The following is a 72,089-nucleotide window of genomic DNA, read 5'->3' on the forward strand; positions in this document are numbered from 1 at the left end:
GAAAGTTCGTGAAAGTGTTGTTGTTGTATGAAGTGGGATCCTTTATTTATAGAGTCCCGAAAAGTTGCATTTGACATAAACTAAGTCAGTAAAGTAACTTCAAAGTCATCATTCATCATTCATCTTTGCGGTAGCTGTTGCGGTTGCGGTTCACAAAAGGTTTTCTCCAACTTCGGAAGTCAACTTCTTCTACGGTATTACCAACACTCCAGGCTGCGGTTACTTTAGCTAAAGAGGGTAACTTTTTGTATCAACACTGCTCCGAACCAATGAACTCATGGCATAAAAGAGCCCTCTCCATAAACATATTGGTGATCTTCGTCACCGTCTCGTTAGTCTTTCTTAAATCCAAGTACTCCTGAGCCAACCTTTCCCTCTCCACCAAGGGAACGTATCTCGCACGGAACATCTCTGAGAACTGCTCCCAAGTAACAGCAGCTCTCTGCTCAGGAGTGTAAGCACCCGTCACTAATCTCCACCAATCCTTTTCCCCCAACCTGAGAAGGTTCAGGGCGCACTTGACCTTTTGGTCAGCAGGGCAACAACACATGATGTAACAACCCTCCACATCAGATAGCCACCTCATCTCTACGATCAGATTTCTGACCCCATCAAACTCTACGGGCTTCATATTGTCGAAGTCCTGGTACTGGAATGCCATCTCCCCTCAAATCCCTGCAGCAACAACATCAGTCAATGCAACATAGCGCTCATCGAACACCTCAATCATGGTGGTCTTGATAGACCCAAACCACTATGGGATAGAACTTCGGATCGCAGCAGCCACCTCAACAACAATTGTCTCACAAAGTTGATCCTCAGTCAACCACGGCCTATCCTGACCACTTGCTCTAGATCCGGATCGAGATCCTCTCGTTAATACCATTCTGAAAGGAAACAAATAGATACATAAGAAAATCTACAATACACATTACTACAATCACGAGACGACACTAACCCTTGGGGTTTGAGACTTCCTTCTTACGCGTATAGGTCCTATGTTTTCAGTAGTACGGGCCCATACTACCTTCCACACCTACCCGTTTTGTCTTAAGGATTATCACAACCCCCAACCACAATTACAACAACTATCCTCAGTCTCTCGAGCATGGCTAATTATTCCTCATCTGGTCGGCTGCTCATACATAAACGCATCCATGAAACTTCCACCAACCCTGCAGCACTCGCGTGTGCTAATCATACATAACACTGGATCCAATAGATAGTCGAATACTTGATTCTACCTTAAGCCCTTCATCAAATAAGAACAGAAAATAAGGCTAAACTAAACATTTCAGGCTATAAAATCATAGTTAAGTACAACTATGGTGGATACACTAAGCAACTACAGTAATGATGTCAATTCCATAAAAGAAGTAATCCTAGGATATCAGGCATCATACATCAGACAATTCTATCATGCAACTCCTGAAGATCCTTAGCATATCACTAGCCTGCTGTTCTATCGTAAACATCATATCAAATAACAGCTTGGTAACTTGGGGTATACTTTCTTTCTCCGGCTGAGCGTACACATCGCATCCTTCCTTGGTTACTTTTGAAAACAATTTTGAAACTGTTTTAAAAAACTATTACAGTTCCTTAGTTTGAGTCTAGATTAACACAAATTCTCATCCAATTCTCTCAAACCAAGGCTCTGATACCAACTTGTTGCATCATGAAAATCACAATAACTTTCATATTTTAAAAAATAACCCATAACCATAAATGTTTACAAAATCATTGTTTCAAAAGTGTGTTTTAGTAATCAGAGTACCCCAAAATGTAAACAACATACAAACTAGAGGATGTGCACGATCACGCCTTCACCTTGCCACGGTCATCTGAAGTACCTGAAACAATAAACTGAAACTCTAAGCCAATGCTTAGTGAGTTCCCCCAAAGTACCACCACACAACAAAACATATATAACATTGCATGATGGGTCTAGTCAGTCATCGGACTAGAATACCCCTGGCCTAAGTAGTCATCGAATGGAATTTCTGAAGGGTTTTGTTGCAAAAAGTAAATAGTTTTTCACAAAAACCGGCAATGGAAGCTTTAAAAATTTCTTATAAATTTCGAGTGTGACAACAAAACAAACCATGAAGTATCCTTTTAAAAATTTCTTATAAATTTCGAGTGTGTTTAGAAATAACAAACTTTGTAGCCTTTGGACCCTCTTGCATTTGGAGTGTTGAAGTAGATGGCAAAGAACAAGAAGCTTGATCTTCTCTACAAATAAACCACCAACTACAATAAGGTACCAAAATGGCTAGATTTCTTCTTGTATAACTTTTTTCTTTAAGCCTTAAGTGCTTAAATAATTAAGCACTAAAAGGAAGACACAAAATGAACACCAAAAGCAAGTAATGTCTTCAAAAAAGGAAAGAGCTCCAAGCTCTTGGGAGCGTACAATTTTGAGGGAAAGAAGAAAGGAGAAGAAGTTTTTGGACCAAAAACTAGCACTTTCTTCATGTAAGAGACCCTCTATTTATAACCCCATCCAATAATGGCCTCTTGAATATTATATATTCAAAAGTATGGGCTATAAAGGGAGGCATGGGGAACATTATGATGGAGGTTGACAAGTAACCTCCATGCTCCTTACAACTTTCGTCCATATGGCATTTATTATATAAATAATGTACACTAGTCCTTTAACCATGGTAGAGTAAGCCTTTGATTTAATCATGGTTAACCAAAGTATCCAAAACTTTGTACATGACTTACTATATGATACCTTATCATATAAAGACTATTTTTCTACTTCTTACAATACTGTTTTCATAGAACAATAATTTTTCTCTAATTAAATACAAGAGTTGAATTTATTTATTAATATCAAATATATAATAAATATTCAATAAGTAGCAACTTGATTAAGGTTTGACCCTATAGGATCATATATCATTAGCAATGTAACTCAATAATGATTCTTGGGCATATAGATCCAACAATCTTCCACTTGCAACGGGCTACTGCCCCTAATAACACACGAGGGGGTGCCATCAATCAAAATCCAATTCTAGGAGCTCTCTAGCTACAATTGAAGTATAATGTAAGTGTCTTAATATTCTCTTTGTTACAGACATCATGATGGATATGATACATGGAACATGATCATTCTCATTTACCATCCAACTTTTAAGAAGTGCGCCTTAGATTTCTAACTCTCAACACATAAGATGAACCTATCCGATCTTGACTACATACATACTCTCATATAGTTTATGCTCTATCCAACGAAGGCTTTTATAACTGCACGGTTACGAACAAAGTTTAACCATGTCAAAGTATAACAATCCCCATACTTGAGTTCTCCAATATGCATCTCAGGTCGAAAGACATAAAGATATTTACCTGCGATCAAAATTCACTTACGATATCGATCCATGAAGTGACTCTTGATGCGGGTCATTTCCAATAGTTGTTCTCAAACAAGTATATATGAATTTGGACGCAACACCTTGCTATTTCACCTCTTGAAATCAACCAATCCGATTCGTATTCGTCTTAATTCACAGTTGCTCCCGAAACAATGACTAACTATGGACAAATTTTGAATAATTACATTATTCAAGGATTGAATAACATGATAATATAGAACACAATAATATTCAACACAAAAGTGATGTCTCATATTCAGAGGAGATTACATATTATTGATACACAGTTCTGAATATCCAGATACTTTTCAAGTACAGGTTTAAATCCAATCACTAGCTAATCGTAGACCGATTCCTTTTGCATGACTCTCAAACTTGATTTGAGGTAGAGCCTTTGTGAACGGATCTGATAGATTATCATCTGTATGAATCTTTTCAATGCGTATATTTCCCAATTCTAATTCCTGGCGAATGAAATTGAATATTCGTTGAATGTGTCTAGTCTTGTTGGTAACCATCGGGTCTCTTGCGATAGCGATGGCACCAATTTTGTCACAAAGCATCTTAATGGCATTTTTTATGCTTGCAATAACACCCAGATCACCAATGAATTTCTTCATCCAATCAACTTCTTTAGCTGATTCACATACAACTATGTACTCTGATTCAATTATAGAAAGTGTAACCACCTCTTGCTTTGAACTTTTCTAGGCAATGGCACCCCCATTAAGTGTGAACACATATCCCGACTGTGATCGTGATTTATGTTGATCAGCGTTGAAACCAGCATCAGTGTAACATCCTACAGTAAGCTCTTTTTCAACTCCTCCATAGACCAGAAACATATCTTTAGTTCTTCTTAAGTACTTAAGTATGTTCTTAATAGCTACCCAATGTTTTTCGCCAGGATTAGCTTGATACCTACTAGTTATACTAATAGCATAAGCTACATCCGACGTTGTACATGTCATAGCATACATAATCAAACCTACTACTGAAGCATATGGTATGCGTTTCATTCTTTTGATCTCATCTTCAGTACTAGGGCGGTCAGCCTTAGGAAGAATGGTACTAGGCAGTATGGGAACAATTCCTCGTTTCGAGCTATCCATTGAAAAACGTTTTAAGATTTTGTCAATGTATGTACTCCAACTCAAACCAATGAGTCTTTGGGATCTATCTCTATAGATCCTAACACCGAGTATGTATGCAGCATCCCTTAGATCTTTCATTTGAAAGGACTTACTAAGGTAGGCCTTTGTCTCGTTCAATGTCGGGATATCTTTCCGAATCAGTAATATGTCATCAACATAAAGAATTAAAAAAACAATATCCTTCCCACTTGCTTTGATGTATACACATGGTTCATCGGGACTTTCTGAAGAACCGAGCCTTTCGATGTTTTCATCAAAACGATGATACCAGGACCTAGATGCTTGTTTTAATCCATAAATGGACTTCTTCAGTTTACACACCTTCTTTAGGTTATACGGCTTAACAAAACCTTCAAGTTATTCCATATAAACATCTTCCTCAAGATATTCATTAATGAAAGCGGTTTTGACATCCATTTGTCATATCTCATAGTCATAATATGCACCTATGGCCATGATAATCCTAATAGATTTAATCTTAGAAACTGGCGAGAAAGTATCTTCATAGTCAACACCATGAATTTGAGTATATCCTTTCATGACAAGTCGTGCTTTGAAAGTTTGTACATTTCCATCCATGTCGATCTTCTTCTTGAGGATCCACTTGCTTCCAACAGCCCTGTTGTTAGGAGGTAAGTCAACCAAGTCCCATACTTGATTGTCGTTGATGGATTAAATTTCAGTTCTCATGGCTTCAAGCCATTTGTCAGACTCCGGGTACGCAGTGGCAGCCTTGTAATTGATGGGCTCACATTGATTCATCAAGAAGACTTCCTCTTCAGGAATGACAAATCCAAATAAGTCAGGTTCCTGACGAGTTCTACTGGAGCATCGTACAGTTGGTGTGGTTTCCTTCATCTAAACGATAATTTCAGGTTCAACAATGCTTTGTTAATTATCATTCTCAACTAAAGGTTATGTCTCTCCAATTTCTTCGAGGTCAATGGGGCTCCCACTTACTTTATGCGAGATAAAGTAAGTTTCAAGAAACAATGCTTTACGGGCTATGAACACCGGGTTTTCATCTTTCCAAAAGAAGTAATAACCCATGGTTTATTTTGGGCATCCCACAAAGATACACGTATGAGATCTAGGCTCAAGCTTGTCAAAAGTTTATCTTTTAACATATGCTTCACAAGCCCATATCTTTAAGTAATACATTGATGGAACCTTTCCATGCCATAACTCGTAGGCACTACTAGAAAAATAGCCTTTAATGACACGCATTGCGTGTCGTAAAAGCCACAGATGACACACAAATGCGTGTCAAGGAAGGCCCTGTCATAAAGGAAGACGACACGCTTTTGCGTGTCATAAACTTATGACGCAAACTTACGACGCACGTTTACGACACGCATTGCGTTTCAAGGAAGGCCCTTTCATAAAGGAAGACGACACGTATTTGAGTGTCGTAACCTTATGAAGCACATTTTATGACACGTAATGCGTATCATTAAATACCCTGTCAAAAAGGAAGATGACACACATTTTTGTGTGTCATAATTTTAAATGTTTCAAAAAATATATATTTTTATAGATTTACTAATTTTTCAAATTAAATGACATTTAATGTTCCACAATACAAAATAATATATCATAGACAAATAAAGATAATCCATTTCATAACATATAGTATTTCAAATACAAATAATCACTCAAATGCTAAATAAATGTAATACATTGCTATTATGGGGTTTTCCTTAACTATATAATTTGATAGTACATTACTAGTAAGGGACGCCTGCATTAGCTAGCGGTTATGGGCGGCTTTCCACCTGGTGGTATGGATGGCAAGTGAGCGCTTGGAGCATTAGCTACTTGTTATGCTATTCAGTGCACTAAATAAAACAACCAATTCACCTTATTAATCAATTGATGTTAACTAATATAAAACATATAATGAACTTAGTATTAAGCAAAGAAAGAAACTAACCTTATTGTACTTTGAAAAATGCTTGATCATAGCGGTGTATTTCAAAAACAAAAATCTTATTAGGACTTAAGACCCAATGCCATAAGGTTCTGTGAAGAGCTAATGGTTAAAACTTACAAGACTTACCATTACAGATTAAAAATATAACTTCTAGTAGTACCTTGAGTAGTATCATCATTATTAATGTACCTATACCACTCCTCAGCTGAAGGATACCCTTTTCCCTGCTTGTGGATAACAATAATTATTTTAATTATTAAAGATTAAAAAAGTATAAATTGAAGGGTAAAATAGTCATTTTCACAAAATATTTGACAATTGGGCTGTTAAGTTGACGACCGAGAAACAAAAACTCAAAATACGTACAAACTCTGTTTTGGATAAAAAAAATTGCAAATATTAAGATTAAATAACAAAAAGTATAAATTGAAGGGTAAAATAGTAATACACCATCTCGTTAAGTTGTCGAAAACTTATTAAAAAATAAAATAAAACAAAGTTTACCTTTGGCGGGAGAGTGTGAGTTTGTCCAGCTTAAAGTATTCATTTGACCACTCTTGGTGTTTTTTGACCGACTATGGAATTTGTGTTTTCAGAAGCCATAACACTAACCATGTACTGAAAAAATTCTACATGATGTTTCTTTAAGGAAATATTATTTTTAGTAAACTTCATTAGTGCCACAGGGTTTATCCAACGTATCTACCACAAAGAAGAGAAAAAAACGACCATGAATTAAATTAGTAGAAAAGGAGCTAAAATGTAGAAAAATATCACCTGAAATGGTAACAAATACTTGCCTCAAGATAACAATCAATAATCTAATATCCTTTAATGGCAACGAATTTTCCTGCTCGTAGAATTCCTCACTGCCAACAATTGTAAGCATGTGCCTGACATATAATGTAACACCCGACTCCCAGGTATAAGTTTTAAAACCTTATATACATGTTTATGGACCTACTTAGAGATTTGGTTGCCCCAACTCGTCGTGTAGAGGTGGGTTAGCCCGTGTGGATTATTGGACCTACTCGACGAGTCGGAGGACCCTGACTCGACGAGTAGGAGCTGGAAAATGAAACCCTAATTTCCATGGTGTTGTAACCTATTTAAACGGTCATTAACCTCCCTTAGCCTCCCTTACCGGCCTCCTTGAGTCCAGAAAACCCTAATCTCGAATATCCTCCATTTGTGTGTGTGAAGAAGCTTGGAAAGTGGTTTTTGTGAAGAAGGCTTGAAGTCAAAGGAGCTTGGAGCAAAGAAAAGCTTGTGGATTTGACTCTACTTCATCTTGGCATCATTTTGAAGGTAACAAGTCGTTACCTTGACTTCCCACTAGCTACATCTCTCCATGCTTAAGTTTAGGGCCATTTTAGCATATATGTGAACCATTTCTGGTATTGGGCATGATCTGAAGTTGTAACTTCAGATCTGGACTGCTCTTGGTACCTATAGCCATAAATTTATCAGATTTAGCAAGCTTGGGCCCTTCTCTTTGGGTTAAACCTTTCCTTTAACTTGGTTTTGGCATCTAGGACCATGCATGCACGTAAAGTTTGCAACTTTACGTCGAAACCATGCCCTAGGAGGGTAGATTTGTATTTTGGAGCTTCAGGGTAGCTTGAAAATGTCTTAATGAGAATGGACTGAAGGGATTCGACGAGTCACATATCCGACTCGGCGAGTCGGATGAAGATTGCCTGAATTGGTCCTGCATGAACTCGGCGAGTTAGTAAGAAGACTCGACGAGCCCGTTAGGGTTTTCCCGACATTTGGACACGCATGGACTCGACGAGTTGGTTGGAAACTCGGCTAGTCAATAAGGGTTTTGAGGATTCCTGAGTTCTTAAGGAACTCGACGAGTTTCTAGCTGCACTCGACGAGTCGGGTCAACATGGAATGTTGACTTTGACCGTTGACTTTGACTTTGACCAAGGGTTGACCAGTTGAACTTTTGAGGGTATTTTGGTAATTTGGGATTCTGATGGACTGGGTCCTATGGTGGTTATAGGTGGTTGAGTTCGTGACAGTGATTCGGGAGTTGAATCTTATCACCATAGTTCGACATCGTGAGGCGAGTTCTTCTCACCATATCAATAGGGTCTACGGCACCAAGGCCGACCCTTTATGATTTGTATCTTGGTTATAGGATGGTTTCTATGTTAGTGATCGTTTACATCGGTATCCTGGTTATAGGATGGTTGCCATGTTAGTGATCTGTTAGATTTGAATGACTATATGTACTTGCTAGCTAGTGTATAATATGTATGTGCACATGTTTTTTTGGTTTGGGGGATTGGGTTGAGGCAGGTCCTGCTTTGTGCCGTAGGCCAAGATACCCAGGGCGGATTGGATAGACTACAGACCCGGTTAGGGGATACTTGTCAGGCCGAAGGCCCGACGAGCGGTCCGGATAGGCCGAAGGCCCGGCGAGCGGTCCGGATAGGTTGAAGGCCCTGAGAGGCTGTCCAGACATGTCGATGGCTCGGAGAGCGGTCCAGATAGACTGATGGCCTGTGAGGCGGTCCAGTCAGACTGATGGCTCATTATGCATGTTGTATTTGTTTATATGATATTTTTATATGTATGGCGTTGGCATTTTAGGGGAACTCGCTAAGCTTCGGGCTTACAGTTGTTGATTATTTTGCAGGTACTTTTGATGATCGCGGGAAGGCGAAGGCGTGATCGTGCACCTCCTTATATTTTCATGATTTGACTCTGGATACTCTGACACTATACTATTGTGAAAAAAAAGTTTTGTAATAATCATTGGTTTTGAAATGTTTTAAAAAGTTTAAATTTTGCATGATTTTTATGGATGCTACAAATTGGTATCAGAGCCTTGGTTTGAGTGAATTGGAGGAAACATTCGCGTCTCACTAGTCTCAAACTGAGGACAAGATTTTAAAATGATTTCTAAAACGTTTTCAAAATAATAAAGGAGGATGCAAGTGTACGATCAACCGGAGCCAGTAACTAGACCCCAAAATACCTTACGACTTATTTGATTTATGTGATATGTTAGAACAGCATGCTAGTAATAGGCTAGGGATATTCAGGAATTGCATGATAGCATTGCTTGATTATATGATGCCTGATAGCCTAGGGTTTTTCCTTATATGAAATTGACATCATTACTGTAGTTGCTTAGTGTATGCATCACGGTTGTACATAATTAAGATCTTATAGCCTGAGAATGTTTGGTTTGGCCTTATTTCCTGTTCTTGTTTAATGAAGGTCTTGGGGTAGGATCAGTCATTCGAAAGTCTATAGGGTCCAGCATTATGTATGGCTAGCATACACTAGTGTTGCAGGGTTGGTGGAAGTTTCATGGATGGGTTGTGTGGGATCAGTCTGCCAGTTATGAGATATTTAGCCTTCCTCTATGAGTGAGGATTGAGCGCATGCCATGCTTACGTATAGTGTTAGGGCATTGTGATGATACCTGAGATAAATATAGGTAGGTGTGGAAGGTAGTATGGGCCCGTACTACTGAAAGCACAGGACCCATACGCATAGCAAGGAAGTCACAACCCCTAAGGTTTTGTTGGGAGTTAGTTCCCGGATTATTATGTGGAGTATCTAATATCTTCCTAGTATATTTTCAGCATGGTGGTTACCCGACGATTTGTGACTGGATCCGGGACAGGATCAAGAGGCGGCGGATAGTAGGCACCGGCAGTGCCCGAGACTATCGGCCATATGGGGCCGGACGAGATGGACACCATGGTGGAGTATTTCGATGAGCGTTATGCAGCCCTCACTGAGCCGGCTGCCGCAGTAGCTATAGCAGATGTAATGGCGGCAGGGGGAGGAGCCAGTCAGGCTTTTCAGTATGGGGACTTCAACAACACGAAGCCCCCTACTTTTGATGGGACTCAGGACCCCATCAAAGCCATGAGGTGGCTATCTGAAGTGGAGGGATGTTTCTTCACGTGTTCATCTCCCACTGAACAGAAGGTCAGATGTGCCCTGAACCTGCTGAGGTCTGGGGCAAAGGACTGGTGGAGGTCGATGACTGGGTCTTACACTGATGATCAGAGAGCTACGGTTACTTGGGAACAGTTCAAGGATATGTTTCGCGCTCGCAACATTCCACGGGTCGAGCGAGAACGGCTAGCTCAGGAGTTTCTGGATTTGAGACAAGATGGTGAGACGGTGACAGAGATCACTCGTATGTTCACGGATAGGGCGATGTTCTGCCCAGAGTTTGCTTCTGAGCAGGCTCAGATGACACGTTATTTGAGCATGCTCAAGACTGACATTCGACAGTTTGTGGCAACCCAGCGTTGTGATGCGCTTCTGGATTTACAAGAGGCCGCTAGGCGGCGTGAGTTAGAGATTGAGGTGCAATTGAGGGAGCAGCAGCAGGCCCCGACACAGTCACAGCCGGTGCCAAAGCGGTCTAAGACCGCTGATTCTAGGTCGGGAGGACAGCAGGGCCACACATGTGGCAAGTGCAGGAAGGGTCACTCTGGGGTTTGCAGATCGGGTAGCACGTGCTGCAAATGCGGAAAGGAAGGGCACTTTGTGAGGGATTGTTGCCTGCTAGCCCCGGTTCAGGATATGAGGATCTGCTACCACTGTCATCAGGTTGGTCATGTGAAGACCAATTGTCCACAGCTCGCTGCCAGGCCGACGCAGGTGTGACATCCCCATTTTCACTGCCAAAAAATACCGATTTTGTTTATGCTTTATAAAAATCAGAGTACCTCTTTTAATAAAAATGTTGCGGAATTTGTTCCCAGTAAAACATGATAAATATGTTATCAAAGCATTTCTGAAGAAAAGTATTTTTATTCATTTAAAAAAAATTTGGGATGTCATCGTCAATATAGAAACATAAGCATAAACAGAACTTACATTCATTATCACTAGTGATTTATATCTCCTTAATCTCTCAGTGTAATGTGACTTCATATCAACACCTGTGATATAAATAAACTGAGTGGGTCAGGTTGGGAAACCTGGTGAGTACATAGGGTTTTCAACCCACAATAAATAAGTTTATTAACTTTATCAAACCAAACAAACCCGATTACCCGTTCCCGTTATCCTCACTTTGCGTCCCTAAAACATCTAACACAAGGGACCTAGTCTAAGGACTTTCATCGGGGTGACAACACATGCTTCAGGGGTTCCTCAGCAATTCATGTCAAATAAGGCAACCATGTGGGGGATGGAGTACTGCTGGTGAGCACACTGTTCAAATAAACACCTACAGGTTGCGAGCCTGCTAGCGTTCCACTGGACTGTCTAGAATAGTCTGTGGTCGTCATCTATACTCCGCTAGATGACTGGATCATCAATAACATCTATATCGAGGCCTCTCATTATTTTATTTGGTCACACATCAACTATTACATCTACCCATGTTTTACCCAACACGTTTTGTAGATATAACATACATATACAGTTTAAATCATTTAAAACGTGTATAAAAATATTTCACCCAGCATAGACAGCAAGTATTCAGACAATATGCACACATAGCACGTAATTTATATTAAATACTTCATATCTATGTGTAAGATGAAAGGGACCATGCACTCATTTGAAAAGGTGGTGAATCCGAACTCAGACAGCGCTTCGCTTCTTAAAAATAATTTCCTTCGACGAAACCTAGTATTATTACCACTAGAGTTTAGTCTATTATTCGCCGAGACTAATTAATAGTCTAACTATTATTACTATTATATAAGCGTTAAACAATACTTGTATAACCCATAATAATGGCCCAAGTACTTATTATAAGTTCCTAATAACGTTACTATATTTAAATAAACGATATATTAAAAATAGCGTAGGCGTAGCTCACTTACAGCGGGTTTTATAGAAAACCGGGCTTTGATTGGAGTAGCATTCCCGAGCCGAAAAGCTCTTCTTCTCGGAGCCGTTGAGCACTCCGGGGCTTCCGCCTCGTGCTAGGGAGGTTCCCTAGGCTTTTCGGGGGGTTTCGGGGCTAGTGAGAAGTTCTAGAGAGAGAGTAAAGAGAAGAAAGAATGGGAAATGTGTGAAGAAAATGAGGGTGGGAGAGGTTATATTTATAGGGTGAAAAATGGCTGAACTTGGTGCCACATGTCACCATCTAGTGGCAAGACTTGCGGAGAAAGCAATGGCCAAGATTGTGCCACATCACCCATTTTCGCACAGCACATTTCCGACTTCTAAAATCCGTAACTTTCACATACGACCTACGTTTTTGACGTTCTTTATATCCACGCATAGGTAAAAATAAGATCTACAACTTTCATTTTGACTCCGTCGGCTAATTCTCGACCGATCTTAAATTTAACAGTACGAGGAGATTATATTGTTAAATGTCCGCGTAAAATTCATAACTTCTACATACGGACTCTGTTTTCGTCTGTCTTTTTACTGTTGAGTTCCTATTAATCAGATCTTCAATTCTCATTTAGGTCACGTAGGCCAAAAACCACTCGATCTAAAATTCGAGTTTCGGGTTGTGCACTGCTAAGCCAAATCTTAGAAAATTCATAACTTCCTCATACGAAGTCAGATTTGGGCGTTCTTTTTTTTGTATGTTCTCGGTTTAACGTATACTACAACTTTTGTTTAGATTTCTATGGCTAAAAAGTCCTCCATCGTAAATTCACTATTGACGTCTCCCGATGTCGTGCCGGTTTTGCCGTAAAACTTCGACGGACCATAACTTCTTCGTTATAACTCGGATTTCAACGTTCTTTATATGTACGGAACCCTTGAGACGTATTCTACAACATGGTTAAGATTATTTATTCTAAATAATCTTTTGTCAAAAATTCATTTTCGACCCCTGTTATCTCTAAATTGACTAGCCCGAATCTACGGGCTTTACAACAGGCTCCAGCGCCGGCTACACTGAGGATTACTGATGGGAGTCAAGGTAGAGCAGCGCCCCCGAGGGCTCAGGGACGCGCCTTCCAGCTTACAGCAGAGGAGGCCATGGCAACACCAGACGTGGTTGTTGGTATATTTCTATCCCTTAACTTACTGATTATATCTGTTTTATGCTTATATGGTTGTACCTGTGATTAGGTATGTTTTTAGTGAACTTCTTACCTGCTTTGGTATTATTTGACTCGGGGGCGAGTCGGTCGTTTGTCTCTTAGACATTTAGTAGGGAGTTCAGTTTTCCAGTAAGAGAGCTAGAGTGTCCGTTGCGAGTCTCTATCGCCAACTAACACAGGATTTCTACTTCTTCGGTTTATCGGGGTTGTGTATTGGAGATCTTCGGGGTATCTTTCCCGATAGACCTGATCCCGATTCCCATGGGGGATGTATGTGTGATTGTGGGTATGGATTGGCTTAGTCGCTTTGGTGCCACGATCGACTACGAGGGTCAGCGGGTGGTAGTTCGAACCCCAAGTGGGGGAGAACTGATTGTCTATGGTGAGGGCACCAGATTGGGATCAGTGTTTTGTTCGGCTGCCAGGGCTCGACTGTACATTCAGCATGGATGTGCAGTTTATCTAGCGTACGTGGTGGATACACAGGTCAGGGATCAGATTTCAGTTTCAAAGGTTCCAGTAGTCAGGGAGTTTGCTGACGTGTTCCTGGAGGAGTTACATGGAGTGCCTCCGGAGAGGCAGGTCAAGTTTAGGATCGACCTAGTGCAAAGTGTAGCCCCTATCGCCAAGGCGCAGTGCCGATTGGCACCACCAGAGATGAAGGAGCTGTCATCACAGCTACAGGAGCTACTGGGCAAGTAGTTCGTTCGTCCTAGCAGTTCTCCGTGGGGAGCGTCGATCCTCTTCGTCAAGAAGAAGGATGGTTCACACCGGATGTGCATTGACTACCGGGAGCTGAACAACTTGACGGTGAAGAACCGTTATCCACTGCCGAGGATAAATGATCTTTTTGATCAGTTGCAGGGAGCATCTTGGTTCTCCAAGATAGACCTGAGGTCTAGGTACCATCAGGTCAGAGTTAGGGAACATGACATGGAGAAAACCGCGTTACGGACTCGTTATGGACATTACGAGTTCGTGGTGATGTCGTTTGGTCTTAGCAACGCGCCGGCAGTGTTTATGGACCTGATGAATCGGATCTGCAGACCAATGCTCGATCGCTCGATCATCGTGTTTATAAATGATATCTTGGTGTATTCCAAGATCAAGGAGCAGCACGATGAGCATCTTCGGGAGTTATTTGAAGTTCTGAGGCGAGAACGGCTTTATGCCAAGTTCTCGAAATGCGAGTTTTGGATACGAGAGGTTCAATTCCTTGGACATCTCTTTAACCAGGAGGGGATTTTGGTCGATCCAGCTAAAATCGAGGCGGTTATGCAGTGGGAGGTTCCGAAATCTACCTCAGATATCAGGAGTTTCTTGGGATTGGCAGGGTACTACCAGAGATTCATACAAGATTTCTCCAAGATTGCAGTACCCCTTACTCATCTGACGAGGAAGGGGGTGGATTTCTGGTGGGGCGCCGAGCAGAAGAGGGCGTTTGAGACCTTCAGACAGCGACTACTCCAGGCTCCAGTCTTGACTCTTCCAGAAGGAGTTGAGGATTTTGTGGTATTCTGTGACGCATCTGTCACCGGACTGGGAGCGGTCCTCATGCAGAGAGGACAAGTGATAGCCTATGCATCGTGGCAGTTGAAGCCGCATGAGACGAGATACCCTACTCATGATCTGGAGTTGGGAGCGGTGGTGTTCGCTCTCAAGATTTGGAGACATTACCTCTTTGGGGTCCTCTGTACCATTTACATGGACCATAAGAGTCTGAGGCACATCATGGATGAGCCGAACCTAAACATGAGGTAGTGCAGGTGGCTTGACGTGGTCAAGGATTATGACTACGAGATCCTTTACCATCCTGGTAAACCGAACGTGGTTGTGGATGCTCTGAGCTGCAAGTCGGCTGGATCTTCTGCTCCAGTGACGTGTATGAGGATATCAGTGGATTCTCCACTAGTGAGTTTGATCAGGGAAGCTGTCACACCCAAAAACCGGAACGGCGGAAAAGTGATGGGGTGGAGGACGTCATGTCAAGTATCACAACATATGCAGTATAGTAATCAAAGTACAACAACCATTGCATTAATAGTAATAATTTTTCATAGGTTACATTTAGCAATAACATCAAAAGTAAATACAGAGAATAATATAAAATGCAGCTCGGTACAAGGCTGTCTTCACAAAAGCTTCCGGAGTGTACCTGTCTACTGACGACCTGAGAATACAAGTTATTTTGAAAGAGAGTATCAACATTTTAATGCTGGTGAGTTCATAAGTATTTTAATGACATTGATATAAATACATGTTTTTCTTCAAAATAATCTCACTAGATAATGTTGATTTGAGTTTACAGAGTATTAGAATTCTTTCCAGAAAATCCTATATTTTCTAATAAAAGTAGTCTTCTACCAAGACGCAATTGTTTTATGTTTAAGGAGTAATTTCCCCCAAGGTAACTATTATTATCAAAATATAGTTTATACTTTAAGGAATATGTGAGAAGATCACAAGCAAAAGTAATAGGGAAAATACTATTTTACCTCAGCAGTAACGCTGCTGACTAAAAGTGAATAAAACATAGACTCCAGGTGGTATCGAATGAACAATATGCCTCGGAGAGTCTAAAGGAATGAAGTATAGACTCCAGGTGGTATTAAGTGAACAATACGCCTCGGAGAGTCTAGTGAATGAAATATAGACTCCAGGCGGTATTAACTGAACAATATGCCTCGGAGAGTCTAAATGAATGAAATACAGACTCCAGGCGGTATTAAGTGAACAATACGCCTCGGAGAGTCTAAGTTAACCTTTAATCCTAAGTAGGTCATTTTAAAGGTTTAATATGAGGCCTAGTGTATAACTAGGAAAATATATTATAATGGTTTCATATGTAGAAAATACCGTGATAATACTTATTACCTTAAAGCCATGAATTATAAGGTAATTGTAAAGATACTCGTAACCATACTGATAGACGGATGTAAACATGACGACCTGCTGGCGTCAGAATGAATGTAACAATTTTCACCCCTTGGCTTGGTCGGCCGGGACTGTAGCTAGCAGTCAGGATGTGGGATGGTCTGTCCCGTATAGATCTATACACACAATGCCCGCTCTCTCCCTCTAGGAGACTCTGGTTACCACTCGACAACGGTGAAATCCGCGTCATGAGGATGTATCTCGTGTTTTGATTTCTATAAACCTTTCTTTTTACTAAAAGTATAAGTTTTCAGAATATAGATATAACTAAGTTCTCCTTCATGAAAGTTATAGTTGGTTTCTAAACTATACCTATTATAGTTTACTCGAGGGGTTATCTAGATGCCTTTGCTACCCAAAGGTGTTGAACTGGAATAAGAGTATTAACATCTAACCAGATATACATAATATATAACTAGGATTTCAACGACACTCGGACAAATAACCAGATGCTCTAAGTCCACAACCAAACAAGGAACAGGAAATAAAGCGGGTTATCAGTCCTAAGTCCTTCAAATCCTACTTATATAACTATATCTATATAGACATGAATCTATCAGGAATATACATTTAAAAGACTTTGATAAAAGCTTGGTAATTTAAAAGAGATTTTGGTACTTAAAAGAGATTTGAAAACAAGATATGAAAACCTTTAGTCGGATAAAACAGTTTAACATGCAAAAATCTATTTGATTGACAGTTATTAATCACATGTGATTGATATAATAACTTATCAATTCAACTTGTATTCCCCCCCCCCCCCATAAAAGCATTTAAAATCATTTAAAAGGTTGATTAAGGGGTATGAACTCACCTGACGTGAATGACTCGGATGAAAGATCGATATTGGATCGTCGGGTGTCGAATGGAGTTGTGAGCACAACGAATCCTAGTTAACATGTAATTACACATGTTGGAATACCATTAGCATATAACACACTAATAGACATAGGAAAACACTCTAGGGACATAAGAACACTTAGAATCAAGTGTTACAAACACATATGAAGTCCCCAACGAGTGTAGGACCCTTAGGATGAGTGTAAGGCCACAAAACATGAAGTTTTGAGAGTGTGCGGCCCTGTGTGCGGTCAGGACATGTGTGCGGCCAGGAGTGTGCGGCCAGGCCTGTGTGCGGCCGTACACTCCCGAGAAAAAGTGTCCAACTCGATTTTCCAAGGCTTGGTGATGATCCTAGGGTGGTGTTTTGGCCATTTCTTTTCTTGGATTAAGGATTAAGATCAAATGGAGGCCAAAAGATGTGTGTGTTGTCACATCTAGCGTGTGTGGCCGTACACACATGAACATCATTCAAAATGACGAGTTCTTGGATCTAGATCAAGGGGAAAGCGTGAAAAGGTGTTGTATCAATGATCTAAGGATGAATGCTTACTTGATTTGCTGATTGGAGATGAAAACACGAAGGATTCTTGAGAGAGAATGTTCCAGACTTGAGAGAGTGTGAAAAAGGGTGTAAGGTTGACTTAGGGTCCTTTATATAGGCTAGAGAGTGAGGCTGGGAGGGTGTGTGGTCGACTGTGTACGGCTGGCTGGCCGCACACTCGGGTGTGCGGCCGCACACACCTTGTTTGGTGTGCTTGGCCCGATTTTGTGATGCTACACACATTCTAACCCTTCCTACGACTCATATCTCGATTATACTAAGCCTAATGTACTTATATGGGCCCAAAACATCAGTATAAAATAGCAAAAACGAGGCTAACTTTAATAAAAATGAAGAATGTACAAGTTAGAAATTTCGGGTTGTCACATCATCCCCCCATTAGACGGAATTTCGTCCCGAAATTAGAATCTTAACGAATACTCAAGGATAGGTGCGAAGATGTGGATACTTCATGCTCTTTCTGATCCGTCCATTCCCTCGGGGAATCAGATCTATACTGAGCCCTTAACGAACATTTACTACGAGGTATGGCTTCTTCTCCGATCTCTGCGCTACACGGAATAAGGTTTCATCAGTTTCCTTTAGATTTCTCCTGTTTCCCTTTAACGAACGTGACTCTGGTTTTTATGGATCTAGTCGAGAAAATGATGAGAGTTTTGTCGGGTACTACCGGTTCATTCGCTGAGACGTGGACAGGTTAGGGTGGAATTTATGGAATCCCTAAAGCAGTCTGGGCCTGACGGATGCTGGACCAATTCTATCAAGAACCTCTGATGGTCCTCAGTTCTTTGGAATATGGAACGTTTCAGTACCCAAAACATAATGTACCTCCATGGTTAGATCATCACTTGGCGTGATCGCCATTCTGAAGTTCCAAAAGTTCTCTCTTACTGGGGGTGTAGTCCCCGGGTTGGTTCTTAGAAGGCTCAGGTTGTCTTCGGATTCGTATTTCCTACTGATTGGTTTTTCGGAGGTTTTCTGGATCATTGAAGGTATTGGCTACATACTGGCACCTATTGGTTACGTGGTATCTATCTCGACCTTGTGCAAAATGGACCTGCACTTCTGACCCTCGAGGTGTTTCTAGCAGAAACTCTCAAAGTCAGCGAGATAGAGGGTTTTACCAGACGATGCTTAGAAAATTTCAACTTTCGTCACTGTCCAATAGATGCTTTCACAGTATGATTCTTAAATGGAAAGAATCATTCTCTTACTCGCTTTGTTGTTTCATGGATAACAGTCCCTGATCAGGGCTAACTTCGTCCTAAGAGATTTTCTGAAGTGCTTGACTATCTCAGGAGGTGGTTCTACTATCTCTTTGGAGGTAGTGTTCTTTGGAACACCTAGTAGTTTAACAAATCTCCAAGACATGCTCCATTCTCCATTGTGTCTGCTCCCTCCAGCTTGTAGGAAGTGCGTGTTCTTGTATAACTCATCGACTAACACCTAGACTGGTGTCGACTCTACAATCTCTTTATGATCTGGGTTATAAAGCTTAACGCAGCTTACCATCTACTTTATTCAAGTATTCTTGGTTGCGGAGGTAGCCATGTGGTTCTTAGCATTCTAGTGTTAACTTCGATGAATGCGGTCGATCGTCTATGGGGCGACGGTGATTTTTCTCGCACGAGGAGGCATGGCGTCCTAGGCACTACTCGTCTGTATTTGGATGGACGAAGTGCCTGAGTAGTGCAAGTATCCCTTGCAACTACTCTTCCGGTGTTACTGAGTTTTCTCTATCTAGATTAAATCTAGATAGCATAGGGTTCCGTCACTCATAACCTCTAATTTCCTCATTCACTTTTCTCCGAGTTTAACCTGTCACAGCTTTCAGGTTTCTGGGCTCACTACTGAGATGCTTAATTTGTGGGATTAAGCGTGAATGGATGGTCGTAGTCAATGTTTTTGACTCTTACGACTTGGGTTACTTTTCCTAACTGAGGGTGTTAGCTACTACGTTGGCTTAACCGGGATGACAACAAATTTCGAATTTGTGGTCATTTTAGTAGCTCAACCTACAGTGGTTCTCTTGACTCCAGCTCCTTTTCTATGGGATAGGATGAAGGGTCTTGTTATAAGGTTCGTGGTAGACCTCGTAGTTGGCTCAATCATTATTACTCGGTGTATGCAAGTCGTATATAATTGAGATTGACAGGATGTTCAGATGTGTGGCCCCACCCCAAACCCACAACCAAACAAGGAACATGGAGTAGGGAGGAAGCACACATCTTATATTTCATTAATCTAAATTATATACCACTCTAATGCATATACTCAGTAGTAGTGATTTAATCCCATGAGTTCTTTCTCTTGATTCACGAACCTGGTTGTGCGGTGCAAATGGTCTTTCTGGGGAATCTACTGAGTAGGCCTCAGGCGGTTATTGTCTTCCGGAATATCTATAGTGCCTTTCGCTTTAGGTTTTAAAGTCTAACGGGGTTGGTTAACAGCGCGTGGTACCCCTCTCCTGGGTACTTCTAAAGGTTGGGTGAGAGAGACGATTGACGGTTCGTATTAGGTTGTCTTATCAGGTTCGAAGGAACCTTTATTTGATGCTTAGGATAGGGTGAAAGTTCTTTTACACAGCACTAGGAATTCCCGCACGGCTGAACCAAGTCAAGCCGTGACTGACGGTAGTGTCGAAATTTACAATCATCGACACGATATGGAATGAAGATCGATAGGACCATGTGCTGAACAGGCCACACAAGTTTTTAGCGTCTCGGGTTTCGTCCATGGTATCACTATCATGGATACGTGGACCGACATGATTGACGCCAAACTCAAGGGGTCCTGATGTTTTGGAACAATGTACTTTTCATGATTGGGTTTCTCACGAGGCCTCTCTATAACCGCCTAGTATACACTAGTCATGTATAATTAGGATTAAAAGGACTGTTGACTGAGCGACTCCGCCCTAAATCCACAACCAAACAAGGAACAGGAGATAAGGCAGCATCACTCACTCGCGGTCTATCGATTCCAATTATACATGGCCTTAACGTATACACTAAGCTATCATAGCTTTACCTGATGGATTTTCAAGTGTTACAACTGTGCTGTGACTTTCGCCTTTACGAGGGAGTAATTACAATTATAATTGATAATTTTAAGTTTTCGATTAGTTACTTAAGGTTGAGAAGCATACCAAAATTCTACCGGGTTCCTGATGTTTCCCCTAGGCATTAGGATTAAACTCCTCCCGCGTCTTTGTCATTTCTTTCAGTTGGGAAGTCCCTCTTGAAGTGTCCAATTTCACCACATAGGTGGCATACTGGACTGACCCCAACATTTGTGGTTGATGTAATGAATTCAACCGGGGTTCTACAGAAGCGAGTGGTATGCCTCTTCATGTTGCACCTAACACAAAAGAGTTCCCGACAGATACCATGATGATGGTAGTTACACTTGCTGCAGCGGGGGAGGTTTCCTAGGTATGGTCTTCTTGGTGTCGAGGCAGAAGGGTTGACAGAGGCATTGACCACTTCAGCTCGTTGTCCTTCGGAAGGTCCTTGAGTCGAGGTACTTCCCTCCTCGTTCTCAAATTTTCTTTTCAGTGGATTAGGTTGGAGTTCTCGTGTGGTTTTACACACCGGCGGTGGTTGCTGCTGTCCATTGCTATGATCGGGATTCCCGATAGGGCTCCTGCTAGCATTGGCGTTGTTAGCGTTCAGGTGAGCCATGACAGCTGCTACGGCTACTGAAACTGTAGCTTGAAACGTAGCTTCATCGATTTGAAGAGTCGGTGTCTTACCAGTTGGTTGGTTACGTTTCTTTGGTGGCATGGTTTTTCCTACACGAAAAGGAACACAAGCTGATGAGAAACGATGGTTAACCTTAGACGTATCTTTCTTTACTATGACAGGCATAAATTTTTCCCGCGCCTTGATTTATGGTTATTTGAGTGTCGACCTACATCCCTATGATGCAGTCTGGGTAATAGGGTAGGAGTATGTGTATCGGAAAGCCATAAAATTGGTGTCGTTCCTACTAAGTTATCTTTAAAGTGGAGAGGCACACTCTCCGGCTTTGAAAAGATTTGTGAGAAGTTCGGAACGAAGATTCACAGAAGAAAGGGCTCATGAAAGTTTATGGCTAAACACTCTAAATCGAGGTTTTGTGATCCGATCTATTTATATTAATCGCGACGGGAAAGACGATTTTCCTAACACATAGTGTGAGCAGTGTAATCACTAGCCCCCTAAATTGTATTATTTTATGGGTTATTAGCATGACGTTAAGGAGGTAGAAATACTTCTCGGGTTCTATGCATTGGCTTCCTCTGTCCACCTCTTATCCCTGACTGGAACAAGCGTTGGTTTCCTTCAGGTATCTATATAGGGTTCTCTGCTCTCGTAGACATATTGAATTTCTGCTCCGCCTTACTTCCGATTCTGACTCTGAGTGTCATCACTTCATAATGGATGACTGGAATCTCGGAAGTTCAGGCGAATTTCCCACCAATGTCTCTAAAAGGTATAGGCACATGGTGATTTCAATAGCCTCATCACTTTTCGTTTACTTCCTACTTGGAAATCTTTCTCAATGAACCTCTTCTGGGTCTTTATCGACTCCTCTGCTGATTATTGAAGTGGATAAGGTTTCCTAAAGGGGTTTGTGCGAGAATGGGAATGTCTAAAGAATCTTACGAGATTATTAAAACATTTTACTGGCTGATCCATATCGGGTCCGGCTACAATTACATAGTGTACACAAATCATATATAACTTAGATCTGATAGGCCTTCGAATATGTGATACTACCCTATATCCACATCCAAACAAGGAAAAGGAAGTAGAGCGAAACCACACATTCCTAGCCTATGAGATCCTCACTATATATAACCTTGGGAGTATACACTCTGTAATCATAGGTCTATCAATAAGGATCTCTTTTAGGTTTCACGCAAGGTTATTTATGGTTCCTAAAATACCCCTATAGTATTTTAACTTTATGTTTGGCTCTAGCATTCCTATTTGGTAAGTTTCAGATTCATTGCAACACCACCATCACTCCCAAGCACACGTTAGTCGCATCTCGAATAAATGTAGTTGATCAGGTTACATTTATTCCAGCTTACGATTACATAACTGCCCAGGTTCGACGGTAATGCTCAACATCCAAAGACTTTTATTCTTGTTCTTCTTGTGATACTTGTTCGGGCTTTTATATTTTGGATGCTCTTATACTTTTGTAAAATATGGTTATATTTTAAAGTATAATTCTTGGTCAGAGTATTTTATCCCATTGTATTTATAGGTTGTATATCTTTTATGATTTGATATACTGAGCTCACTATAGATGATATCGTGTTTATAGATGATCTGCAGACCAATGCTCGATCGCTCGATCATCGTGTTTATAGATGATATCTTGGTGTATTCCAAGATCAAGGAGCAGCACGATGAGCATCTTCGGGAGTTATTTGAAGTTCTGAGGCGAGAACGGCTTTATGCCAAGTTCTCGAAATGCGAGTTTTGGATACGAGAGGTTCAATTCCTTGGACATCTCTTTAACCAGGAGGGGATTTTGGTCGATCCAGCTAAAATCGAGGCGGTTATGCAGTGGGAGGTTCTGAAATCTACCTCAGATATCAGGAGTTTCTTGGGATTGGCAGGGTACTACCAGAGATTCATAAAAGATTTCTCCAAGATTGCAGTACCCCTTACTCATCTGACGAGGAAGGGGGTGGATTTGTAGTGGGGCGCCGAGCAGCAGAGGGCGTTTGAGACCTTCAGACGGCGACTACTCAAGGCTCCAGTCTTGACTCTTCCAGAAGGAGTTGAGGATTTTGTGGTATTCTGTGACGCATCCGTCACCGGACTGGGAGCGGTCCTCATGCAGAGAGGACAAGTGATAGCCTACGCATCGCGGCAGTTGAAGCCGCATGAGACGAGATACCCTACTCATGATCTGGAGTTGGGAGCGGTGGTGTTCGCTCTCACGATTTGGAGACATTACCTCTTTGGGGTCCTCTGTACCATTTATATGGACCATAAGACTCTGAGGCACATCATGGATGAGCCGAACCTGAACATGAGGTAGTGCAGGTGGCTTGACGTGGTCAAGGATTATGACTACGAGATCCTTTACCATCCTGGTAAACCGAACGTGGTTGTGGATGCTCTGAGCCGCAAATCAGTTGGATCTTCTGCTCCAGTGACGTGTATGAGGATATCAGTGGATTCTCCACTGGTGATTTTGATCAGGGAAGCTGTCACACCCCAAAACCGCAACGGCGGAAACGTTCTGGGGTGGAGGACGTCATGTCAAGTATCACAACATATGCAGTATAGTAATCAAAGTACAACAACCATTGTATTAATAGTAATAATTTTTCATAGGTTACATTTAGCAATAACATCAAAAGTAAATACATAGAATAATATAAAATGCAGCTCGGTACAAGGCTGTCTTCATAAAAGCTTCCGGAGTGTACCTGTCTACTGACGACCTGAGAATACAAGTTATTTTGAAAGAGAGTATCAGCATTTTAATGCTGGTGAGTTCATAAGTATTTTAATGACATTTATATAAATACATGTTTTTCTTCAAAATAATCTCACTAGATAATGTTGATTTGAGTTTACAGAGTATTAGAATTCTTTCCAGAAAATCCTATATTTTCTAATAAAAGTAGTCTTCTACCAAGACCCAATTGTTTTATGTTTAAGGAGTAATTTCCCCCAAGGTAACTATTATTATCAAAATATAGTTTATACTTTAAGGAATATGTGAGAAGATCACAAGCAAAAGTAATAGGGAAAATACTATTTTACCTCAGCAGTAACGCTGCTGACTAAAAGTGAATAAAACATAGACTCGAGGTGGTATCGAATGAACCATACGCCTCGGAGAGTCTAAAGGAATAAAGTATAGACTCCAGGAGGTATTAAGTGAACAATACGCCTCGGAGAGTCTAGTGAATGAAATACAGACTCCAGGCGGTATTAACTGAACAATACGCCTCGGAGAGTCTAAATGAATGAAATACAAACTCCAGGCGGTATTAAGTGAACAATACGCCTCGGAGAGTCTAAGTTAACCTTTAATCCTAAGTAGGTCATTTTAAAGGTTTAATATGAGGCCTAGTGTATAACTAGGAAAATATATTATAATGGTTTCATATGTAGAAAATACCGTGATAATACTTATTACCTTAAAGCCATGAATTATAAGGTAATTGTAAAGATACTCGTAAGCATACTCATAGACGGATGTAAACATGACGACCTGCTGGCGTCAGAATGAATGTAACATTTGTCACCCCTTGGCTTGGTCGGTCGGGACTGTAGCTAGCAGTCAGGATGTGGGATGGTCTGTCCCGTATAGATCTATACACACAATGCCCGCTCTCTCCCTCTAGGAGACTCTGGTTACCACTCGACAACGGTGAAATCCGCGTCATGAGGATGTATCTCGTGTTTTGATTTCTATAAACCTTTCTTTTTACTAAAAGTATAAGTTTTCAGAATATAGATATAACTAAGTTCTCCTTCATGAAAGTTATAGTTGGTTTCTAAACTATACCTATTATAGTTTACTCGAGGGGTTATCTAGATGCCTTTGCTACCCAAAGGTGTTGAACTGGAATAAGAGTATTAACATCTAACCAGATATACATAATATATAACTAGGATTTCAACGACACTCGGACAAATAACCAGATGCTCTAAGTCCACAACCAAACAAGGAACAGGAAATAAAGCGGGTTATCAGTCCTAAGTCCTTCAAATCCTACTTATATAACTATATCTATATAGACATGAATCTATCAGGAATATACATTTAAAAGACTTTGATAAAAGCTTGGTAATTTAAAAGAGATTTTGGTACTTAAAAGAGATTTGAAAACAAGATATGAAAACCTTTAGTCGGATAAAACAGTTTAACATGCAAAAATCTATTTGATTGACAGTTATTAATCACATGTGATTGATATAATAACTTATCAATTCAACTTGTATTCCCCCCCATAACAGAATTTAAAATCATTTAAAAGGTTGATTAAGGGGTATGAACTCACCTGACGTGAATGACTCGGATGAAAGATCGATATAGGATCGTCGGGTGTCGAATGGAGTTGTGAGCACAACGAATCCTAGTTAACATGTTGGAATACCATTAGCATATAACACACTAATTACACATGTTGGAATACCATTAGCATATAACACACTAATAGACATAGGAAAACACTCTAGGGACATAAGAACACTTAGAATCAAGTGTTACTGACACATATGAAGTCCCCAACGAGTGTAGGACCCTTAGGATGAGTGTAAGGCCACAAAACATGAAGTTTTGAGAGTGTGTGGCTGTGTGTGCGGTCAGGACATGTGTGCGGCCAGGAGTGTGCGGCCAGGCCTGTGTGTGGCCGTACACTCCCGAGAAAAAGTGTCCAACTCGATTGTCCAAGGCTTGGTGATGATCCTAGGGTGGTGTTTTGGCCATTTCTTTGCTTGGATTAAGGATTATGATCAAATGGAGGCCAACAGATATGTGTGCGGTCACATCTAGCGTGTGTGGCTGTACACACATGAACATCATTCAAAATGATGAGTTCTTGGATCTAGATCAAGGGGAAAGCATGAAAAGGTGTTGTATCAATGATCTAAGGATGAATGCTTACTTGAGAGAGAATGTTCCAGACTTGAGAGAGTGGGAAAAAGGGTGTAAGGTTGACTTAGGGTCCTTTATATAGGCTAGAGAGTGAGGCTGGGAGGGTGTGCGGTCGGCTGTGTGTGGCTGGCTGGCCGCACACTCGGGTGTGCGGCCGCACACACCTTGTTTGGTGTGCTTGGCCCGATTTTGTGATGCTACACACATTCTAACTCTTCCTACGACTCATATCTCGATTATACTAAGCCTAATGTACTTATATAGGCCCAAAACCTCATTATAAAATAGCAAAAACGAGGCTAACTTTAATAAAAATGAAGAATGTACAAGTTAGAAATTTCGGGTTGTCACAGAAACTCAGGTTGAGGGTATGCGACGGGAGAATTGGAAACTTGAGAGGATTAGGGGTGAGAACACCCGGTTTGTGCAGGATAGCCGGGGATTATTGACCCGTTACGGTCGGTTCTAGGTTCCGATGTATGGTGGGGTCAAACAGACTATACTGGAGGAGGCTCATAAGTCCCACTTCTCTATTCACCCGGGTACCAACAAGATGTACCGGGCTTTGCGATTGAGTTACTGGTGGTCGTGCATGAAGCGGGAGATCGCTTGGTACGTTGAGAGGTGCTTGACCTGTAGGATGGTCAAGGTCAAGCACCAGAGGCCGCATGGCAAGCTGCAGCCTATAGAGATTCCCATGTGGAAATAGGAGTAGATAACGATGGATTTCATCACCAAATTGCCGAGAACGGAAAAGGGGTTCGGCGCTATATGGGTCATCGTGGACCGATTGACCAAGAGTGCTCATTTTCTGCCCATTCGGGAGAGCTCATCGGCCGAGAAGCTGGCCGATGTGTATATACGCGAGATTGTCGCTCGCCATGGGGTTCCGGTCTCTATCATTTCAGAACGTAATGTTCAGTTTACGTCCCGTTTTTGGCAGAAGTTCCATGAGGAGCTGGGCAAGTGGCTGCACTTCAGTACAACCTATCATCCGCAGACAGACGGTCAGAGTGAGCGGACCATACAGACTCTCGAGGATATGCTGAGAGCATGCGTTATTGATTTCGGTGGGAGCTGGGACTCCTACCTACCCCTTGCAGAGTTCTCCTATAACAACAGCTTTCATTCCAGTATTGGTGATCCACCTTATGAGCTGTTGTATGGACGGAGATGTTGCACCCCAGTCTGTTGGGGCGAGGTTGGTCACAGGGTGATGGGTCGGACCGAGGTAGTTCTGCAGACTACCGAGATGATTCAGTAGATCAGACAACGGTTGCAGACCGCACAGAGTCGGCAGAAGAGTTACGCCGACTGACGCCGATTTGAGTTAGAGTTTCAGGTCGGTGACATGGTACTTCTGAAGGTCTCACCCTGGAAGGGTGTGATTCGCTTCATGAAGAGGGGAAAGTTGGGTCCCTGATACATTGGGCCATTTTGGATCACTGCCATAGTTGGCAAGGTAGCGTATAGACTAGATCTCCCTGAGGAGCTTAGTCGGATCCACAACACTTTCCACGTTTCACAGTTGTGGAAGTGCATTCTGGATGAGGAGGCGGTGTGACATCCCCATTTTCACGGCCAGAAAGGATCGATTTTGTTTATGCGTGATTTTGAAAATCAGAGTATCATTTAAAGAAATACGGTGTTACAATTATCTCCCCCTTAGGATTATTACGTCCCGGAATCATCAACAAAACAGGGCTTGTATAATGACTCCATACGTTATCTTTTCATCCTAGGTAATAATCGTAACTTCTATGTTCCTTTGAACGAGTATCTAACTCTTGGACTTCTTGACCGCAGGCGATGCTCAATCTTGCATCTGCTCCTCGTTCTAAGTTGGACTTTCAATTGTAACCTTCGAGTTACAATCTTGATTCTCATTGGAAACTCCTTCTTCTTCTTAACGGGCTTCAGAAAAGTTATTTCCTTCGATTACCATAATAGACCGATGGGTCATGTTCTAATGACCTCTCATCGTATGATGCAACGCTTAGACTCAGGTCTTTTAGAGTAAAATTCCATAATGGAATATACCTTCCTTCGTGTTATAATGTGATATAATCACATTCTAGCATGTAGTACTTCTAGCTACAAGTTTCTTTACTTTAACGGTGATCGCGACATTTCTATTGATCGCTTCGATTATTTTTCACTTCAATCTTCTGGCTTAATTCGGATGTTACATTGAACTTGGTTCTCTGAACCACATAACATACTCGTCTTTGTCAGACTCGATTTGATATGACCACTAGGGTCGGAAAAACAATCATCTTCTTAGTCATTACCGAAATGATGGTAACGAGATATTTGAACGAAACGGAATCAATTACTAGCTTCTTAGTAACCTTGTGACTTTCCCTGATCCAAGTGTGAGTCTTGTGCTTCCGGTAGTATATGCATCTACTACCTTTCACACCTACTCATACTCGTCCCAAGTATTGTCTCGCAGTCCCCAAGTTCTTATCTCCTAAAATCACAAAACAATTTAACACATACGAATGTGTTCAAAAAAATTTCCCTAGACTCTACTAGGACTTCTTCCATGTTTATCTTCAATCATCAATTCTGCTTCAACTCGGTTGGTGATGGAAATTCCAGACCATGGAATAACTTTATGGATTATACTAAAAATTCTTTCTTTCTGCCAATTGAAAGTGTACTTCTCATTTACCAGACGTATTATTTATTTTGACGTATTCTAAAGGCAAGATACCTCTCTTACGATATCTTCCAATAGGTATCTTTCACTATCGTAAGCCATCTATTTTCTCAGTCAATCATGGTTCGCATCACTTCCTGAACTTCTGTCATTGTGATAGGTTCAGATGCAGGGGCAATCACCGATGCATGACCCATCACATTCTTCGGCTCAAGTTGTCATCTTCCTCGGATATTTCCTAGTCTGTATTCACCATGACGTTCTGTACACCCAAGCAGACGTTCGGTGTACCGAGGCGAGAATTTAAGATAGGAAAGATTTTATATACGATAGACGTATAAATATCCTTGTCACACCGAAAAGTTATATGCCAGTTCTAATACCGTAATCAAACGTTTATAAATCTGAACACATAAAATTTCCAGATCCGGTCGGCAATGGACCATGGATCCAATCAAATAATAGCATCATAAAGCATATAAGGCTATAATATAAATCATTTAGCACATAAAAGCAATTTAGGCGTCTAATCCTAAAGTAAGCTAGTGCTTGTGTCAATTCAGGTGTACTACCGAAAATATATTAGACACACTCCTCACGATCACCGCTTAGCATTCTAAGTTTAAGTCTAGAAATTTACTACAAATTCCTAGTTCGCTTAATCTAATGCTCTGATACCAACTATGACATCCTCATTTTCACGGCCAGAAATGACCGATTTTGTTTATGCTTGATTTTGAAAATCAGAGTATCTTTTAAAGAAATACATTGCGGAATTTCTTCCCAGAAAAACATGATAAATATGTTATCAAATCATTTCCGAGGAAATGTATTTTATTCATTTTAAAACATTTGGATGTCATCGTCAATACGGAAACATAAGCATAAACAAAACTTACATTCACTTACAAAAGTGATCTACATCTCCTTTAATCTCTCAGTGTAAAGTAGCTTCGTATCAATACATGTGATACAAATAGATTGAGTGGGTCAGGTTGGGAAACCTGGTGAGTACATAGGGTTTTCAACCCACAATAATATAATTATTATATTTAATCATCAAACAATCAACCCAATTACCCATCCCCATTATCGTTTTTTAATCTTAAGGATCTACCCTAATAATTATCTATCACTCATTCCTAAGGATTCATCCTAAGGAATAGGCACGAAGTCACATCGTCGCCAGGGTTTATCTAATAGGCACGAAGTCACATCGTTGCCAAGGTTTATACAACAACCACTAAGTCCATAGCTGCTAGGGTTCATCTAATAGGCACGAAGTCACATCGTCGCCAGGGTTTTGGCACTAAGTATGCATAGTCTCCAGAGTTTAGGCACCAAGCCTGCATGGTCGCCAGGGTTTATACAATAGGCACTAAGTCCATAGCTACCAACGTTTATCTAATAGGCACTAAGTCCATAGCTGCCAGGGTTCTTAAATTACAACCGGTGAACACATAGTTCACAAATACCTAATCCATACTCCCGGATCTAAAACTAACCTCTCTATCTGATCCATACTCCCGGATCTGGTATGTATGATCCATATTCCCGGATCGATAACTAATAACTATATCTATACTCTGCTAGATGACTAGATCATCTTAAACATCGAGACCTTTCATCAATTTTTATTTCATCACACATCATCTAATTCATCTACCCATGTTTTACCCAACATATTTGTAGATATAAAATACATATACAATTTAAATTAATTAAAACATGTATAAAATCATTCATCCAGCATAGATAGCACGTATACAGATAATATGCACACATAGCACGTAATTTATATAAAATACTTCATATCTATGTGTAAGATGAAAATAATATGCACTCACCTTAATAGCGTGAGTTGACAGAATCTAACTAAAAACGGTCAGTGGTTCTTGATCGCCAGGCTTGGGACGCGGAACGCCTTCAGCAAACGAGGGAGAGAAAAAAGAAATGGTGTAAGGAATGAAAGGGCTGAACTTGCTATTTATAGGCTGTTCTGGGCCCATTCACATCGTGAACTTCCATGAGTCATCTCGTAGATTTAACACGTGTTTTCTAGCCTCGATTAGTGTCTCTGACATGTGTCACATCGTGAACTTCATGTTCACGTCTTGACTTAAGGCGGCTAGGGTTTCTGCCACGTGTCATGCCCTTAGACAGCTGCATCTTCAGAAGGCCATAACTTTTACATACGAGCTCCGTTTTTGACGTTCTTTATATCCACGCAAAGGTGGAGACATACTCTAAACTTTTAGAAACCTAAGGCTAATAAGTATTCTATCATAAACTCACTTTTTACGATACCCTATGTCGTGCCGGTTTTGTCGCGAAACTTCGATATGTCATAACTTCTTCGTTATAACTCGGATTTCGACGTTCTTTATATGTATGGAAACCTTGTGACATATACTAAAACTTAGTTAAGATTGTTTATTCTAAATAATAATCTATCAAAAATTCATTTTTGACGCTTATCGTCTCTAAATTTACTAGCCCGAATCTGCGGGCGTTACAAGGCGGTAGTGTCGTTAGATGATATTCAGGTTGATGAGCACCTGAATTACGTGGAGAGGCCGGTGGCCGTTCGTGAGAGGAGGGTAAAGGTTCTACAGAACAAGGAAGTACCTCTGGTAAAGGTATAGTGGGAGCACAGGAGGGGATCCGATTGGACGTGTGAGCCGGATGCAGAGATGCGGGAGCACTATCCAGAATTGTTTGCCGCAGCAGACTTCGAGGACGAAGTCTAGTTCAAGTGGGGGAGAATTGTAACAGCCCAACTCCCAGGTATAAGTTTTAAAACCTTATATACATTTTTATGGACCTACTTGACGAGTTGGTTGCTCCAACTCGTCGTGTAGAGGCGGGTTAGCTCGCGTGGATTATTGGACCTACTCGATGAGTCGGAAGACCATGACTCGACGAGTAGGAGCTGGAAAATGAAACCCTAATTTCTGGGGTTTTGCACCCTATTTAAAGGGTCATTAGCCTCCCTTAGGCTCCCTTACCGTCCCCCCTTGAGTCCATAAAACCCTAATCTCGAATACCCTCCATTTGTGTGTGTAAAGAAGCTTGGAAAGTGGTTTTCGTGAAGAAGGCTTGAAGTATAAGGAGCTTGGAGAAAAGAAAAGCTTGTGGAACTGACTCTACTTCATCTTGGCATCATTTTGAAGGTAACAAGTCGTTACCTTGACTTCCCTCTAGCTAGATCTCTTCATGCTTAAGTTTAGGGCCATTTTAGCATATATGTGAACCATTTCCGGTATTGGGCATGATCTTAAGTTGTAACTTCAGATATGGACTCCTCATGGTCCCTATAGCCATAAAGTTATTAGATTTAGCAAGCTTGGGCCCTTCTCTTTGGCTTAAACCTTTCCTTTAACTTGGTCTTGGTATCTAGGACCATGCATGCACGTAAAGTTTGCAACTTTATGTGGAAACCATGCCCTAGGAGGTTAGATCTGCATTTTGGAGCTTTGGGGTAGCTTGAAAATGTCTGAATGAGAATAGAGTGAAAGGACTCGACGAGTCGCATATCTGACTCGAAGAGTCGGATGAAGATTGCCTGTATTGGTCCTACATGAACTCTGCGAGTCAGTAAGAAGACTTGATGAGTCCGTTAGGGTTTTCCCGACATGTTCACTTTGACCGTTGACTTTGACTTTGACCAAGGGTTGACCAGTTGGACTTTTGAGGGTATTTTGGTAATTTGGGTTTTTGATGGACTTGGTCATATGGTGGTTATAGGTGGTTAAGTTCGTGACAGTGATTCGGGAGTTTGATCTTATCACTACAGTTCGACATCGTGAGGTGAGTTCTTCTCACTATATCAACAGGGTCTACGGCACCAAGGCCGGCCCTTTATGATTTGTATCCTAGTTATAGGATGGTTGATATGTTAGTGATCTGTTAGATCGGTATCCTGGTTATAGGATTAGGCTATGTTAGTGATCAGTTAGATCAGTATCCTGGTTATAGGATGGTTGCTATGTTAGTGATCGGTTAGATCCGTAGCCTGGTTATAGGATGGTTGCCATGTTAGTGATCTGTTAGATCTAAATGACTATCTATACTTGCTAGCTAGCGTATGATATGTATGTGCACATGTTTGTTGGTTTGGGGTATTGGGTTGAGGCACGTCCTGCTTTGTGTTGTAGGCCAAGATACCCAGGGCGGACCGGATAGACTGCAGATCCGGTTAGGGCATACTTGTCAGGCCGAAGGCCTGGTGAGCGGTCCGGATAGGCTGAAGGCCCTAAGAGTCAGTTCAGACGTGCCGATGACTCGCAGAGCGGTCCAGACAGATTGATGGTATGTGAGGCGGTCCAGTCAGACCGATGGCTCATTATGCATGTTGTATTTGTTTATATGATATTGTTATATCTCTATGGCGTTGGTATTTTGGTGGAACTCACTAAGCTTCGAGCTTACAGTTGTTCATTATTTTTCAGCTACTTCTGATGATCGCGGGAAGACGAAGGCGTGATCGTGCATCTCCTTATATTTTTATGATTTGATTATGGCATACTCTGACACTATACTATTTTGAAAAAAAGATTTGTAATAATCATTGTTTTCAAATGTTTTAAAAAGTTTAAATTTGGCATGATTTTTATGATGTTACATATAAATAAGAATATACTTAATTTCAACTTCAATTCTTAGACTAACTTATGGGTAGTTTCATCTTTTTCCCTTATTAACTGGGTAAAGTGTTGAATGACATTAAATGGGTAGTTGGAATCTTTTAGACTGAATTATAGTCATAAAATGAAAATAATATAACTTTATGCATGTTACATAATATTTTAATCATTTTTATCATTCTTATATAAATGACATCAATTGAGTTCTGATTTAATAAGAAGGTGCACACTTGTACACACAACGTAGAAAACTGCCATAGGAAACAGCCTACCAAATGCATTGCCAGGTAGATATGATGACATGGCAGACAAGGAAGACCAATTTTGATTCTTATAGCATCACTTTATGAAACTTCAGTGTACATATCAATGCAAGAGATGGTGTGAGGGCATCACCCTTATGGATTGCAACTTCTTTCATTATTAAATATCATCGAGTCCCTGAAATGTACATGTGCGGTAAGGTTAAATGTGTATTTTTTGAACAATAAGGACTAGATGTCATTTCTTTTTGTGAGAATTGTAAAAAGAAAATCCAAATAGACCCAAAACGTCAACATGGAAGAACAATACCAGATTGGTTTGGAAATTTGTCAAATTACGCTTGCAAATTTTAAAAAAATTGCCACTAAAAGTAGCCAAACCGAAACCCTACAGCGGGATAGAAAAAGAAGCTTTTCAATGTGGACAAAACAAAAAATTAAGCTCAAAAGAACCAAATGAGATTTATAACTGAAAATAGATTTATCAAGTGTTATCGTTGCATATTGAGACCAAAATGATTCAAATCTCTCGAAATATGTAATACTTTAGCAATAATATAAAAAAAAACTAGATGAAAGTAAATCACACATGATAAAATGAAAGTCTTACTTCTTAGGCATGGCCTTCTCATTAGATTTATAACTTCATTAAATCCCTTTGATTGCAGCCTTCTCAAGAGGATCACCAACCTAAAAGCAATGGTATAAATATAAATATATATAGGCCACACCTAGAAGGTAAAACAATATATAATTTGAGATTATAATTATAATATTTTATATACCAGTTTGTTGTCCACAAAAACAAGTGCATGGCAAGAAACACGAATTTCCAAAGTTCGAGTTGGCATTTTTTTAGTGTCTGTTTCAAGATCTAAATCGGCACTCAATCCACCAAGTCCAGAGAATTCCTGGAAGAAAAAAACATGAATTGGACACTGCTAATGAGAATTTTACCATGAATGGCAGAATTATAAATACCATGTCATCAGATGTCAATGTTCCCGTCTTGTCGAAACAACATATATCAACCTGCAAAAGATTTACTGTATGATCATAATAGCAAAGAAATTGATGGCAAATTTGTCAATTAACATCCATCAATTAACGGTTTCAAAGTCAGACTAAAAGAAATGGAAGCACCTATTTATGGTGATATTAACAGCTCTTTTATTAGCCTCAAAGGCTAAAATGCCAGACATTATTTCTGCAGTGGCACCACCTAGTTTTGTTCCAAAATTCTTTCTTGAACTAAAATTATAAAATGATATTTGTAAATTCAAAAATAACGAGTACATGCTTACCTGGCAAAACTGGTAGATATCTTCAAGATATGCCTTGTAAAGGGTATTTATCATAATCTCAATATACATATCATCCAAATGCTATGATGTAATGCACTCTGAAAAGTATGGAGCAAGTGGTGTATCCACATGTACCGGTCTGTAGAGCTCATGCATATTCTGAGAAACTGCCAGGATGGCAATACTTAAGAAAAATAAAAAATAAAAATATTACAATAAGAAAAAACATCAAGAAAAAAAGTCAACTTAAAGGTCAACTTTTCATCATCTTCAAGTTTACTTTACAAAAATAAATAACTGAACAAAAACTGATCTAATTTATTTAGGAAATTATTTGAGAATTACGTACATTCTTTTTCTCCGGGTCATTTTTATTATGCATTCCGTAGTGTTCGTTTCTGGTTCCGAAGTTTACCATAGGAATAAGCTCATCCAAGCTCTAACTGCATTTGGGATTTGGGAATGCAAAGGGGAATATTTTTGAATTAAGTGATCTATTGATGCATCCCAGAATCCTTGCAGAGCTTCATCAAGGTCAACATAGTTTTTGCTAAATAGAAATTTAGAATATTATACAAACCCAAAAAAGGTTATGTATATAAGTAACATAATGACAAAAACAATCGAAATTCACCATTAATTTTGAATATCGAGACAGTCTAACGGGTCATTTGTTCTATTATGTTCTTTAATTTTGAGATTTTCTTCGATTAAAGGTTAAATGTTTGGTTGACCAGTCAAAATTGGGGTTACGATATTTTCATTATGATCTGTGAGCATATTTCATAGCAACGACAGCATAAACAAGTTAAAATACAAAAAACCAATTTACACAACCACCGATGAAGTATGTGAGTGAATCTAATGGTTGTGTTTCAATAAATTCGAGAATAGTACATTCAAAAGAAAATGAATAAATGTGAGTCAACAGTGGAGTGATTCTTACATATAGATATCGTAATTAGGTCTTTAGAGAAGAGGAGGGGCAAGTCATAGCATACAAACAACTAAGCCGAGATTAACATAGAAAATTGCGGTGATGATCACTTTTCTAAGAAACCCTAACACAGACTTTGTGAGTCGATTGAATATACCTCTGAGACATTCTCTATTTACTTAAGGTCGCCAGAGACGGAGAAGAAGTGAGCCTGAGTTGTCGGTGACAGATCGATTATAGAAAGCATGTAACGAGTACGGGTGAGCGAGTGTTTTGAGTGTTCTTCAAAAAGCCCTAGAAATTAATATGCCTAGCTATTTTGTGATAAGAAACGCTTGAGTAAAATTATAAAGGGACATTTGTAGAGGACACACATTTAAGATAAAACATCCTTCGTGTTTATAATTTTTCTGTCGGACACTAATTTTAGGGCACGCACAAATGCGTGTCCTCTGTCCTTAACATTTTGGAAAGCTGTCATCATTTTTAGGACACGTAAAAAATGAGTATCGTAAGTCACTGCGAGTCGTTGTTTGCACACCATTAAATGATTGTTTTCTAGTAGTGAATTGTAATGCTGTTAGGTTTGTGTTTAAATATGTTGCATATTTGTTAGGTTTGTATTTGAATATGTTGCATATTTGACCAAAAAAAACCTTGAAATATTTTATATTATATAATAATTATTTAAAATAACACGCCGTATACGTATAGAATACCGATGGAAAAGTCGTTGGTAAATATGACCATCCGAAATTCGTCGGTAATCAAGTCAATGTCAGTGAAAGCGTGTTCTGTCGGTAATCCGTAGGAGACCCGTCGCTATTTCCATCCGTAGGTAAGACAATCCGTCACAATTCCGTAGCTACAGCAATCGGTAGGTATTCTGTAGGTAATTTAAGCCGTCGATAATCCGTAAGAAATCCGTCGCTAATGTTTTTCGTAGATATTCCACCGATAAATTACCTACGGAAAAATGTCATCGGTATTCCGTAGGTAATGCGGTATAACTACGGAATACCTACTGATTGTGCAGTAAGTATTATTTGATTTTCTAGTAGTGTGCACGTACAAAAGGTATATCCTTAATAATCATAACTTTATGCTCTTTAAAACGAATGGTCTGCCTAACTATCTTTACGTAAACTACGAAAAATATGGATTACTACTCAAATTCGATTCAATAACAAACCAAATTAGTGCCTTATAAGGCTGAATGTGGCTAGAAACTAACATACGTTGGTGACATTAATAACCTGCTTGGCCACATCTTCGGCATGGATGCAAGTACAAGAACTGAAGATGAAAAAAATGTACAGGGGAAAAGATAAATATAAACGTTGGTGACAGTAATAACTTGCTTGGCCATATCTTCACAGAAGAGAAACCGATGCAATTATGTCAGGGAACAAATAACTCAGAACTTAATTGTAGCTGGAAATGGCTTGCCTTTCTCCAAGAAACCAAGTTCTTCATAATTGTTTACAGTGTCAACTATGGTCTCTTCCAATGGTCTGTAACTCCATCCCAAATTAATCAACTTTTTCGAACTGAGCAGTGCACGACCACTTTTCTCTGTAAAACTGTCAATACAATGATCAAATACATCAATACAGTTGATAAACATGTCCCACACCATCCTGCCCCAAGACATCATTGTGGTCTGTTAGTTAGATGAAAGAACAGTTGAGTGCTCTCAAAGAGTCCAATTTACATTGGAATTGATAATTCGATAGTCGCACACTGGCTACTGAGACTTGAAAGTTCATCTGTTTCTGCATAGGCATTGTTCCTGAACAACCAAAACCCTAAACCCTAAACTAGAATGGAGAGCCCATGGTTCATAACACAAATCTTAGAAATTATTAGGTGGATTGTGGAACTTACATTTTAGGATAAGTATGGTCAGGAAACATGCTCTCCATCTTTACAACAAAATCTCTTGTTCTCAGTGAGTATGGAGAACATATGTATCTCCCATTGGACTCAGGATTCTCGTACAATAGTAAAATTGCCTCTGACAAATCACGAACATCTACATATGGACGTTCTGCATTCTGTATTGTGTCCCCTCCGATTCTACCTTCCTCTTGAACCAGATGGAAAATTACAAGCATACATTATTCTTCCATTAAAAAAGTGTATGAAATGGATTTTGAATTTTTTCTGTCAAAGTTAAAGTTCTTGTCACGTAAATATGAGGGTCAAAGTTATGGTTCTTGTAATTCACTTAAACTTGAGTTATGTTTAGTTCTCAGATGCTTTTAGGAAGGAATGGAATATGGAATACAAATGAATCTCGTCAATTGAGGTGTTTCCTTGACATGGAATATAACACTTTTATACCAACTATTTTTTAGATATAAATTTTGAAAATAATTTATTTGATAGAGTTTCATCACATTTTTCTGCCAACAAAAGTGTGACAAATAATGAATTTTTTTCATATTCCATCAATTTGGATTACATTTTTTTTAACTGATTCTCATTTCTTCCAAAAACATATTACGAAATAAACGTCCCTCAAATTCCTTTTAACTAATGAATTCACAATTCAATTTTACTGTATCCCATCAGATCTGTGTACATTTTTCTACAAATAATATTAAATCGCCACAAAATTTAGGTTCATTTTGCTACAAATAATACCTGTCTCTACAAAATTTGGTTAGATTTTGATGTTTGCAAGTTATTCCAACATTTTCGGTACTTAAAAAATCTAGCTTTATAAAAGAATTCTTGCAACAAGATTGACGATCGGAAAACACGAATAGCAACTCATGACTGACCTTTCATGTAGCTCAAAAGAAATAAGCTAGTGGCATTTATGGTGGACTGCAACATTGGCCCGATGACAAAGGCTGGACAAATTGTTACAACACTCAGATCATCTCGTTTTCCATATTCCAAAGCTTCAACCTCTGCTACTGTCTTGGATATAGCATACCATTGCTGAAAAAAAACCACAACACAAATTACTTTCTTAAAAGTTAATTCCATAGAACTTAAAAGGAAAATGAAGTTTAGGGTATATTGTAATGAGATACTTCAATCGACTTGGCATATTCTATATCTGTCCAGCAGCTTTCATCCATTTCCAGGTCCGAAGGCCACTTGGGATTCGCTAAAATAGCAGATCCAGACGAGACCACAACAACCTTTTCCACTTTAGCGTTCAAACATGCATTTAATACGTTTTTTGTTCCTAATATAGCAGGATCCAGTAGTTCCACCTGCCAAATTTTGGTTGGTTTGTCAAAGCTAGAAAAATTAGTTCGAAGTTCGAACACCAATCATCATGACGTACGGATTCAATGAATTTGGGTGCATTTGAATTCAGTTCCATTCCATTTATGAGGCTTGGGTGCAAATGATTAGAGAATTGAATCTTTGACTCTGGATTTCAGAATTACATCCCCATACATATGGAATTCTATTCGAAGTTTTACATTTTTGTAAAAACTACTCAAATACCCCTTTAGTTTCTATAAAGTGTAATAAAAATCTTTATAAAACAATTTTATCTACAAATAGTTTACAAAATATTTAGAAAAATGAAACAATTTAATTTCCATCATGACGTGTATAATTTAATATATTTTACCTAAAACAAGTTTTAAATATAAATATTCTGTTAACAAGAAATTAATAGAAGGGTAATTTAAATATACTTGCAAGTATTTGTAATTTATTTTTTCGTATCTATTAATAAAGCAGAAAATAATTTGCAAAAAAATCAATAAACAATTTACCTTCAAAATCTTTTAAAATCTAATTAACAAAACAAATTCAAAGATATAAAGAAATAAAGAAATGATTTTAAAATCCCTTAATGTTCAAATTCTTTCAGATTCTAATTGCAAACCAAACACCCCCTTTAGCCGCATTTGTTATAAACTTATAATGCAGGAACTACAAAACCTTTTAATTCTATTCCAAATGATGATAGACAATTAAGAAGGAATTCACATGCTTTGTAGAGACGAAAGATTAAGAGCAAGTTTCTTTCCCATCCTTTTTAGGTGTTTTTGACAAGGTGACATCAATCTCACAACCGATCCAATGCACACAACAAGCAAAATACAAGGCCCTCATGCTCATTCAGACATTATAGATAATTAGATATCATCCATCAAATCATAAGCGCTAGTATATATGAGCTTGGTTAGCTTCAGAAGTCAAAAAGAATTTTAACTCCAAATTTAAAAGATTTATCAAGCCGATTGTGTGCCATATATATAAAAAGAAGTGGTTACCTGGGGATTAGATACACGTCCACCAGGCACAGGGGATGCAACATGAAGAACCCCAATGCAACCAGCAAAGGCAGCACAAAGATTTTCATATTCTAGCACGTCTGCCTTAAACAGCTTCAACCTCTCTTCAGCATTTTCCAACTTCTTCAGGTGACCATTCTTTTTCTCATCACCTTAAGATCAGTTACTTTTGAACTTCAGCAAAATACACATATAGAGTTAAACTAGAAGATCATATTGTAAGAGGTGGGAAGTTAGGAAGTTTATTAGACCAAGAATATGTATAAATAATAGGTCAACGCCTTACTAGAGCGAAATCGTGAATAAAAACCATATCAAACTTCAATAGAGTGATAAAGCCTATTAGAACAAGATTATTTATAAATAAGAATTAAGTTCAAGATAGTGAGATTATGAAATAAAACCAAAGAAAGAGCATACATGGGTCTCTAACAGTTCCATGAACCATGTAACCTTTGGAAAGCAAAAGCTTCACAACCCATGAAGCAATATAACCTCCTGCTCCTGTTACACACACCCTCTTCATCTTCTATGCGTCTTACTTTTCAACATTCAACTAATACATAAAGCTTAATTTGTAGAAAGTAATCATCTACAAGTATATATACACACATATACGAATGGTATTTTGTCTTATATTAATGGATGGAATTTTTGCACGTGATGAGCAAAAAGTTTTCTAAGAGATATATACGTGTTGACGTGATAGCTGATGAAAGCATTCTCTAGAAGTAAAGTAAAATCAACTGAATATAAAATTCAAAAGTTATGTCAGCCATAGTGCTGAAGCGGCTCCAATGATAGCCACTTGAGGGGTACAAATAGATATAGAAAGAAAAAATAATAAGGAGGTTGAACTGAAACATGGCTTCAGTCTTTAACTGATAGATCATAATGGCGACGGAGAACCTGAAGAAAATAATTAGGATAGAAGGTGTTTAACAAGTGTTTTTAATAAGACCTGCCATTTATTAAAAAAAAAAAAAAAAAAAAAAAAAGTTACAAGATCAAATGCATCAAGTACTTATCCAAGCGTCATACACTACTAGAAAAATAGAGGGTTACCTACAAGGAATATTGTAGGTATTTTGTAGGAAATAAGGTTTAGGTACAAATTTCCAACGAAAAGTTTTTGTTTGAAAAAGGGTCGGCGTGAAGCGGCTGTGACGGTGCTTTATCGCAGCAACAGTAGTGTGGTGGGACAAATCGCGGATGGCTAGCGATTGTTTGGGGATTCGTCGCCCATGGTTTGGGGAGAGCCGTACATTTTTTTTCATCCAAATGTAAAAAAGCGGCTAGGTTAACCGAGAGTAAGGGTTTTTGATTTTGTAGGAAATTTGTCGGAACTTTCCAACAAATTTACAACGGAAGCCAAAAATAAATAAATAAATAAAGCTGGAAGGAATTGAACATTTGAACACGAGGTCTTGTTTCAAAAGCCTTGTATATTTCAAGTTATATATATAATATTAGAAATTATTATTTTTATTAAGTTCATAACAAATTATTGTTTTTATTTGTTTTCTAGGTTTTTTATTTTTTTATTATTGCTAATGTAAATAACTTGATAATTTTAGTTTTTTTTATCCAATTCAAATTCTATATTTTTAGTTTTTTTGTAATAATTGTTTCTTAATTTTTTTATATAATGTATATTAAAATTCTTTTAAAAAAAATTAACTCCAAATATTAGGAGGGAGAAGCAAAGACAAAAGGTGGGAAAACCTTTTCAATTCCCGCTATTATTTTTCCTCAATTTCCGACAAAATACTAATTTTAAATATTAATTAATACTTTCGTTGGTGTTTTGTAGGAAAATAGCTATATTTTTCCAACAGAATACGTAGGGCATCTATTCTGGTAGGTATTTTGTTGGAATTTTGTTGCATTACACTTTTGTTGCAAGTTTGTAGGAAACTAGATGAATATTTCCAACAAAATTTTTTCGTAGTAAATATTTGATAGTTAAAACCAAATTTTCTAGTAGTGATAATCAGCAAACTTAAAGCCAATCTAAGTGTGCCAGATAAAATTAAATTCTTAACTACTACTAAATCATATGTGAATATTCAATACAAAAGTTGACCTAATCACAAAGAAAAATTTGAGAGTTGATGGCCACTCCTTGAAAGAGTTGACTAAGTTGTTGATCGTTGTTTTTATTTATTTATTTATTAAAGGTAATAACTTCATTTCCTATTAATTGTTTTATACGAATGGTCGTCCCCGTGATTTTAAGATTTTAATGAAAGTTCCGTGTAGTTTCTAAAATTTGTACGATTGGTCTTTGAGCTACATAAATACCTTATTTTCCGCTTTTAATTTCTTACATATTCTTCTAACTAAAGTTAATAATTGAAAATAAGAAAATAAATAAAAAGCGCTACTCACCCCCACTCGCACCCTCTCCTTCTGTACTTGTTTCATTTTCTTCCTCTTCTATGCAATACTCCTCTTCCCTCACCGATATCGGCATCCCTCTCTACCACCACCACCAAGATTTGAGAAGGAGTTGTCCGAGAAATTAATTGATTTGAGATTCTTAATACTCATTTGTTTTCCTTTTCCGTAACTATCAACACCAGTAAAACAAACAACTTTAAAGAATCCCACTTTTTATAAGAGTAACATTAAAAATCCCAAATTTGACAAACTTGTAAATTAAATCACCAGAACTTTGAGCGGCGAAGCTTGTATTGCTTACAGAAAAGGTAAATTAACCAAAAAACACATTAGTTAAAGAATGAAGGATTAGAAGTACACACGAATGTAAATCCTCAATAAAGCACCAAAATCAAGGCCATCATGGTCAATAATCTCATGTTCCTTTACGTGAATAGATTGAGGCACCTAATTAACGAATTTAAAGTAAGTATTGAAATTGAGATTAACGAAGATTTAGAATCTCTCGGATACCAGAGACCAAGATTTGGAGTTTCATTTAGGTATATAAAAATTATTTCCACAACTAGTACATGAGATTCCTTGAGGATATCTTGAATTCTTGCACACAAAGGAGGATTACTAGTAGTGAGATACATCAGGATCCAATCATTCCCCTTTACAAAGAAGGATTAACATCCTTTCAAACGGGATCAAACCATATTTTAACAATGGTGGACATTGGAGTTTTATTTAGCACTTAAAGCCATTGAAGGAATATTTATTAAGAAGTTCAATGATGTACTTACTATTGTCGATGAAATTACCTTGAGTTGATTGTTTAACTTGTAGACCAAGGAAGAAAGTCATCTGCTAACCAGCTAATTAAAAAATTTCTTTTAAAACAATTAATGTAAAAAACATGACCTTCAATATTTAAAAATATTAGTAATTAAAAACATGAACTTCAGTATTTAAAAACATTAGTAATATAGAAATTTCTTTTGAGTAGGGTCCTCGACTTAATCGATTAAGTCCTTAAAGTAGAAGGTTGTTAAGCCAAAAATCATGGCGCGGCATCTGTGTGTCACGACGCGATTTCTAGAGATATCCTAATTATTTTGTCATGTTTAACGGCGTGAAGGTCGTTAACCGTTGACTTTTTGACAAGTTTGACATTTGGTCAAACTTTGATAGAATTGACTACTTGTCTAAGGATTGGTCTCCGTTTGTCAATAGGTGGCTTGTGTTAGTTGTTTTTGTGTTGGTTGCTGTGTTGCGGTTGCTGGTTAGCTTCTCTTGTTTACCTCAAGTGAGTTTGTTCAGTATCACTACAAGAATAAGGATCTATAGGGACGACATTTGTCGTCATTATTGGCTACCTATAGGGACGACATGTCGTTGCCATAGAGTTGACGATTTTTTTTGACTTTTGAGGCTACAGCGACGACTTCTCGTCTCAGTGTGTTAAGCGGGAAAGGATGTGGATTTAGCGCATTCTTGAAACACTTGTCGCCACGACTTATCGCTCTAACAAATAGCAAAAATTATAAATAACATATTTTTTATCCCTTCACGGAAATAATGCTCGGACGTGGATAACTATCGGGATGACTTGTCGTCCCCATAGCTTTATATGCCCAATATTAGGAGAGCATCCCCTTCGTTTATTCATGCACGCTCAATCATCAGTCTCTCTCTCTCTATCGATCGATCGATTGACAATTCTCCCCTGGCGACTTCCCCACCTCCCACTCCCGACAAATCTTCTTACTAACTCTCGATCCTCATGTTAGTTGCCGAAGACCACCGACGATTAGCTTCAACGCCGACGATTCTAACTACCGGCTTCATTTTCACCTCCGGTTACAAATTCTAACGAATACAAGCCCGACTCCGGCGACCTAGGTTAGTGTTCAATTATTGGGAGCCTCTTCATTTCATCCTCTACAAATCAAGCTTTCAGACTTGGGAGTACATGTATTCTCCATTCATTTCAGACATTCGTAATGATTCTGTAAGCGTGGAACAGTTGTGAATTTACATTTAATTCAAATGAAGAGTATTCCTTTTGATTTTATGTTTTTTGTTTACAGGTACTCTAATTTTATAGTCAATCAAGTGGATTTGGATGGAAATGTTGTTCATTTGACTTCCATAGATGCACCAATGGAGGTCTGTTACCATCTCTTATCATCTAATTCACGATCATTTCCATTCATCCTGACATCTGAGTTTAACGGTCTACATTTTTTCGATTCAGACAGCAGAGGAACATGAATCAAAGACTACAAAACAACCAAATGGTAACCATTATAGTGAAATTGAATCGTTTAGAGCCCTAGTTGGTGACTCTGATGCCAACTCCCTAAAGGAGTTTATAGATAAGATAAATTCAAACGATGAAGATGGAGTTACAGTTACCAATACCTCCATTGTTCTTTCTCCAAGTTCTGATAAAGTTCATTGAACAGTAGGAATCTCTTTTTCTCAATGTTTCTTTTCATCAACTATAGCTAATAAATAGTATGTGTATGTGTAATTTACTAATAATTTTCTCCCTTTAGGCAGTTCATAATTTTTTTAAAGAGAAACTCAAGTTCTTGGTTACTGACACAGTAGATGGACCTGAATCCTCATCAAAATGCATACGTGTGAGATTGAATTCGGGGGGGGGGGAATAATGAAAGACGCAGAGGTAATAAGAAGAGGAAAGGAAGAGATGAGACTCCTTATGACAGTAGACGTTCAGATCATTGGCCTGAGCATCTTGGAAAGTTCCTCAGGTAGTGTCTACTATAGCAACATACTTTCATATATTTCTTTATTATAGCATCCTATTTCCTTTCATTAATGACAATGTTTTACTTTTGAAGCTTTATATTCTTTACTAATGACAATGTTTTCAAATATTCATCTCTAGATTTCATCTTTGTAAGGAAAACAAGGATACACAAGAGGCATTAGGGGTGATTGGAAAGATGCTTGGCATTCAGGTTATTGTGCTTACACATCATTTTGAGTAATTCAATCGAATTGGTATTTTTTTGTAGGAGATTAAATGTGCTTTTATACAATAACGTTTCACATTCTTCCTAATTTATACAACAAAGTGGATTTTTATACGAAATATGCAATGACATTTCTTTTAAGACCCAAAGATGCAATATTTTACCTGATTATTAATTTTACTTTTTACAGCCAAGGGCGTTTGGATTTTATGGTACAGAAGATAAGTGTGCTGTAACAACTCAAAGGGTAAATATTCTTTTTGTATCAACCATATTAATGTACACAAAAATGTTAATATATATATATATATATATATATATATATATATATATATATACACACACACACACACATTTTTTCTTTATCTATGAAGTCTGACATTTTGGCATACTTGAAATCTCAGGTCATTGTATTTAAATAGCGTGCAAACAAAGTCGCTAATCTAAATAATAGATTAATTGGAATTAAAGTTGGCGACTTTTCGTAAGTGCACTGAATTTTATTTATTTGTTTGTTTATTTTCGTTTATAATCAATCTTTTAACATGTGAATGTTTGATTTTGTAATTTGTATTTCGTTATGTCAATGAAGGTCTTCTTCTTGGTCAACTACATGGAAATCAATTCACAATCACACTAAGGTTTGATAAGGCTGCATTTGTTAGATGGGTATTTTCAATGATGAGGATGATGAGGGCATATATGTCTTTTGCATCTTTGTAGGGGGTGGTTGCATATTCTGAGGATATTGTAAAAGCAACAGCAGATGCTTTTGGAAAACATGGATTTGTAATCTACTTTGATATGCAGGTAATAAGGTGTCACTCAGATGAATTAATTTATTTAGAAAAAGAAAAGAAAATGATTAATATATGGATTTTGAAACAGAGATTTGGGAGTAGTTCTATACCTACTCACCTTATTGGTGCTAAATTACTTAAAGGAGAATGGAAAGAAGCAGTGAGCATGATTCTTGATCCAAGGGATGGTGATATCCTTTTAGTTTCTAAAATCATCATTTAAATTTATTTTTATAAATTGAGACAGAAATGTCATATGATTATTTGTTTTCTTTAATATAAGTTTTTGAGTACATTATATTTGTAATAATATAAAGAAAATTTTTAATTATATTTGTAATAATGTAGCGTTTTGAGATTGTAATTAATGTAGTGTTTCGAATATTAATGTTTTGCAATTAAATTTACCATTTTATCTATTTGTAAATTTACTGTTTTAACAATTTTGTGATGTGAAAACTGAGAAATTATACAGAAAAAAAAGAGCAGTTGTATGGGCATACCTATAGAGACGACATGTCGTCTCTACATGTGCATCTACCACGACGACAAACTGTTGCTAAAGGGTAAGGGGAGTCGACTACATATGTATCTATGGAGACGACATGTTGTGTTTATAGATATACCTATAGAGACGACATGTCGTCTCTATAGCTTCATCAATGGAGACCAACAACGTATAACGACGAACCAGAACAGGACGACATGTCGTCTCTAAAGGATACCTGTTGCGACGATATTTATAGCGACGACCTAAAAGATCTATTACGACGGGGCTATGAGGACGAGAGTTGTAGGTACGACATGTCGTCCCGACCACCTATAGGGAGGACTTTTTTAACCTATAGAGACGACATTTGTCGTCCCTATAGGTCCCGTTTCTTGTAGTGTATACTTATAGAATTTAGTATGTATCCTTGTGTACTAGGATATAGTTATGTTATAATGTGATGTTAGGCTGGTAGACTAGTTAGTCTGTTGCACGTGATATTGAGATGTTTGTTATATATATATATATATATATATATATATATATATATATATATATATATAGAGAGAGAGAGAGAGAGAGAGAGAGAGAGAAGAGAGAGAGAGAGAGAGAGAGAGAGAGAGAGAGAAAACTACAAAAATGGTTCCTGTGATATGCATTTTTTCCGAGTTTTGGTCCATATCTCGACTTTTTTTTGGCTTCGTGGGTCATTTTCATCTAGTTTCGTTGCAGATTTGGTCCCTCGATAACTGAAATGACTATAATACGCTTAGGATATTTATTTTGCATTTTTTTGAAACTTGACATATTTTTATAATTGAAAAATAAGAGAGGTTCTCTCTCTCTCTCTCTCTCTCTCTCTCTCTCTCTCCTCTCTCTCTCTCTCTCAGAGCATTCTAAAACCTATCATTGGATTTGTTCTTCATCATCAACTAAAGTCTATTAACAGATTAAAGGAAAAAACAAAATGAAGCGAGAGATTAACTGATTACAATGTGGTAGTGGAAGCAAAAAGCCCTCAAACTCTCTCTTTCTCTCTCTCTCTCTCTCTCTCTCTCTCTTTGTTACTCTCTCCTCTCTCCCTCTCTACCACTCTGTAAAATCATCCTAGAATCCATCATCTACTCTGTCCGTGTTATTGATTTATTCTTTGTTCTCCAACGAGAAACTAGGTATGGAATCTGATACGGGTACGATGGGCTAGGGAAGGGGTTGCGAGACTACATATCTCATTCCAACACTAACATGGAGATGAGATATCTTTGTTGTCTTCAACCGTTTCTCTTCTTTATCAACCATGTTTGTATTTTCTGGTTCTAATTCTCCCCCCTCCCTCCCTCTTAATTCTCTTTCTCACTCGGTAACATGCGATAGTTGTGGCTGAATCAATTGGAAATTATGTTTGAAGGAGAAACAACTATTAAACAAACCCATCATCAGAACTCGGTTGTGTTTCTTAATTTCTACATAGGGGTATCTACAAAGCTTCTTGTGTATGATTTTATAAGCAATGTGTCACTGAAAAATCTTCTCTTTAACGCTGAAACACCACCTGGTTGGGAATCTTGTACGTAGTCAGAGGAATCTTGTATCTTCATGAAGAGTGTGAGGCTCTTATAACAATGTCTGGATTGGAGATTCGATTAGATTGTAACATATTGTTTTTAGGCACATTCTGATGGGTTTTAAGCATAAGAACAATCCTATGTGCTCATACAAACCCTAATGCTTGGATCTAGGTTTCTCTATTGTACATGCAATGAATCCAAGACTTACAAACCCTAGATCTAGCAAATAAGAACTGAAATGAGGGTTTAGTAATTACCTTTGATTGTTATATAGCAATAACAATCAATCCTTGCTTTGATTGGCTTCAGAAAGCTTAGTGCCTCAAGTGTTGCACCTCTAATGGAGTCACAAACACCACTAAGCAACTTGGATGAAGAGGGAGGAGAGAGGAGGCACCAAAAACGGCTGGAAACCCTAAAGGATTACTTGTCCACGTTTTTGGGGCTTAAGTGTCCTTTATATACATGTAGGCTATTAGGGTTTACAACTAGGAAACCCTAATCTGGCTGCTTAAGCCCTAAGCAGCCCTTGGACTCCTTTAACATATCCCTTGGACGATTTCTAATGGGCTTCCCATAGAATTCGTCAAACCAATATATTATTAGGTGATCCATAGCCCAATTGTAATTATCTTATAACTACAAATCCAGTCCCCTAAGTTTAATTAATCTCTTTTAGCCACTAAATTAATTCTTAATTAATTCTTGACTAATATTAATTAAACAATATGATCTCTCCTTTAATATATTATTCTTATAATATATTAATAAATCATAATTAAACCTTTCTCTCCTTAATTCATCCTACATATTGCTATGGTGAAGGCAACCCAAAAGGACCATGCTCATAATCGGGTCAAGTACATATCAAAATAGTTATGGACTTAGACACTAATCCAACAGTCTCCCACTTGGATAAGTCTAATAACTATTTTACATAACTTCAGAACCTGATCAGCAATCGTAGCTTTCAAAAGCCGCTGTCAACTCTGATCTTATCAGATACGCGTGTCCTTTAGATAAGGGATCATATATTCCTCCATTCTACAAGATATCGTATAGACATGTGACATGGATTGAAATCATTCTCTCAGTCTATATGTCGTTTCCCGATTTCCGATTTATGACGACTGACTAATTGAACAAATCAAATTAGTCCTGGCCCGGCCGAGCACTTTCCTGTGTCATCACTAAATCATCGAGGGGCCCAAAGATATCGCTTTTTATCCCACTTTGGGTAAAAGGAATGGATAAACTTCGACTCAAATGCTTGCTTGCACCTACTAATCGAATCACACACAACAATAAGTTTTATAACACCAAGTTGCTGGTGCGTTTACTTATCATCAATGTGCAATCGACTAGCAAATAACAACTCACACGTCTCGGTTTCAAGAATATACAATGTTATCGTCTCACCAATCACCCGTGATAAAACCATGAAGTGATTCAAGTGAGCGTGGGTTTAATCCAATACTTTAATCTTATCAAAGCACTCATGAACTCTACAGCAAACTTGTGCTATGTCTAAACACTTTAGACAATCTACAGACAGATTCATGACAGTCTTCCTTCATACCTACTTCCAACGTATGACCGACTGTGGAGGTTCGAATAACCTAGTTATTCTGGAAGTCAAAATATGCAAAGTGAAACGCAATAATAATATTAATCCTCTATGGTCCCAAAAATTTTTGAGCGTAAAAAAAAACACTTTTATTTAAACACCATATTGATTACTCATTATTCATTGCTTATTGTTTCAGAAAATCAACTTATTACTCGAATTATAACCACAATTGTCCCATGCTCCAAGCATGCACACTTTGGTTTCCTATGGTCCATATTTTGTGAAATAGATCAATTGAAAAACTTTTCCAATGAAACTCATTTCACAATCCCCAATCCAAATTTTTGCCACTTTTAGAATATGTCAGATTCTAACATTTTATGCAATGATTCTTTCGTAATGTCATAGCACAAAAGTCACCAAGACCCGACTAATGAAATTATAAGGTATTCTATCAGAAATTGTTACAAGACAATTCCATAGATGTGAAGTCTCACATTCATCCTTCTTGCATAAAAGTTTCTAATCTAGACATATTTCTTAATATCCAACTCCCAATAATGGAAACATTTCCACATTTGCCATATGACAACTCATTCTTAATAGAATCTTATCTATTCATAATAATGTCAATATAGTCCATCCAGTACTATACTTCCAACTACTCACAAGCGACGAATCCTCAGTGAACCTCAGATCGTCCTTTGATAGTTGTTTAATTATTTTAGTCGAAACCGATTCTAGTTCCTTTTTCCCTCTTCATGCCCTAGGCATTTGGAAAATTTTAGAATGGTCAAATATTATAGCATATGCAATCGATCCTATACCCGAAGCGTATTGGACACGATGCACAATGTCTCACATAAAGACGTGATACTTTATCAGCCTTCTGCCATGATATTTTATGTGCCATGTTCCCACAATTCGAACTATGAAGAGGGATGCCGTAATCATAATCGAATTTTGAGTATGCACTATGTATCCTTGACTAAATTTATTAACATTTCTCGATCTAAGCTCTAGAATTTTGAAACGAAGTATAATATTCTCTCCCTTAATTATAGCAAAACAACTTTTCAACCATTGCAACTTTGCAAAGTGAATCTTTGTTTTCTATAGTTAATATTGCTAACTTGCAATACTTACCATAATAATCATGCTCCCACTAACATGATGATTATTTTCTTACCAGCATAACACTTATACTCCCACTAGCTTTGACATGTATTCAGAAAACAATTGAACTTCTAGAAAACAATGCTTATTGAATTCCTTAAGTTCATATTTCTAATACCTAATGCTTTGATATGCCTTTATCTAAGCTTTTTAAGCTCATACGCCTTTCCTTAGATAGCTCACATGTGTTTATAAACAATTCAGAATTTATGTTACTAAGTCCCAAATGTTCAGAATAATTGCCAAATCTCACAATTCGAGCTATGAAGAGGGATGCCGTAATCATAATCGAATTTGAGAATACAATTTTCAAAATTGCTATCTTCTTGAAATCTCTCTTAGTGAAAGCATTTCCTTACAATCATTTTCATGAAGGAGGGAAACCTCATGACACTTAGATTTTAAAGTGTATGTGTTCCTATCCATGTGAATTTGTCAAAACCAAAGTTTGCGACAAATCCAAACTCATATGGACCGAACGTGATCAATCTTGATTTCTTGCCTCATGGTAACATGAATGCCCACCATGTTTTCCAAGCAACTCACCCTTTCATATCAATGTACTTTCCATTGATCAAGGTGCTTTGTCTTTATGTATTCAAATGAGAACTCATAGAACTCACATGCATAATTAACTCAATTGGAATGGCACAGAAAAAGAGTATGTCATCCACGATAGGCTTTAAACCTCAAGTCGTGTGCTAGTGATGATCAACTAGGTTTAACTCTCGATTTGTTCTTGAAACCTTTCAAGACCATTAAGACTCCCACTGACTCCTTGACATATAAGATTCTCTTGTCAAGAAACATTCCTTGACAAAACAAATATTCAAAAGTTAGTGTAGTTTTTATCAAGACTATCACTTCACATAATTGGTTCTAGTTGGTCTTTGTCTTATCCAAGACATCACAACTTACCAATCTCAAATGTGCAGGAATAAGAAGACTTTTTCCAATTCCACATTTGTTGAGTGTTATAAACCTACTAAAGACGTGTCACTCAATTCACAATCTTGGAATACAACTCTAAGACTTGATATTGAAATGAAGTATGATTGACTTATTGATTTTAACTATTTCCATAATTCTCGATTCCTCTTCTTAGAGATGCAAATGCACTAAGACTCACTTAGAGGACCAATTGAGAAACAGTTCTTAATCATTAAGACTTATCATAAAACACAATAAAAGGTAGTCTCCCTTCTTCTTAGAATAGAGAAACTTTTATCTTTCTGCCTACTTGATTCTTCTTATTCGTTCTGCTATTGATTGAAACTCTTTCGATCAACTCAGAATTATACTTAATCTTGTAAGTATAACCATATTTATTAAACTTTAGTAAATCATGACGAATATCTTTATCACTCTTGTGGTGTACTTGATCAACGCACAACCTAGTGTACTCGATCTCCTAGTCCTTCTCTTGACACTTTGCCAAAGAATTAGTCTAATTTCCAAATATGAAGTTTCTCATTCATCACGCAACCAAGTTGCATGACTCCAAGTTTCTGTCCAACTGAAACTTGGGCGATGAGAATCTTCCCTTATTTGGCAAATTCTCGACATTTCCATAAATAACATAATAAAGAATCATTGCTAACAATAGAAACAATCAAACATCAATTTTTCATACACACACCATTGCAAGGATAAATAAATAAGACAAAATCAAAATTTATTTTATTGCGGAAAAACTTGTCCTTACAATGTAATTCAACTGAAAAACTATGCTATTACATATTTCTTATCAATCTATCCTAACTCTAGAGTAGCAGCTCAAAAATCTGATCCTCGAGTCCATGCGATCGAAATCCATTTCTTCATGATCAGATTCAGCACGCTTCTGCCTTAAGCTTCCTCTCTTTTCTTCGATCCTGCAAAAACATCAAAATGTAATCTTATCACATCATGTATTAAGAATCAAAGAATAGGAACTTATAGAGTTAGTTAATAGATTTTACCAGAAGTAGAGCCATACGTCTTGACTCTCCCATCTCTTAGATATCTCAGGTAAACAGGGCAGCTTCGTCTCCAATGCCCCTTCTCTTGGCAGTAGAAGCAGATGGACTCTTTTGGAATGGCACAAGGAACTATCTCAGAATTTACCTTTTCTGGATTTCTAATGTCACCATTTTCAATGTCCATTGAAGTTTGGGAGTTTGATTTGCCAGACAAATTTGCTTGATCAGCACGCCAAATCATTTCTGATTCAGCAGCTATAAGCAAATAGGTCAAATCAATGAGGGTTACGTCATGGTCCATCATATACTACTCTCTAACGAACTCACTATATGATTCAGGAAGTGACTGAAGAACCCAGTTGACAGCCAACATTTCTGAGATATCGACACCCATCATCCTTAACCTATCAATGTGTGACTTCATCTCTAAGATGTGTGCACACACAGGTTTCCCATCTTCGTGTTTACTTGCGAAAAGAGCTTGAGTGAGCTTGAACTTTTCAAGCCTTTGAACTTGTGGGTTAGGGAAAATAATTGGAGGAGATGGAGGAAGTGAAGCATGACTCTCATTTCCTTGATCGTATCGTGGAACGTTATCTTCATTTGGAAAGCTTGTTCCAAGGGACTTGGGAAGACCATTGTAAGATTTAGACATCTACAAAACGGGAGAAAATTCAAGTTAGTTGATAAGAATCCTTGATGTAACACCCAAATGAAACATCAAGGCTAAGATCCAACACAATACTCTACAACCTAGAAGAGGGATGCCGTAATCTAGTTGCAGAATATTTGAAGGTAGGTAAATGACGATTTACCAATTTCCACCATGAAAAACGAAAAAGACTTTTAAGTTTTAAATGAATTGAAACTCCTAGATCTTTTGAGATTCATTGAACTTTTCAATGGCATGTTTAATCTCGATTATGCCCTTCTATTTGTGACTGGGATGCCGAGGATCACAAACAAGGTGTGAATAACCATACGAATCACGTGGTGCACCCAATTGCTACTATCACCTAATCAATGTGTCGGTTAGCCACACACGCTCCACTAACGTTTGACAAGGGTACGAAGTGTAATTCCATGGATTAGCATACAAATTCACATTCTTCCCTAAAGTAACTAATATTGGGAATTTGTAAAAGCATTTAGTTACTTTGTACTTCATTATACTTATAATGGAAGGTTTCGTCCTATCCTATCCGTTCGGCTAACGACCCTCCACTAGTCAAGAGTGCGGTGGGTACGAGTGGATACCCATTCAATCGCCATTTTATAGGCAATTTCCTTAAACACCCCTTATAGACCAGCTTCGTAAATGAGGCCTACTAACGGTAAGACTGACTCTTTACTCATATATATATATATATATATATATATATATATATATATATATATATATATATATATATATATATATATATATATATATATATATATATATATATATATATATATATATATATAATATTAGACTTTAAATGGTACATATATATAGTATAGGGTGTATTTTACACTTTTAAAATACTAGGTGGTTTTATTAACTTTCTCTTTTAATTAAACTTTTGATTAACTTAACATAACCGTGAGGGTGTAATTTGAACTTTTCAAAACACTAGAGTTTTAGAATTTAAATATTACATAATTAAACTATTAATCAAAATTTCAAATTCCAAAACTTGAGGGCAAGTTTTGAAACATTTCAAAACATTAGGTTTTAGAATTTAAATATTTCAACATTAAACTTTTAATAAAAATTTTAAATTCCAAAACTTGAGAGCAAGTTTTGAAACTTTTCAAAACATTAGGGTTTAACTATTTAAATTTCAAAAACAAAACTTTTAAGTTCAAATTTAAACTATAAAACCTAAAGGGAGTAATTTGAAACTATTCAAACTTACTAGGGATCAAATAACAAATAATATAAATCAATAAATTAATTTTGTGATTATCTATATTTGACCTAATCCAATTTTAGTCACAAGATAATTACTAAATAATTTGAATAATCTATATTTATCATATAAAGAAACTATTATTCAAAAGATTTGAAACTATTTTTTTTTTGGTAAGGATAATCATTTACATACAATAAAATTTGGATTTTATTATCAAAAAACGATTTTGGCATCAATCCTACAGCAAAACAGCAAGTAAATCCCGAAATATACTCTGTCAGACTCCCGGACTCGCCGAGTCAGTCCTGAACTCGCCGAGTAGCGCCAACTTGCCGAGTCCAGATACTGACTCGCCGAGTTGAGTCGGCCAGAGGCAAGAAAAACGATTTTCAGTAGAAAAACGACAATTGCATCACATACAACAGAAACCAATCAAGGCTTTGATACCACTGATGGGTTTTAAGCATAAGAACAATCATATGTGCTCATACAAACCCTAATGCTTGGATCTAGGTTTCTCTATTGTACATGCAATGAATCCAAGATTTACAAACCCTAGATCTATCAAATAAGAACTGAAATGAGGGTTTAGTAATTACCTTTGATTGTTATATAGCAATAACAATCAATCCTTGCTTTGATTGGCTTCAGAAAGCTTAGTGCCTCAAGTGTTGCACCTCCAATGGAGTCACAAACACCACTAAGCAACTTGGATGAAGAGGGAGGAGAGAGGAGGCACAAAAAACGGCTGGAAACCCTAAAGGATTACTTGTCCACATTTTTGGGGCTTAAGGGTCCTTTATATACATGTAGGCTATTAGGGTTTACAACTAGGAAACCCTAATTCTGGCTGCTTAAGCCCTAAGCAGCCCTTGGACTCCTTTAACATATCCCTTGGACGATTTCTAATGGGCTTCCCATAGAATTCGTCCAACCAATACATTATTAGGTGATCCATAGCCCAATTGTAATTATCTTATAACTACAAATCCAGTCCCCTATGTTTAATTAATCTCTTTTAGCCACTAAATTAATTCTTAATTAATTCTTGACTAATATTAATTAAACAATATGATCTCTCCTTTAATATATTATTCTTATAATATATTAATAAATCATAATTAAACCTTTCTCTCCTTAATTCATCCTACATATTGCTATGGTGAAGGCAACCCAAAAGGACCATGCTCATAATCGGGTCAAGTACATACCAAAATAGTTATGGACTTAGACACTAATCCAACAGTATCCCACTTGGATAAGTCTAATAACTATTTTGCATAACTTCATAACCTGATCAGCAATCATAGCTTTCAAAAGCCGCTGTCAACTCTGATCTTATCAGATACGCGTGTCCTTTAGATAAGGGATCATATATTCCTCCATTCTATAAGATATCGTATAGACATGAGACATGGATTGAAATCATTCTCTCAGTCTATGTGTCGTTTCCCGATTTCCGATTTATGACGACTGACTAATTAAACAAATCAAATCAGTCCTGGCCCGGCCGAGCACTTTCCTTTGTCATCACTTTCATTTATGACCCTCTCATGGAGATTTATAACATTTTGGACCTTACAATGTAAGACTTGTGGCTAGGAGAGGCTAATATTGCGACTTTTAGATAATTGGGGCGGAGCCACATATGTCGGGCGTATGTTTTGCATACACAAGGCGTACGGTGTGAAGTCCCAAACCCTAATATTTAGGGTTTGAACACTATTTATTCTTCATTAATTCTCAAACTTGGTTCTTTTCATCAGCCTCCATCCCCTCAAAAAGTCCTTGCAACCCTAACCCACCATAAGAGCATTTTGGAGCTTGTATGTGGGTGTTTTGGTGCCTTGAAGAAAAGGGAAGGTGTAAGACTTGGATTTTGTAAGTTTCCTATTTCTTCCCTGTTAATTAAAAAGTTTGTAATTTGGTCTCTAAGCTAGTACGTGAGGCGTACTAGGAGCTACGCTTGGCGTACTAGCCCAAATGGATCATGCATTTGGTTCACGTATGTTGGGCGTACAAATGGTACGCATGGCGTACATGTAATTAAGTGAAACCCTAATTTTAGGGTGTTTCACCCTATTTAAACCTTGTGATAGCCTTGCTAGGTCATATTTAGATAGTCTCTATCCCCTCTTGTCCAGAAAATCAAACCCTAAGTGAGATCTTGAGAGTTTGAGCCATAAAGTGTGATTTTTTGGTGCTTTGTGAAGGAAAAGAAGAAGTGAACCATTTGGAGTGGTGCTTGGAGCTTGAAGAAGTTTTATTTGTTCTTCATTTCCATTCCTTCTGAGGTAAAAATCTTCCATCTTGCTAAACCATGATGCTAGATCTAGTTTGGTGCCATTTTGTGCTTTTTAAGTCCATGGTTTGGTTGTTGAGCTTCTTGATTCACTCCAACAGTGATTGATGGTAGATCTAGGGTCCATTAGGTTCCTTTGTCCATAAAAATCCAAGCTTATTGGTATTTGTGGTCTCATGCATGTTTTAAGTCATTTGTTAAGCTATTTTGAGCTCTAAGAGCCTCATTAAACCATGCATGCACGTAAAGTTGGCAAGTTTACGTGATAAACCACCTTAAGGAAGCCAAATCGAAGTGTTGGAGTGAAGTCTTAACCGTTAAAGAACTGAATGAGAAAGTTGGCCAAGTTAGGTGGAGTACGCTAGGCGTACAAGGAGGTACGATGCACGTACAAGCCCTAAATGATTAGGGCCTTGTTGGGCCATGTTTGGAATGTTTGGGCTTATGGTGTTGGGCCATGTTTGGACTCTAGATGATTCGGGCCTTGTTGGGCCATCAGAATATTATTTTGGGCTATCGATATTTTATTAGACATTTGGTTGAAGGCCCATGAAGGGGTTTGGGCCCAATTTGGAAAATAGGGCCATATTCGGACCTTGGATGATTATTTTGGAATTTGGGCTTTTTGGACATTTGGATTGGTCTTTGGCCTTGGGCCAATTTGGGGAAAGGGTAATATAGGTCTTTTACCGGTAAGTCGGGATCAAACTATTAATTGGATGTTATTTTGTGATTGATAATGTCGGGATTTTAGTGGGCCAGCAGCAAGAGATTTTTCTGTGAGATTCAATAGTGCGAGCTGAGTTTCCTCAACACGTTTAGCAGGTCTAAGGAACCAATGACGGCCCATGATATATTATGCTAGAATACTAGATGTATGTGTGACTCTTGTATATGTATGTGCTTGTATGCTTACTGGGTGGGGCCCGATGGTTTTTTTGTATGCTATTATCTATTATGCTTATAAGATTTGTATGTGGGCGGGGCCCGTTATGCGAGTTTGGTCGGGGCTCATTATACTCATTGGGCGGGGCCTGCTATACTCAGTGGGATGGTCCCGTTATGCGAGTGTGGGCTGGGCCCGTTACACTCATTGGGCGGGGCCCATTATGTATTTATGTATGTATGATATGTCGTATTTTGGGGAAGTCACTAAGATTTGTGCTTACGGTTTTTAGTTTGAATTTTAGGTACTTCCGGTTTGAAACGGAAGAGCCCTGGATGATTGCAGAACACACACCACCTTTTCCGCATTTTGAGAATTATTCTGATATGTTTGATGTATTGGCATACTTTGATCTTTTTAGGGTTGTATGACAATGTTTGGATTAATGTTTATTTAATTCAAAAATGAAAATTTTGCGTCTTATTTTTGGGACATTACAAGTTGGTATCAGAGCATTGGTTTGAGGGAATTAGATATACTCTCGGGTGTCTCTGAACTCAAACTGAGCATTTGGTAAATTTTTTTCAAAAAGAAATGTATTTTTAAGAAAGGAATTTTCTAAGACAAAAAAGGGTGTGGTGCATGCAATCGACCAAGCTCAAGTAAGTTTTCCCAAAATAACTATACATGTTAGCTGATATGATTTGATCTGTGAATTTGTGAATCGATGCTAGTTAGGGCTAAGGATATGCTCAATATTTGCATGATAGAATGCTAGGAGAGATGCCTTTGTATGCCTATTGTATGAGCTTGTAGACTTGCATGCTAGTACTGATCAGTCAATGATAGGATGGCCTGATTAGGTGATGCTTGGTTCTGATTACTTGATACTCGAATGTTGCTTTCTTTGTTCTTTTTAGGAGTTCTCACTGGCTTCAGCTAACTAGTCAGCGAATAACCTAAGTTACATATTATGGGAACTAAATAATTTTAGAAGGTTAAGTTTTAACTTTATTGTGCTGCTCTTGTTTGAGTCCAACCGTTGTAGTGTGAGACCTATAATTCGAAGAATTATCTGGTTTTGGTGATATGTAATTGTATTCGTGAACTAGTTAGAGGATGTTAGCGGGAGTTCCTTTTACACCTGATGGCGAAGAGTAGTGTGGAGTTTGTCCTAGGAAAACCTACGATGAGATCTATTACTGGAACCCTGTCTTGATGAGGGTTAATTGTATGGATATAAGGTGACTTGGTGGATTCAAGGTAATCCTTGAGGAAAGTACAAGTAGATGTGGAAGGTAGTATGGGCCCGCTCTAGTAGAAGTAGAGGATCCATACTCGAGTCAAGGAGAGTTGCGATGAAACCAGGAAGCTTGTAGAGTTTGTGATCCCTTGATATATTCTGATGCTTATTCTGATGCTTTAAATGGTCTATTTTCAATATGGTGACCCTGCGGGGCAGACCTGTTGGCAGTTCTAGTGCTGGAGAGGGCTCGGGCTCAGGTTCTGGAGTCGAACAGTTGGATGATCAGACGAGGGAGTTCATTTCATCTAAGATTATGCATTTCATTCTTGAGCAGATTCATGTGATCTGTGGTACGGTCAAGGAGGGCATTAGGGAGATTTTGGATGAGCGGTTGGGCCCGTTTCGTTCTGAGATGGTGGCCTTGGTGAGAGCGCGTTCTTGACCTTCAGGGAGTTCCAGTCATGTGGAGCTACAGACTATAACGGGTCGAAGGACTCGATAGCGAGCATGAGGTGGTTAGCGTATGTTGCTAACACCTTCCGTACCAGCAGTTGCCCCGAGGGGGAAAAGGTCAGACTTGCTTGCTGTCCTCTAAAGGGCAGGGTACGAGATTGGTGGGAGGAGGTGGGATGCATAGTTGGTGACCAGGTTGTTGATACGATGACATACGATGATTTTGTGACCAGGTTCAGGGCTGACTTTGTACCGGTGATTGAGGTGCAACAGTTGGCCTGATAGTTTTAGGATCTCCGCCAGAACACTGAGACAGTGGCTGAGATCACCGTGATGTTTAGAGAGAGGGAACCTTTGGTTCTGTAGTATGTGGCAGACGAGGAGATGAAGAAAGCGAGGTATCGCGAGATATTTAGGAGCGATATTAGGCAGTTTGTGAGCCGGTCCAGTTACAAGACATTGGAGGATATGATAGCTAGGGCTAGGGAGAGGGAGATTGATCTTGAGATTGAGAGGAAGAGGAAGGTGGATGAGGCTCAGGTATCAGGGGGTTCGGGAAAAAGGCCTAGGATTGTTGATGCGAAAGGGAAGGGACAGCAGGGTCGGGGCCGCTGTGGTAATTGCGGCAGGATGCACGATGGCGCGTGAAGGATTGGTGGTTCTGGCTGCTTCAAGTGTGGTCGGACGGGTCATATCAGTAGAGATTCCACTGCTACTACCACCACCACCCCGATATCTTATCTAATTTTCTTTCATTGCAATCAGAGGGACCACAAGAAGGCCCATTTTCCGAGTTTGGCTGCAGCAGGACCGGTGTCAACACCCGCTCCTACAACTCTACGGATTACTGACGGCCGCTAGAGCCGGGCGGATGGACCTGTGGAAAAGATCAGGACTTTTCAGTTGATGGCTAAGGAGGCTCGTGCAGCGCTCGATGTGGTGACGGGTATGTATCTTCTCCTTATCCTTTGTATCGCTTGTTCTTAACAAGAGGTTTATTGGAGCTCCGGGGGAACTGGATCGTCCATTAGATGTCGATATCGCAGATGATAGGTCTATTCGGGTTACGAGAGCTCATCAGGGATGTACTCTTCAGTTGTTCAGTGAGTAGTATTCGATAGATTTGGTTCCTATTCCTTTCTGTGGGAACAAGGTTATTGTGGGTGTGGATTGGCTGAGCCCCAATGGGACAGTGATCAATTGTGAGTAGCAGTTAGTCTGGATTCGAACCCCAAGTGAGGGGAGAGTTAGTGGTTTAGGGAGAGAGAGCTAAGAGTGGGTCGTTATAGTGTTCAACAGTGAGGGCCAGACGTTATATTCAACACGGTTCTTCAAGATTTGTCGCCAATGTTATGAATACTCGGGGTAAGGGTAAGGCAACCGTGGATGATGTGCCGATTATACGGGATTATCCCGATGTGTTTCCATAGGATTTTCCTTGGGTGCCTCCGGAGAGGCAGGTTGTGTTGAAGATTGATCTGGTTCCAGGTGCGGTTCTGATAGCCAAAGCACCGTATTGGTTGGATCCTCTTGGGATGTAGGAGTTATCTACACAAGTGCAGGAGCTGTTAGACAAGGGACACAATCGACTGAGCAGTTCGCCATGGGGAGAACCGATATGGTGAAGAACCGTTATCCACTCCCGATGATTGATGATCTTTTTGACCAGCTTTAGGGTGCATCTTTGTTTTCGAAGATTGATTTGTGATCGAGTTATCATCAGTTGAGGGTTAGAGATGACGATGTGCAGAAGACAACATTGCGAACTCGTTATGGTCATTACGAGTTTGTGGTGATGCTTTTCGGGCTCACCAATGATCCATCCACATTCATGGATCTCATGAACTGCGTATGCAGGCCGATGCTGGATTGGTCTGTAATTGTATTTATTGATGATATCTTGGTCTATTCCAAGACTTAGGAGCAGCACGAGGAGCGCTTAAGGGAAGTGCTGGAGACTTTGAGGAGGGAGATACTTTTGGCAAAGTTCTCTAAGTGTGAGTTCTGGTTGCACGAGGAGCAGTTTCTGGGGCACCATGTCAACCAGAATGGTATTCTGGTCGATCCGGCCAAGGTTGAGGCCGTGATGCAGTGGGAGGTTACGATGTCTCCATTTGAGATTCAGAGTTTCCTTGGTCTTACTGGTTACTATCGGAGATTTATCCAAGATTTCTCCAAGATTGTTTTTCCTTTGACTCAGTTGACAAAGAATACGGTTACATTTCATTGGGTGCGTGAGCAGCATGCAACTTTTAAGACCTTGAGACAGTGGTTGTGCGAGGCACTGATTTTGACTATGTCGGAGGGTGTTGAGGATTTTGTGGTTTATTCTGATGCGTCGATCACGGGTTTGGGAGCAGTATTGATGTAGAGGGCTCGCGTGATCACTTACGCTTCGAGGAAGTTGAAGCCTCATGAGGCGAATTATGCGACCCATGACTTGAAGCTGGGGGTTGTGGTTTTCGGCCTCAAGATTTGGTGGCTTTACCTCTATGGGGTCTTTTGTACTATTTACACGGATCACAAGAGCCTGAGGTATCTGATGGATCAGTCAAATATGAACATGAGGCAGTGCAGGTGGTTGGATATGGTGAAGGATTTGTTGGATTAATGTCTAAGTCCATAACTATATTTGGTATGTACTTGACCCGACCCGGCATGGTCCATTTGGGTTGCACTTCACCGGCACAATTTATATGGATAGTCTTTTGAGAATAGTATATTTATGATTTATATTAATATATTATAAGTTCTAATATATTAATATGGAATCATATTATTTAATTAGTATTGATCAATAATTAATTTAGAATTAATTAAGTGATCAAAAAGAACTAATTAAATATGGACTCTTATATATATGGAATGGGCCAAGTTCATTTAGGTTGGGCTAAGCTTTCATGGATGGTCCATGGAGCTTTTAACCCATGGATCCTATGTAAATGAAAGGTCATGGGTATTAGGGTTTACATGGATGTAACCCTAATCCTCCATAATATATAAAGGGGTCCATGGCTCACAAAATTGGCACAAGTGTGTGAAAATAAGAGTGGGCCGATTTTAGTGTGCATACATATTCTCTCAAGTTTTTCCAAGGTGTTTTGGTGATTTGTGCTTCCATTTGAGGCTTCCACACTATTGGGGCTAAGCTCTTAAAGCTTGAAGACATCAAGCTACATCAAAAGGTATGTCATCTAACTAGAACTTTGTAGTATAGGTGCTTCATAATATGCTAGTTAGGATGAAACCTTGGAATAGTTAATATTTGCATGTATAATAGAGAAAACATAGATCCAAGGTTTATAGGGTTGCATGTACACCATAGGAGTGTTAGAATGCTCAAAACCCAACAGTGGTATTAGAGCCATGGGTTGTTTTCTGTTATATTGATGCAATTGTTTTATTTTCAAGTTGAAAAAAAAGGAAAAAAAAACATGACGTTTGTCAAATTTTAAGATAATTACTTGTTTTGTGAAAAACGAATTATTTGTAAAATTTGAATCATTTGTTATATGAGTTGAATTAGGTCAAATTTAGTAAAAGATAAAATGATATGATTATTTTATTAGTTTTAAAAGTTTGATCTAAATGTTTTAAGGAGTTACAAATTTTGTCATAAAATTTTGGAGCTCAAAAGTTTTTTTTTTTTTTTTTTTTTTGTGATCTTAAGGGTTTTTGAAACTTCCATAAGTTATGGATATGAAAGTTTTTTTTAAAAAAAAAAAAATTTTGATTCAAAGTTTTTATGGAGTTACAAAATTTGGTGTTAATGTTTTAAAGAATTCCATAACTTGTTCTTAAGTTATGGAACATGGAAAGTTTCATCATAAAACACCATTAATTCCTTAAGTTATGGAATCCAAAGGTTTTCAAGAATTACAAAACTTGTCCTCAAGTTTTGAAATTTGAGAAAAGTTTTTATGAAAAAAAGAATTGAATTCTAAAACTCTTGGGTTCATAAGTTAAACAATTAATTAAATGGTTTTAATTTTGAGTTTAATAATTGGAATTATGATGTTTTGTTGAATAGTTCAAATTAACTCTTATGGACTTTATTAATAGTTAATTAAAGCGTTTAATTAAAAGAGTATTATTAATCCATAAATATATGGTTTGAGTTTAATTAAATTAAAAGTCTAGTTTAATTAATAGATTAAACCACCAAGTATTTTAAATGTCTAAAATACACCCTTATACTACTATAATATTAAAAGTTTAATATATTATATGTATAAGAGCAAGTCGTCTTACCATTAGTAGGCCTCATTCACGAAGCCGGTCTATAAGGGGGGTATAAGGTTACTGCCTATAAAATGGCAGTTTAATGGGTGTCCATTCTCACTCACCGCTTCCTTGACCGGTGGAGGGTCGTTAGCCGAACAGGTAGGACAAGGACTATAATTCTCCCATCATTATAAGTATAATGATAAATACTAAGTAACTAAAGACTTATAAATTCCCAATCTTAGTTACTTAGGAAAATGTGAATAAGGTGCTAATCCATGAAATTACACTTTGCACTTTGTTTAAGCTGTTAGTGGAGCTTGTGTGGTTAACCGGCACACTAACCTGGACTTAACAAGGTAGGCAAAGGGTAACTTAATGTTTATCATAGTATCGTTGGAGCGTGTGTGGTTAACCGGCACATTGATTGAGGGGTAAATATTAAGGGTACCAAGTATATTTGCATGGTTACTTCACACCTTGTTTTGTGATCCTCGGCATCCCAGTCACAAAACCTGAAGGGCACACTCGAGATTGAAACATGCCATTGAAAAGTTCAATGAATATCAAAAGAATCTAGGAGTTTCAAAACCAATTAAAACCTAATAATACATTTCGTTTATCTTGGTGGAAATTGGTAAAAATCGTCATTCACCTACCTTCAAATATTTTATAGCTTGGATTACGACATCCCTCTTCCAAGTTATAAAATAGTTTGTTGGGTCCTAGCCTTGATATATCATATTGGGTGTTATATTAAGGACTTAAATCAACTTTACGTGAATTCCTCCCATTGTTGATGTCTGGTTTAGACAACAATGATCTTCCCAAACCAAGCTTTCCTAATGAATATGACTTCCCGAGTTTGGCTCATGGAAGTCATACTTCTCTTCCTCCACCTCCTCCAGTTATTCTCCCTAACCCACAAGTTCAAGGTCACTCAAGCCCTAATGGCAAGCAAGGTCTATGTGTGATCACATCTTAGAGATGAAGTCACATATTGACAAGCCGGGAGAGTTGGGTGTCAAAGTCTTGAGAAAGTTGGATGTTCAATCACTTTCTAAGTCACATAGTGAGTTCCTTTGGGACTACTATGAAACAGACTATGACATAAACCTTAATGATCATATCTATTTGCTTGGTGCTGCTGAATCAGCAATGATTTGGAACGATAGTAAAACAAATTTGATTAGAAGATCAACTTCCTAAAAACTTTATGGACAGTGACAATGGTGACACTGGAAATCCAGAAAAAGCATTCTCTTCCCAATGGAAAGGGATTGGCCATAGTCAACCCGGTTGACCAAATGGTAAAGAGAAAGGCTAAGTCTGAGATAGTCCCATTACCAAAGGGTCCATATGTTTATTTTGCCAAAGGAAGGGGCGTTGATTGCAAAGCTGCCAAATTTACCTAAGGATGTTAAAGTCAATAAGTTTGACTCTACATCAGGTAGAGCCCATTATCTAACTCTGTTAAGTTCTATTCTGAGATCCTCATTACATGATGTGACTGGGTCACATGTTGATGTTTTAACAATCAAAGAATAGAGAGAAATCTTAAAGGAAGTATATGCTGATTCTGATCGCGAAGGTGGATTTCGATCGCATCAGAAGTTTGAGCAGTTGCTTAAGAAGTTATGATATATTGCTAAGGAATAGATAACAACAATTTTCCATGTGGATTGTAAGGATAAGTTTTTCCGCAAAGTTTTAAAATAAAAGAAAATTGTTTAATTTTATTTATTTGAAGTATCCTTACAATGGCATTTGTGGAAAATTGTTGCTTATATGATTCCACTGACAGCAATATTGGAAAATGGATTTGATTCTTTCATTTGTGGTAGTGTCTAAATTTACCAAATCAGGAAAGTTCCTCATCGCCTAAGTTTCAATTGGACCGAAACTTGGAATCATGCAAGTTGAATAGTATGATGAATGAGAACTTTCAAGCATTGGAAAATCAAGACTAATTACTTGTTCACATGGACGTGTGAGTCAAGTAAAGGACTAAAGGGATCGAGTACACATTCTTGTGCACTGGTCATGTCCACCACAAAGCTCGTTAAAACTATTTGATTTACTAAAGTTTAGTAAATATGGTTATACTTACAAGTTTAAGTATAATTCTGAAACATTGGAAAAGTCTCAATGTATGGCAGAACGAATGGGAAGAATCAAATTAGGCAGAAAGATAAAAGTTTCTCAAATCTGAAAAGATGGGAGAGTACTTTAGTATCATGTTTGTGATCATCTTAATGATTTAGAAATCATATCACAATTAGTCCTCTAAAGGTCATCTTAGTGCATTCTTATGACTAAGAAGAGGAGTCATGAATTGTTGAAATGGTTAGATCAGGAAGATGAGTCATACTTCGTTCCAAAACAATTCTTAGAGTCATACTCCAAGATTGTAACTTGAGTGACATATATTAAAGAAAGGTTTAAAACACTTGTCAAATGTAAGAGTAAAAGTGTCCTACTCTTGTACATTTGAAATTGGTAAGTTGTGATGTTTTGGATAAAACAAAGACCAACTAAGGCCAATTGTGTGAAGTGTTTGTCTTGATAAAGAATCCGCACTATCTCTTGAATATTTGGCAAGATAGTCTTATATGTCAAGAGGATAGTGGGAGTCTTAAAGATCCTAAAAAGAATTTCAAGAACTAATCAAGAATAAAACCTGAGGTTCTTCACTAGCACACGACTTGAGGTTTATAACCTATCGTGTTGACATATTCTTTGCCCATTCCAGTTAAAGTTGGCTTTGCATAGGAGTTCTGAAAGTTCTCAATTGGTTGCATAACAACTTGGAAGCAATGGCAGGCCCTGTACTGCCAGGTGGCAAGAAGTTAAGATTGCATAAGTTCAGTCCATATGAGTTTGGATTTGTCATTATCCTTGTCATGTGACTATGGTTTTGACGATTCACATGGATAAGAACACATACACCATAAAATCTAAGGGTCATAAGGTTTCTCTCCGATTCATGAAAATGATGGTGAGGAAACACTTCCACCAAGTAGATTTGAAGTAGATGGCAAAAGGTCTAAACAATTGAGACTATGATTACGGCATCCCTTTTCATAGTTCTGAAATTGTTTAAACACACATGCATGATAATCATCATGTTAGTGGGAGCATAAGTGTTATGCTGATAATCATCATGTTAGTGGGAGCATGATAATTATTGTTAGTGTTGCAAGTTAGCAATGTTAATTATAGAAAACAAAAGTTTCAATTCGTGAGGCTGCATGGATTGAAAAAGTTGTTTTGCTATAATTAAGGGAGAGGATATACTTCATTTCAGTTCTAAAGGCTTAGATTGAGACCTTAATCATCTTTAGTCAAGAATATATATATATATGAATTTCATGTTGAATTGGTTCAACTTAAGGAAATTTTATATATTGCGTTCTCAAAATTCGATTATGATTACGGCATCCCTCTTCATAGTCAAAATTTGAAAACATGACAAATAAAAATATTGTAGCAAAAGACTGGTCTAGAATCATGTATTTATGTGAAAAGGTCTAGAATTGTCATTTCTAAATTTTTCCAAATGCCCAGAGGCATTAAGAAGAGAAAAGGTCTAGAATTGGATATGACTAAAATGATTAAGCAATTGTCGAGGACAATCTGAGGTTTACCAAAGATTGGTTGCTCAGGGACAGTTGGAAGTATAGTGCTAATTTTGGAAGGACCATATTGACATATTCTGAAAAAGAGGCATCTCTTATTCAGAAGTGATAGTCAAAATGAGAATATGGAGTTGTCTCCATAGGTGGAAGTTATCTATGTAAGATTAGAAAACTTAATGCAAGAAGCATGTCCAAAGCAATGTACTTTGAATATGAGACTTAGTTTCCATGGAGTTGATCTCCATTGGAATACCTTATAATGACTGTTGACAAGTCTTTGTGACTTTGTACATATTCATTACAGGAGGGTCAGTGCATATAAGTTTAAAATCTAAACAGATTTCGATAAATGATAGGAATTTGAAATTCTCACATTTTTCGATAAGGATTTGGGAGTGTGAAATTAGAATCATTGAAATTATGTTCAATTGGTTTATTTCACAAAGTAAGGATCATAGACAAACATAGAGTGCATACTTGGTGTATGGCAAAGCTATTGTTTAAGAAAAACATAGTGTACATGCCTGGAGCATGGGACAACTAGTGTTTTTAATTCAAGTATAAAGTTGATAAAACCGAAACAATGAATAATGAGTAATCAGTATGGTGATAAATAAAAGTGTTTATTTATATTCATAGGGTTTGATACCATTTTTGATTCATTTATTCTTGTGTTTCACTTTGCATGTTTTGACTTCCAGAATAACTAAGTCGCTCTTCCTGAATGATTAAGTTATTCAAACCATCCACAGTCGGTCATATGTTGGAAGTAGATATGAATCAAGACTGTCATGGGTTGGTTTGTAGAGGTCCAAGTTGGTGAACAAAGTGGTACTACAACACTCATGAGTGCTCATAAGTTCTGAGTATTGGATTCAACCCGCGCTCATTTGAAACACTTCATGGATTTTATCACGAGTGATCATGAGACGATAATATCTTATATTCTTCAAACCTAGAGATATGAGTTGTTACTATGAGTTGGTTATACATTGATTGCACGAAAACGCATTTGGTAACTTGATGTTTTAAAACGTGCCTTTGTGTATGATTCAACAAGTAGTAGAACAAGCCATATGAGTCGAAGTTTATCCATTCCTTTTACCTTTGGGATAAAAGCGATATCTGTGGGCCCCTCGATGATTTAGCGATGACACATGTGAGTGCTTAGCCAAGCCAGGACTGATTTGATTTGTTCAATCAGTCAGTCGTCATAAATCGAAAATCGGGAAACAACAAATGAACAGAGAGAATGATTATAATCCATGTCTCAGTCCATATGATATCTAGAATGGAGGAATATATGATCCCTTATCTAATGGACAAGTCATTGACAAGGTCAGAGTTCGACAGCGGCTTTAAGAGCTACGATTGCCAGTTAGGTTTTGAAGTCATACTCAATAATAGTTTTAGACTTATCCAAGTGGGAGACTGTTGGATTAATGTCTAAGTCCATAACTATATTTGGTATGTACTTGACCCGACCCAACATGGTCCATTTGGGTTGCACTTCACCGGCACAATTTATATGGATAGTCTTTTGAGAATAGTATATTTATGATTTATATTAATATATTATAAGTTCTAATATATTAATATGGAATCATATTATTTAATTAGTATTGATCAAGAATTAATTTAGAATTAATTAAGTGATCAAAAAGAACTAATTAAATATGGACTCTTATATATATGGAATGGGCCAAGTTCATTTAGGTTGGGCTAAGCTTTCATGGATGGTCCATGGAGCTTTTAACCCATGGATCCTATGTAAATGAAAGGTCATGGGTATTAGGGTTTACATGGATGTAACCCTAATCCTCCATAATATATAAAGGGGTCCTTGCCTCACAAAATTGGCACAAGTGTGTGAAAATAAGAGTGGGCCGATTTTAGTGTGCATACATATTCTCTCAAGTTCTTCCAAGGTGTTTTGGTGATTTGTGATTCCATTTGAGGCTTCCACACTGTTGGGGCTAAGCTCTTAAAGCTTAAAGACATCAAGCTACATCAAAAGGTATTCCATCTAACTAGAACTTTGTAGTATAGGTGCTTCATAATATGCTAGTTAGGATGAAACCTTGGAATAGTTAATATTTGCATGTATAATAGAGAAAACATAGATCCAAGGTTTATAGGGTTGCATGTACACCATAGGAGTGTTAGAATGCTCAAAACCCAACAGGATTATGATTGTTAGATCCTTTATCATCAGGGGAAGGCCGATGTGGTGGCCGATGCTCTCAGTCGCAAGGCGGTCGCGGCTCTGATCAAAGACATATGTTTGAGGATGACCGTGATTACTCCGTTGTTGGAGCGGATTCGGTAGTCTCAAGTCGAGCCTATGAAGGAAGAGCACCGAAAGAGTGAGCGCATTGTGGGCTAGGTGGCTTCCTTCGATTATGATAACCGTGGGTCGTTGACTCTACATCGGCAAGTTTGGGTTTCGTATTGGGGCAGTATGCGTCAGGTTATGATGGAGGAGGCGAACAAGTCTACGTTCTCCATTCATCCCAGGGCGACGAAGATGTATAGGGATCTTCGTCTGGATTATTGGTAGCCCTGCATGACGCGAGATGTGGCTTGGTATGTGGAGCGGTGCTTGACGTGCAGGAAAGTCAAGGCCGAGCATCAATTACCTCAAGGCAAGATGCAGCCGTTGGAGATTCCCGTATGGAAATGGGAGGATATTGTTGGGTTTTATGTACTATAACATTCCTATGGTGCACATACAACCCTAATGCTTTGGATCTAAGTTTTCTCTAATTATACATGCAACATTGTTTTCCAAAGCATGAAGCCTAAACTAGCATACAAAATTTGATACATGAATCATAAAATTGGTTAGAAGGTTACCTCTTGATGTAGCTAGTAAGACTTTGGCCTTGTGAGAACTTAGCACCCCAAGTGTTGTGCCTCAAACAAGTCACAAACACCAATAAACAACTAGATGGATATGAGAGAGATTTAGGAGACTAGAAATCGGATTCTATATCTTGGAATGCAAGGTATAACCAATTTTAGCTTATGAATATATATATATATATATATATATATATATATATATATATATATATATATATATATATATGTGTGTGTGTAGAATATCAAGGGTCATATGTAACCCTAATCCATACCCATAAGCTTATGATCCACCGATTTGATTTGGATAAATACTTCATGGATTAACCCATAAGCCCATCACAAATCAAACCATGGATCATTAGCCCAACTCATATGTATCAATTTAATTAGTCTCTTTTGATCACTAAATTAATTCTTGATCAATACTAATAAAATAATATGATTCCTCAATTAATATATTATACTTATAATATATTAATAAATCATAAATAACCTCTTACTCAAATATCCATCTATCAAATTGTTCTGGTGAAGGCAACCCGAAATGGACCATGCTACTATCGGGTCAAGTACATACCAATTATTGTTATGGGTTTATACACCTAATCCAACAGTCTCACACATGGATAAGTCTGATAACTATAATTGCCAATGCAACTTAAAATCCGACTAGCAATAGTATCTCTCAAAAAGCCGTTGTCGCACTCTGATGTGTCCATTAGATAAGTGATCATATAATACTCTATTCTACAAGATATCGTGTGGACAAAGACATGGAATTAAAGTCATACTCATTGTCTAACATTTTTTTCCCGATTTCTTATTTGTTTGACATAGAACTTAATTGAACACATCAATTGAGTCCTGACCGGGCTCGGCACATAAGTCAAAACAAAATCATCGAGGGGCCCAAGATATCGCTTTTAATCCTCTTAGGATAAAAGGAACAGATAAACCTCGACTTATAATCTTGTACTAATCACTCGTTAAATCATACACAACAACATGTTTTATAACATCGAGTTACCAATGCCTTTTCGCACTATCAATGTACAACGAACTCATAATCAACAACTCATA

The 72,089-nt window shown here is 38.2% G+C and overlaps 1 protein-coding gene and 2 long non-coding RNA genes across 3 annotated transcripts; 1 reads left to right on the forward strand and 2 right to left on the reverse strand.

The window, feature by feature from the left end:
• Nucleotides 1-34,630: 34,630 nt before the first annotated feature.
• On the reverse strand, nucleotides 34,631-35,093 carry LOC145156248 (uncharacterized). Its single transcript, XR_013736564.1, has 3 exons — nucleotides 35,003-35,093; nucleotides 34,807-34,932; nucleotides 34,631-34,711 (listed from the first exon to the last, which is right to left on the reverse strand). It is a non-coding gene; the product is annotated as an uncharacterized LOC145156248 (long non-coding RNA).
• Nucleotides 35,094-37,424: 2,331 nt separating this feature from the next.
• Nucleotides 37,425-41,141, reverse strand: LOC145158917 (cinnamoyl-CoA reductase 1-like). The gene is made up of 6 exons (XM_079077774.1): nucleotides 40,960-41,141; nucleotides 40,519-40,691; nucleotides 39,310-39,495; nucleotides 39,052-39,214; nucleotides 38,150-38,351; nucleotides 37,425-37,845 (listed from the first exon to the last, which is right to left on the reverse strand). Exons 1-6 carry the CDS (start codon nucleotides 41,063-41,065, stop codon nucleotides 37,680-37,682), a joined length of 996 nt encoding a protein of 331 aa, XP_078933900.1. The 5' UTR covers nucleotides 41,066-41,141; the 3' UTR covers nucleotides 37,425-37,679.
• Nucleotides 41,142-45,348: 4,207 nt separating this feature from the next.
• Nucleotides 45,349-46,179, forward strand: LOC145156249 (uncharacterized). Its single transcript, XR_013736565.1, has 4 exons — nucleotides 45,349-45,394; nucleotides 45,489-45,707; nucleotides 45,845-45,917; nucleotides 46,123-46,179. It is a non-coding gene; the product is annotated as an uncharacterized LOC145156249 (long non-coding RNA).
• Nucleotides 46,180-72,089: the final 25,910 nt, after the last annotated feature.

Source organism: Lactuca virosa, chromosome 2 (assembly GCF_052849685.1).
Source record: "Lactuca virosa cultivar CGN04683 chromosome 2, Lactuca_virosa_CGN04683_v6, whole genome shotgun sequence".
Lineage (NCBI taxonomy): Eukaryota > Viridiplantae > Streptophyta > Magnoliopsida > Asterales > Asteraceae > Lactuca > Lactuca virosa.

Excerpts from the sequence above, each read along its gene's own strand:
- LOC145158917 (XM_079077774.1), bottom strand. The coding sequence starts at position 41,065 with ATGAAGAGGGTGTGTGTAACAGGAGCAGGAGGTTATATTGCTTCATGG. Across the intron at positions 40,692-40,959 it reads TGGAACTGTTAGAGACCCAT|GTGATGAGAAAAAGAATGGT; the intron begins GTATGCTCTTTC and ends ACTGATCTTAAG. Across the intron at positions 37,846-38,149 it reads GACCATACTTATCCTAAAAT|TTTTACAGAGAAAAGTGGTC; the intron begins GTAAGTTCCACA and ends TTGTATTGACAG.